At 35.1% G+C, this 72,089-nt stretch overlaps 1 long non-coding RNA gene and 1 other non-coding gene across 2 annotated transcripts; both read right to left on the reverse strand.

Moving 5' to 3' along the window:
* Positions 1–8,456: 8,456 nt before the first annotated feature.
* LOC123387077 lies at positions 8,457–8,564 on the reverse strand. The gene has a single exon (XR_006601440.1). It is a non-coding gene; the product is annotated as a U6 spliceosomal RNA (small nuclear RNA).
* Positions 8,565–44,464: 35,900 nt separating this feature from the next.
* LOC101686981 lies at positions 44,465–55,395 on the reverse strand. Its single transcript, XR_198667.2, has 3 exons — positions 55,317–55,395; positions 44,988–45,123; positions 44,465–44,713 (listed from the first exon to the last, which is right to left on the reverse strand). It is a non-coding gene; the product is annotated as an uncharacterized LOC101686981 (long non-coding RNA).
* Positions 55,396–72,089: the final 16,694 nt, after the last annotated feature.

Consider the following 72,089-nt stretch of genomic DNA (forward strand, 5'->3'; position numbering starts at 1 on the left):
ACCCAGAAATCTATCTGTGCAGCATATCTTCAAAAAAGGGTGTTACTCCTTGTTGCAAATGAATAAAATAAGGAAGATTGTACTTCAGTTAAAAATAATTTTCCAAAATTTAAATATTCTTTTATACATAAAGTATATCTTTGAAATAAGCAAGTTACAATTCTTCACACACATACTTTTTATCCTAATTATAAACTTCTCTTTTTGTAGAAGTGTTTAAAAGGATTTTAGTTGCAGAAGACATGATGATGCTTAAGATGAGTACTAAAATAGAAGAATTGGAAAGATTTGACATGTGAACTATTTTAGGACTCACTTTCTCCTTGTATAAAATTTGTTCTTTGGGGTTATTCATTGGAGGTGCTGTGATATCATAGAAAGACAATGAAATAAAGATTCAGAACCCTTGGTGCTAATTCTGGCTCCACCTTTTATTAACTGGGTGTATTTTCAAAAAGGAACACTTATCCTCTGCCCAACTACACTGACGGGTCCCTTGTAAGGATCAAATATGTATGAAAGTACTTTATACATTATGAAGTACTAAGTCCAATTTACTAATATTTATTGCTGTGATTTGCAGAATAGGCTTATTTATAACAGGTATACAATGAATTATTTTTAATTAAATATTTTAAAATTACCAAATAATGTATGGTCCTTTGAAGAAGAGAAACAATGAAAGAATATGTAAGGACAAAATTGATAACTTTCTTATAAATTCCTTTCTTAACTCTCAAAGACAAGTCATTTTAAAAGCCCAGTGTAGAACCTTTCACAACTTTGTTCATGCTCCTGTGTGTGCACATATATTTAACTTCTGGTTTTATATTTGGTAATTGTTTTCCCCCATTATTCTTCTCCTCATGCATACCCTTATTTTTCTGTTTTTGTTCTATGGTTAATTTTATACTTTAAAGTATGTCGGGTTTGTGTAGTTTAAGTGTGATCTCTACACATGAAAGAAGGAAGATGTAATGTATTTTTTAAAAAACATTGTATAATTTTTATATGATGAGTGTACCATAACCTATCAAACTATTCCTTTATTGATGTACATTAATGTTGTCTCCAAGGTTTGCCATTATAAGTAATGCAAAATAAGCTATAAGGCCTTAATTTCTATTGGACAGATTCATGAAGGTGGGCCAAAATGTGTGTTTTTTAACAGTTCAAGATAAAAAAAAAAAAACAGTTCAAGATAATATCAGATCATTTGCTGAATTCATATTCATACCAGCTCTGAATGAAAATGGCCACTTTTTTGGTTTTGCCAATTTTGTAGATTAAAACATAACAAAACAAACAAACAAACTAAAAACAGTCTTATTGCATCAATTTTCTTCCTTGTTTTTTTTTTTTTTTTGACTGTTAGTTACGTTATGCTTATTTTCATATTCTAGTCTGTGAGTTAGACTTCAGCCTGTTTTTAGTCTGGGCCAATTAAGAAAAAAATCTATTATTTATATTTTACTTGTCCATTTGTAGAAAGTAATAGCTATGGTAATATCAGTAATCTTTTGTTCAATATTATCGTGTCTTTGAAAGGTCTTTCAAGACTTAGTAATTATATAGCCCTTAATATTACACACTAAAGCATAGTTCCAACCAAAGAAATTGTCTAGTTCAGGGTTATCCAACAGAACTTTCTGCTCTGATGAAAAGGTTCTATATGCACACTGACCAATAAGGTAGCCACGAGCCACATGTGACTGTAATGTACTTGAAATGGAGCTAAGGTGACTGAGGAACTACAGACTTAATTTTATTTTTTTATTAAAGATTTTATTTATTTCAGATAGAGAGTGAGAGCAAGAGAGAGCCCAAGTGGGAGTGTGGGGCAGAGGGAGAAGCAGACTCCCTTCCAAGCAGGGAGCCTGATGGAGGGCTCAATCCCAGGACCCTGAGTCAAGGCAGACACTTAACAACGACTGAGCCACCCAGACACCCTTATTTCATTTTAAATTCATTTATGTTTAAACTGAAATAGCGCTATGTGATTAGTGACACTTTTAATGGAGAGGGTAGGCTACATTTCTTTCATGTATTTAGAATTGATTCTCTGGGTGGCAGCTAGAGGGCAGAAAGTGTCGTTTTCAACTTAATAGTTTAAAATATAGTAAAATTGTTATTTTTGTGTGAACAATGTAATATGTGCTACTGAAGAACTGCTTAGGGAGTGACTCAACACCATCAGTCACCTTGATCTATTTTGGCAGGTCAAGTCAATCAACTCTCTTGCAATCAGACTCAGCATTTAGATGCTTATCAGTCAAAAATAGTACATGATTCTACTCTACTGTAATTGGTTAGCTATGAGGAAATCACTTTGTAATATTGAATTCATGCTTTCTGTTTTGTTGGTACTATGTATTAAAATATTATAAGGTATGCAGTATTAATTTAATAATATGTATTTTTATGTGATGGGTTGTAACATAACTTTCTTTCCTATTTTTTAGGAGAAAACATTTCTTTTACCTAAATTCTGTCTCATGTGACTTTTCAACATTGGAACCTTTTTTTTTTTTAAGATTTTATTTATTTACTTGACAGAGAGAAATCACAAGTAGGCAGAGAGGCAGGCAGAGAGAGAGGAGGAAGCAGGCTCCCTGCTGAGCAGAGAGCCCGATGCGGGACTCGATCCCAGGACCCTGAGATCATGACCTGAGCCGAAGGCAGCGGCTTAACCACTGAGCCACCCAGGCACCCCACATTGGAACCTTTTTAAAAGGTAATTTTATAAAAGTAAAATATTCTCTATGTTCTGAATTTTTATTCTCATATAATTAGCACTTGAAATGAGTTTCTCCCCCCCCACTCCCTTACCCCTCATCGCCCCCCCACCCCTTTTGATAACACAGTCTCATTGAATCATGAGAATTGAAAGTAACTATGTAGAGGGGGGCTTATTTTTTTTCCCTATTATTTCTTTGTAGAAAGGAAAGTCAAGAAAAGTTCTGTCTTCTGTTATTGGCATAAATCTGGGCTAAGTAGAGCTATCCCAATTTCTAAACCCTACCAGCTTAATATGCAAATATCAATGGCTTGAGTAGCAGAGAATGTAATCCTATTATAGTCTCAAATTTATCTGAGTCCTTAGAAATCCTGATTAGCCTTGGTAATCACCTGGCTCCTTTCTTGGATAATATTAGTATCTCTGGGGGTTTCACAGTTTTCCATGTGAGAAAATACAATTTTGGCTACAGCTGCCTCCAGGATTCTCTTCTGTCAGAAAAATATGGTACATAGAGTTTGAGTTTTTGTAATAAAATATCTGCCCAGATATTTTATTATATATCCACTAATTAAAAACTCTCCATCCATTTGAAAATTATACCCACATTGAAACTGGTTTACAATATTTGATCTTTCTATTTCATTTACCATCCAAACCACTCTGTAATATAAACTTAACTCTATTCTTGTTTTAACCTCAGTTTTATGTGTAGATTATAGACTATAAGAAACATGTGATCATGTCCATTTAATATTTTTTATGGTGAACTGGGGATTCAAGTACATATAAATACCCAATCAAGATTATACCTCAGTGCCATAAAGTATAAAAACTCTTAGTTTGGAGGCATACCTTCCCAGGTTTGCTGTCATTCTCCCAACTTAGACTACATTCTTTCATTGGTAAAAATCCAGCTAATTATATGTATTTAATACCAGTTACTACTGTTACAACAGTTAAGTAAAATGTATTACTTAGCATTTCTCTCTGTATACCTAGCATTGAATAGCTGCTTATAAATAATACTTTTGTTTGTTTTCCCTTTCTTGTCAATTTTATTCAAAGATGATGTAGTTATATTATCTATGGTTTACTCATAAAATCACTTAAAAAATATGCAATAAACCCAAGCAGTGGTGGGGGGGGGAGGTTTTCCTGTCAAATTTAACTGAATTTTGAGTCTCAATTATATCAAAACCCTATAATATAGCAATAGCAAAACCGAAAATATGAATCTTCATAAGTAGGAAAGTTATTTAACTAAGTGTATCTGATTGTTTGTAAATCTAAAATAAAAATGGCAACTTTAGTGATAGTTCAATATGGCTAAGAAGGTCTTAAGACTAACAAATTCGTATTAAACATTTATTAAGAAGGCTTAGAAATTCTAAATCAGAAGATTAAAGAAAAGAATGCAGTTATTAAAGGTATTTGAATATAAACTTTTTGCTGATAATGTAGAAGATTAAGGATAGCCTCACAGACAGTAACATTCCTTCTGTCAAACATTAGGGGGTTACTTCTCCTTCTACCTACCTTGACAGAGTGTGGTAGCAATGACACTATGCCAGTTCTGGGCTTAGCCCTTAGCAGGACAGGCAGCTTCCTCCTAAGTCTCTTGGAGCCCTAGGATGCCGTGTAAGAAGTCCAGTGACTGCTGAAAAGCACACATGAAGATGCTCTGAGGCTACAGTGAGAAAGAAAGTGACCCAGTTGAGACCAACTTTTCCACCATCTGTCTACCACTTGAACACCATGGAATGGCCCCAATAAATGCCATTTAAAGCAGAAGAATCTCCCATACAAGCCTGACTCAAATTCCTGATCCACCAAATTATGACTTATAATAATGAGGTTTTTTTTTTTAAAGAATACTAAGTTGTAGGGTAGCTACTTACACTATAGTGGACAACAAAAAAATGCAGAGGTGAAGTCCAAACTTGGTTATTTGAGCAGATTAACCAACCCCAAATTTTATTAATGTGTGGATAATCTTTGCAATAATTACTGGTCTTAACTATCTTAATTTAGAGATCTAACCTGTTATAAAAATATGCAAGAAAATTGGATAGTTAGAGCCTTGGTATATTGTATTTATACAAGAGAATACTAGGTTTTCTATTAAAAAATCCTGAGATATTGCACCTCATTAATAGGACAAAAAAAATCCTGAGATAAGGTATTTGCTCTGCCACTCATTAGTTTGGAGACTATGATCAAGCCTTTGTGGATCTTAAATTCTTCATCTGTAAAATTAATTCATCAGATTGCCTATCCATAGTAACTTATGGCTCTCTTTGAAAAATCTCTTCTAAGTTCCGATTTTATCACTGTCTTGTATTCTTTTTTTTTTTTTTTTTTTTTTTTTTTTAAAGATTTTATTTATTTATTTGACAGAGAGAAATCACAAGTAGATGGAGAGGCAGGCAGAGAGAGAGAGAGAGAGAGGGAAGCAGGCTCCCTGCTGAGCAGAGAGCCCGATGCGGGACTCGATCCCAGGACCCTGAGATCATGACCTGAGCCGAAGGCAGCGGCTTAACCCACTGAGCCACCCAGGCGCCCTCTTGTATTCTTTAAATAGATGGTTGGCCGGGTGCGTCCACAAGAGGGGACAAAGGAGAGGTACAAGAAAACAAAGTTTAGTATACTCACAGGTCCTAGAGAGACAGGAGTCATGAGGGCCCACATAGCGGGGAGTGTAAAGGGAATCGGCTCAAACAAGCAGGTGGGGAGCAGACAGCACAAGGAGCCATGGACAACTGGTGGTCAGGTGGAGTACACAAGCAAAAGGAATGATGGGATATCCCTTGAGGACAGTAGGTCACAGAAAGGAGAACATAAGAAGAACTTGTGGCAGGGGCTACTTCATCATATGGGTATACCTGGTTACTTGGATGAGACATTCATAGTCTATTTTGGGAGATGTTGAGGCAACAGGAATATATGTAGTTTTGAAATTTACAGTACAGTTATTAGGTCACGCTGTAGTCTGAACGTTTGTGTCTCCCTGAAAGTCATGTGTCAAAATCCTACCCAGTATGATGATGTTAGCAGGTGGAGTCTTTGTGAGGTACATAGGTCATGATGGTGGAGTCCTCATGAATGGTATTTGCTCCTGTGAAAAAGACTACACAGAGGTCCCTAGCCCCTTCCACCATGTGAAGATACAAAGAGAAGTCTGCCACCTGGAAGAGGGCCTCTATCCAACCATGCTGGCTGGCATATTGATCTCAGACTTCCAGCTTCCAGAACTGTGAGAAATAAATTTCTGTTGTTTATAAGCTACCCAGTCTGTGATATTTGGTTTTAGCAGCCCAAACAGACTAAGATAAGTTGCAAATATTTTAACATGTCACGGCTAAATTTATGGTACCAAACCTGGGAGGTTTGAGAGCAGATGACTTCTTCCCTAACACCTAGTAGTGTAGTATCTTCAATATTGTTAACACTCCTAAATATTTCATCCTCCTAAACTAACCCTTGATGATTTCTCAGTGAGAGCTGCTTTTGTACAGGAAGGAGTCAATAATGGATTCTCATATGTTGGCTTGTCAGGTTACAGTTGTAGTTTGGAGAATGCTTACTTATATATTATTTATCACAGAATCTGAATGTTCTTATGCCTCATGTGACCAATTCAGTATATAAATAATTTGTATTTTCCTATTAACTTGATGCCTTCTCTATAATTCCCATACTTTGAAATTACTTGTGATAGGTTTAAGTTATAAAATAATATTAGAGATAGTTTAAAATATATTGTTAGCTATAGGAGCTTTCTAACTTAATTGGCTTCCCTCAGCATGTGAGTTTTGGGGAGAGCATTATTACCGAGGGTTTTACCTATAGATTCAGGTGGATTGGATACATTGCGGATTTCACGGTAGCATTTCCCGTCTTCTTGCCTTCATTTAAGGTGACACTTTGATCAAAGGTGGCAAAGCATGAAATTATGGCCAGCTGTAAAAATGTCACATGCTATTTCAAAATCCTCCTGTAGTTGAAGAATTTCCTGATTATCTGAATCCACCTTGGGAATTAAGATTCAGTGTGCCTGACATTACAGCATGTTTTAACAAGAGCACAATTATATTCCTACCCTGTTCCAATATAGAGTTGCCTAGTCAGAATTGTTAGACAAGTCCATGGAGGATTGGAACTGTCACCAAGCATCAGCTCACACAGGAGAATAAAATGAAGTCAATGGTTTCTGCCTTTATGAAAATCACTAATTGTATTTTATTTAAAAATATGTGCTCCCATGCCTGGAGCAAGCCCCAAGAATGTAAGAAAATCAGTCTGTTTTCCAAATTTTATGGCAAAATACTTTAGATAATAAGAGCGGTTAGCTATTTCTTCCTTTTTAAAAAAAGAAAAAAAAATTCTAGGACATACGCAGCAACTGTCACAACCATAAAAAATAAGTCATTTTGAAAATATGTCTGTAAAATTACCCGCTTTATTTTTATGGAGGAAGGAAGAATGTATTTTGTTGGCTTCAATTTTATTGAAAAATATTGATTGAGCACCTATTTGATACCAGACTTTTTGCTAGGCTCTGGGGTATAAGAAATTCATAAATACATTTTCTACCTTCATGGAATTCACAGGCTGAGAGTAGACAGAAATTCAAATAAAATTAATTCCCTAGTCAAAAGGAAAAAACAGATGAGAAAATAAATAATTACAACCCAAAGATGATAGGGCTGTCTGAGAACAAGAGTTCAAACACAGTGCTCAGGCCTAACAGCAGCTACAGACAGACTTAAGTCTGTAAAAAATAGTCATCATTTCAGGGAATATCATTGTTCTCAGAAGGTAAAATGTATACTGTTTGCCTGTTTATGGTAATTTATGATTAATGTGTGTCTTTCATTTAAATTCAAGAATCATTTAAACTCAGGAAATGTGACTTTGTCAGCGACAAGAAAGTTTTTTTTTTTTACTCTACTTTTAATAATGTTTGGTGTTTGCACCTAAGAAAAAATATGTAAGATTCTTATATAACTAGTAGACACAGCCTAACTGGAAGGCTAAAGGAGGAACAGACAGTGGGTTTGGTGAAGGTGTCTTGGCAGCTGCCTGAGGGAAAGGCAGAGGAATGCACAAGAGGTTTCTGAGCTTCTGTTCCTCTCTGTTTCTGTGAGAGCAGCTTCCCCTTCTTTTCATCAAATACTGAACATCAACAAAAGACTTATTGAAGAGAGAGTCGTACTGCTCAAAATATTCTGAGTACTTCTTTTTCTCACTACATTAGCACCATTAAGAAGGTGTGTCCAAGAGTAGTTAAGGCCCATCACAGGTTTGACTCAGATCTTTTTTTTTTTAATTTTTTAAATTTAATTTTATTTGACTCACATCTTTAACTTGTTTTTAATCGTTGAGGCTCATGGTTCCCCTCATTTGTGTGTTTAGGAAGATTACCACATATTCTAAGTTTCTACCTGTTCCCACTTTTTGGGTTTTTCTCTTCCCATCATCTGGCTGACCTGGAAAACATCTTCTGAATACATGAATTTAAATCAGTACTGTTAATTAAATTTGATCCATGTCTTTTACATTAAAGAAAATATACCTTCAATTCACTTGTTTTTTCATGAATACTTCTTACTTAGTAAATGCCACTGAGTGGTGTGAGGCATTGAGATACCCCTTCTAAGGTGAAGCATAGATTATTATATCTTGCCCCTCCTACAACCAAAAAAGAAGAAGGCACCAATGCCTAGTGTCCTTTTTGGATTTTGTGTGTCATCCTTGCGCAGGGGCCATGCTAATCTTCTCTGTATCGTTCCAATTTTAGTATATGTGCTGCCGAAGCGAGCACTCCTTTTTGGATTTTGGAGGTAACTTATTTTTCATTTGGGTGTGTTACTTTGGTTCATTTATCAAGTGACCTGAAATGCTGCTAGTTTTGAGTGGAAGGCCCAAAACTGAAGGCTCTACCGCTAATCCAGATTTCCATGCAAGCTGCTCTGCCCCTTGGGCCACGTGATTCAGTAGATCCAGTGTTGCTGGAAATGTCAATGGCAGAGTCAATGTGGAGCTTTTGTTAGGCTGAGGGGAAGCTCACTAAGTATGCTCAAGGTCAGAGTATGGGAGATGCGGTCAGCATACCTACAATTATGTCAGTTTTGTTGATCATTTCGAGGACTCAGCTTTTGGTTTCTTTCATTTTTCTTTGTAGTTTTCCTGTTTCCATTTAATTTATTTCTGTCCACATTTTATTTTTTTCTGCATGAGTTATTATTTTTTTGTTTTATTATTTTCTAGTTGTTTTTTTTTTTAAGATTTTATTTATTTAACAGAAAGAGAGATCACAAGTAGGCAGAGAGACAGGCAGAGAGAGAAGGGAAGCGGGCTCCCCACTGAGCAGAGAGCCTGATGTGGGGCTCCATCTCAGGATCCTGAGACCAGGACCTGAGCCGAAGGCAGAGGTTTTAACCCACTGAGCCACCCAGGTGCCCCTCCCCCCCACTTTTTTTTAAAGATTTTACTTATTTATTTGACAGACAGAGATCACAAGTAGGCAGAGAGGCAGGCAGGGGTTGGGGATGAGGGGAAGCAGGCTCCCTGCTGAGCAGAGAGCTGGATGTGGGGCTCGATCCCAGGACCCTAAGATCATGACCTGAGCCAAAGGCAGAGGTTTAACCCACTGAGCCACCCAGGTGCTCTTATCATCTAGTTTTTTAAGGTGGACATTAGATTAAGACCTTTTATCTCTGCACCAAAATAGGCATTTAAAACTGCAATATTTCCCTCCAAGAACTGATTTATCTATATTCATAAATTTTTTTTAAGATTTTATATATTTATTTGGGAGACAGCAAGCACACGCATGAGCTGGGGCTTAGCATCAGAAGGAATGGGAGGAGCAGACTCTCCACTGAGCAGGGAGACTGATGAATGGCTCAGTCCCAGGACTCTGGGATCATGACCTGAGTTGAAGGCAGACATTTAACTGACTGAGCCACCAAGGCATCCCTACATTTGTAAATATTCACGTTTTATTTTCATTTAATTAAAAATATTTTTATTTCCTTTGTAGTTTCTTCTTTGATACATGTATTATTTGTTGGAAGTATTGGGAATTTTCCCAGCCTTTTTTTCTATTATTTCTGATTCAATATTTTTAAATATTTTAATCCTTTAAAATGATTGACTTTTGATTTATGGTCTAGCCCAAGATTTATGTTGCAAATGCATGTTTACATGAAAAGAACATATATTCTTTTCTTGCATGATAGAATAGCCTATAAATATGAGTTAGGTCAACTAAGTCTGTTAGTGTTGGCCAGATCATGTATATTCTTACTAATTTTCTGCCTATTTTTTTAAAAGTTTTGTTTTGTTTCGTTTCATTTATTTTAATATTTCTTTTCAGCGTAACAGGATTCATTGTTTATGCACCACACCCAGTGCTCCATGCAATATGTGCCCTCCATAATACCCACCACCTGGCTCCCCCAACCTCCCACCCCCTGTCCCTTCAAAACCTTCAGGTTGTTTTTCAGAGTCCATAGTCTCTCATGGTTCACCTCCTCTTCCAATTTCCCTTCTACCTTATTTTTAAAGCAATCTATCTTTGATAGATACCAATATCTATACCTATGAGTTTTAAGTTGCCTAATTACACTTTCAGTTTGCTTATATTTTGCTCCATTGTCCCTTGTAGCTCAGTTGTTATGTTCATATGTATTAATGGCATTACATTTTCCTGATATATTAATCCTCTTGTCATTATGAACTGTCCCTCTTTGTCTCTAGTAATATCTTCTGTTTATAGTCTATTCTGTCTGTTATTAATATATTCACTGCAACTATTTTATAGTTACTATTTGCATGATGCAACTTTTTCTGGCCTTTTACTGTCAATCTGTCTATATTTATGAATTTTATAGTGTAGATCTGCAGATAGGCTATAATTGAATATTGTCCTTAGTTCAGTCTAACAATCTCTATCTTTTGATTAGAGTTTTAATCTATCCAAGCTTAGGATATTACTGATATTATTGGATTAACCTCTGCCATTTTATTATTTATTTTATGTATGTGTCATGTCTTTTTTTGTTTCTATTTTTTTTGTACCGCCTTGTTTTGTGATTATTACAAATCTCTATTCTATCATTTTAATTCCTCTATTGTTTTTAACACTTTTCTTTTAAATGTTATTTTCTTAGTGATTGTTCTAGAAATTACAATATGAATCTTAAATTATTATAATCTATTTCAAGTTAATACTTAGTTAAATTGAGGTTAATACATTGATAGCAGCTTTTCTCCAATATGGTTACATTTTTATTCCTTCCTTGGTACTGTTATTTTCCTGTACATCTCATTTATGTATGTAATAAATCCAACAATATAGTCTTATACTTATTGGCTCCTTCAATATTTTCTTTAACTCTAAGGGGAGGGGAAAAATGTATTTGCACTCACTTATATTTATCTACATTTTCTCATTTATCCTGCTCCCAATTTAATTTTTTGTAGATTTGAGTTACCATCTGATGCCATGTACTTTAAGACTTAAACACTTTCCTTTAATATATTTTAAAACATATCTGCTAGCAATAAATTTACTTAATATTTGTTTACTTCTAAATGTCCTGTTTTCTTTCTTATTTGATGATAGCTTTATTAGGTATACATCCTGAATGGAGAGGTTTTAATTTTTTCTTTCAGCACTTTGAAAAAGGCATCTTACTACCTTCTTGTATTTCATTGTTTCTGATGAGAAGTTAGCAGTTAATCATATTGTTGTTCCATTGTACATGATTAGTCATCTTTCTCTTGCTGTTTCACAATTTTTCAACCTTTGTTTTTTAGCAGTTTATTTATGATGTGTCAAGATGTAGATATATCTTTGTCCCATATGAAGTTTTTTGAGCTTGTTGGCTTTGTAAATTAATGCTTATCATCAAATTTGGGAAATTTTAGTCCATTTTAAATAGATTTCTCTTCTTTTCTTCTGGGACTTTTATTTTATGTAAGTTGGTATGGTTCATTTTCTTTCATAGGTTTTGAGGCTCTATTCCTTTTTTAAAAATCTTTCTTTCTGTCTTCAGATTGGATAAATGAAATTGATCCGTCTTTGAGTTTGATGTTTCTTTCTTCTTCCATCTAAAATATACTCTTGGGCCAGTCTATTTTTATTTTGGCTGTAGTACTTTCCAAGTTTAGAATATCCATTTGGTTCCTTTTATATCGTTTCTGTTTCCTTATCTAGATTCTCTCTGTGTTGTTTATTGACATGTTTCTATAATCTTTAAACATGGCTCCTTTTAATTTTTGAATATATTTATAATTTCTGCTTTAAAGTCTTTATTAGAGTCAGCATCTGTCCCCACTCAAGGATAGTTTTTATTAACTGCTGTATTTCTTGAGTGTAGGTCATATTTTCTGTTTCCTGGTCATGTTTCATAGTCTTTTGTTGAAAATTGGCATGTTAGATAATACATTATACCTAGTATGGATTCTGCAGTAGCAAATGTCTCTGCTCAGTTTTGTTTTGCTTTTTTTTTTCTTCTTCTTCTTCTTTTTGATGTTTTAGCCTGGCTTCCTGGGGTTCCTGCATCCACATACCCCAATGATCAGCTAGTGATTGGTTAGAAATTGTGCTCAAACACTGGGAACCTGTGTGATTTTTGCCCTCTGCAGATAGATCTGTGTTTGTTTGGGAGCACATGTAAAGTTCTGACAGCTTCAAGTCTCTTTGGACATTTGCTTTCCACTCCGTCCTCTTGGATCTCCCCTGCATGTGCATGCAGCCTGCCAGTCACCCAGAGTTTGTCTCACTCTTCCACTGCCCTTTCATTCCTTTAGTTTCCCTGTAGAATAGATGGCAGGTCAACTGATAGCCCCAACAAATGGGACTGCAGTCTGAGAATGGCAGAATTGAAGGCTTTCCCCGGTTCTTTTTATTGAGTGTTCTACTTTGCTGACAGTGCCACTCAGTGTGTGCTTTTGCTTCAGCTGCAAGTCATGATAGCATTCCCTGGGCAGTGAAGTTCATATTCCACATGGTCAGCACACATAACTGAGCTGGGAATGGCTATGAAAACAGGTCCAGGCAAAACAGCCACAGTCTCCCAGGGACCTTATTCAAGGTTCTGGCAACTTTTCATGAATAAAGACTCTCCCACTTGTGGTGTGTCTTTAGGAGTTTCCAGAGCTATTTTTTTTTGCATATTTTGCCCAATTTTTTAGTTTTCTTTGGGGGGAAGGTATTTTTCAACCCCTCCTTTCTGTCATACACTTTGAAAAAATGAGTATTGAGTGGAATCTTGATATAACAATGTACTTACAATTTACAGTAAATTAACTATGATTAATACAGCATGAATCTGGAATGGAAATAATTTACAGGTCTATAGGTAAAAGTTCATAAAAGAGTCTAACTCAGTATGGAAAAACATATGGGAAAAAATGTGTTGTTTAAAATTAGTGGGCAAAAGGTAGTTTAATAGTTTTTTACCTGGTAGCAGTGTAACTGGTTATGCATCTGGAAGGAACAAAATGAAATAATTGCCTCCCAAATATAAATTATATCATAAAATAATAAATTTCAATAAATCTAAGATTTAAATTTTAGTAATTTATAAATAATAATATTAGAAAATTATATATTTGGGGGGCTAGTGAGATTTTCCTTTAGCAAGACTAGAAGCAGAGTCTAGAGTAAGAAGCCAAAGGATAGCCCTGAGGGAAAAAAATGTGATAAATAAAAAGACAAAAATATGGCACCATTCAAAATGCAACCAAAGTCATAAAGTTGGGGAGGAAAAAAATCAACTGAGAAAAATGGTAAAAGAGTTTGTGGTAATCACTGAATTGAATAAGTTCTTTTTTCAAGAGGGAAGCATTCCACAAGGAGGTCACTTAGCTAGAAGATGTCTTTTTTTTTTTTTTAACATAAAATTCAACTTAACATATACTGTATTGTTAATTTCAGAGGTGGAATTTAGTGACTCATCAGTTATATATAACACCCAGTGCTCATCACATCATGTGCCCTCCTTAATGTCCATCAACCAGTTAACCTTACCTCAGACCCCCTCCAACAACCCCCAGATTGTTTCCCATAGTTAAGAGTCTCTTGTGGTGTGTCTCCCTCTCTGTTTTCATCTTATTTTATTTTCCCTTCCCTTCCCCTATGTTCATCTGTTTTCTTCCTTAAATTCCACATATGAGTAAAATCATATGGTATTTGTCTTTCTCTGACTGGCTTATTTTGGTTAGCATAATACCCTCTAGTTCCATCTACATCATTGCAAATAGCAAGATTTCATTCTTTCTGAAGATGTCTTCTGGATCTGTCTCTGCTACCAGGTACCTCCTCAGAGCCCCAGGCAGTGATTGAACAAGGTAATGTTATAAGGACTCACCACTTCTGCCCAGTACAGGGGCAGTATTTGTATCGTCCTTCTCAACCGGCTGGCAGGGTCTTTCTCACAAGCTGTTCTTCCTAAAAAATTTTCCTTTCTCTCTGTCTACTTTCTCAGTCTCCCAGAGCCATTTTGGTCTACTGGCACCTGCCTACCTTTATGCCTTCTCCCCTTTATCTTTCATGAGAATAACCCCCAATAAATCTATATAAATTCTTCTATAAAATCTATATAAATTATAAATAAATTCTTCCACCTTTTTCATGTTCCCTTTCTTTGTTCCTAATATAAACTTTTAAGAACTTTGAACTTAAAACTATGAATATGGCCACAAAAAAAATGTTCTTCAGAGACTCTTCTAATAATGTGAGTTATTACAACAAGGAGAGTCTGACATTAAAAGAGATCTGGGAGGAGGGGGGCGCCTGGGTGGCTCAGTGGGTTGAGCCTCTGCCTATGGCTCAGGTCATGACCTAGGGTCCTTAGGATCGAGTCCCTCATCGGGCTCTCTGCTTGGCAGAGAGCCTGCTTCCTCCTCTCTCTCTCTCCTGCCTGCCTCTTTGCCTACTTGTGATCTCTCTGTCAAATAAATAAATAAAATCTTTAAAAAATAATAATAAAAAATAAAAGAGATCTGGGAAAGTAGGTTTATAGTTTGTACCCTTGTGTAGTCAATAAACTGACTATGAATTAAGATTTCGGAGCCATTTTGTAGTTTTGATTGTGAAAGAACTTCTGTTTTTCTTCCCTAAATATAAAATGAAATAAAAATCAATCGGTTACACAACACATTATCATAATAAATGTGAAAGAAACAAAAATCACAAGGGGTTGAATATTGAAATAGTTCCATGAACAAACCATGTGATTTCTATTGCATAGTGTTAGCCTGTTTAGTTTCCTCTGCCCGGTTGCTTCCTATTCTTCTCTTTGTTAATTATTGCTGAAATGTCAAAAATCAAGCGAATGTGACTCCTAGAGTAGGTCAGGGGTCACTCTCACATGCCATAATACAATTTTTCATTCTTTTTTTTTTTTTAAAGGTTGTATTTATTTATTTGACAGAGACACAGGGAGAGAGGGAACACAAGCAATGGAAGTGGGAGAGGCAGAAGCAGGCTTCCCGCTGAACAGGGAGCCCAATGCGGGGCTCGACCCCAGGACCCTGGGATCAGGACCCAAACTAAAGGCAGACTCTTAACTACTGAGCCACCCAGGCATTCCTGTGATACACTTTTTCTTATTAGAAGAGATCATCATTTGTAATTAACTTATTCACTTTGTAATATGCTAATATCTTGCTTTCCTTTTAGATTCTAAGTTTCATAATGGGAGAGATTGTCTTGATAGTTCATTGATGTCATTTCATTATCTAACACAATACCTTGCACTCGGAGACTCTCTACAGTTATTTCATGGATAATGGCACAGATACATACATAGAATTTGAATATGTAACATCTTACATTTATGTCATTGCTCACAGTTTCCAAAGCATTTTCAGTACAAAAGCTTATTTAAACTTCACAATTACTGCCTACCAATGACCATATATATTTCCGTTTTATAGATGAGCAAATTGTACCCCATAAAAACAGACTGGCACAAACTGGTGGTAGAAAGGGAGAAAACAGGTTTTGTTCATTAATATCATCCTCAGTTTTCTAGCCTGGCTACTCAAGGGTCATCCTCAGATATACAAAAACTGTGTCATCTGGGCTTTTAGGAATGCAAAATCCCAGACAGTTTCCCTCCCCAAACCCCATAATCAACATTTTAACAAGATTCCCAGGTGATGCATGTGCATATTAAGCTTTGAGAAGTATGTTTCACAACGTTTGGATCCTTTTGATGAGTGAGGTAAAGGATGTAGGGGTGGGGATAGAGCCAGGTTTCTCTGTTTAAGTAGGGGAGAGAGGTTCCAGGGTGAGGCAGGTGTTAAGGAAACTAGCCTTGTAAGGGGAGAACAGACTGTGACTTCACAACAGAAAATTGAAAAGATGTCTAATTATGTTTTCTTCATTGAAAATTTCAGTGCCATGTGATGTAAATTTTCTCCATCTCTGCTATGAAAACTTTGGTAAAACATGTATTACTGATATATCTGAGGAATATTGAAACAACCACCGGGAGAGCATTTTTTATTTGATTGGGGTTTGTTTGTTAATGACTTTGTGGCTGGGTGATGTTCTTTCAAGTACGTAATAACATAGTAGGTTCCTTGAAAAGGAGGTACAGACAGCAAATGAAAATACATATAAAAGTAATTTATGCAGTACAAAGATGCTAAGAAAAAACAGGGTTATGGTGACGTTCATGAAGTATTACAATTATGAATGAAAATTCTCATTTATGTTTTCATGGAGTTTTCTCTAGAAGAATATAAATAGAAGAATTTAAGACTGTGGACACTCTCTAATTGAATATCTAATTATTATTTTTCCAATGCCAGCTGTTATAGAGTCAGACAAGAATAAGAGAACAAAATGAAAACACTTAAAGGCAAAAAATAAACTGCAGTGGGATAAGAAATAATTTATTCATGAGTTTAATAGGTACAAACTGTGTTCTCTGATGAGTTCATATATACTATTTTATAGGCAGGAAATCCAGTATTCAATTAGATTGAAAAAGTCTTATGAGCCCTACACTATGAGGAGATAAAAATTTGTATATGATCTAGTGTCTTACCTCAAAGATCTGCAACTCTGCAGACTATTGCTCTATTAGAGGAATTGTTCTGGGATGCTTTTTATTTAGTTTGGTGTAAATATCTTGTCTTTTTAACAAAAATACAGGCAGCCTACCTCCCAAACACAGATTTTTAGTGTATTAGCCGAGACACTATTATTTTTTTTAAAGACAGAATCCCAATAATTAAAGAAAAAAATTTTAAGTGGCTTATAGTTGAAAATCGTTAAGAGCAGAGGTGCTGTTAAGCAAAGCAGCAGCCTGGCATGGAAACAATGCCTTGAGAAGTATGTCTGGCTTTTCCTCTCATTTTTATCTCTGCTTTCTGTGTCTTCTTTTATTCTCGGGCAGGTTTTCATTCTGTAGCAGCCATTGTCTAGCATGCTTTTAGTGTCCAGGAGCATCAGGAAGAGAGACACGTTCTCCCAACATCCATTCTAGTTCCAAGATTGATGCTGACTGGTCTGCTTGTTGTATGCCCAACCCTGCACCAAGCACAGTATCCAAGTGTGTGTGTTGTTGTTGGCCCTCCCAAGCCAGGTGCATTAGAAACCGACTAACTGACAACTCTTGCATATGGGGTCAGTACAGTTAAGGAAGCAAATTAGTACTCCCCTATTAGAGGAAGGGGGAAAGATCATTGACAAGAAGTAGCATTTACCATCTCCAAATATACTTTTTGGCATAAGGATTATTTTGGCCTGATTATTTCTGCAAGGCTGCAGACACAGGAAAAGCTCTCAAAACCAGAGGTGGAAGTTACCCTGTAATGTAAGAGACATTTACCTTTATAAGGGAAATCTCCATTTTAAGTGTATCTCCCTCTCCATACTAGGAAGAGGTTGATGACTAAATCTCTAGAAACGATCATCACTGGAGAAGGCATGAACTTGAATCTACATAGCAGCCATAACCCATTTCCTAGTAACCTTCTGTTACCTGGCCTCCCTCACCCCAGCATGTTTTATCTTTATCTGGAAATGGTGGTGACTTGGGGGCACCTGGGTGGCTCAGTTGGTTAAGTAGCTGCATTTGGCTCAGCTCATGGTTCCAAGGGCCAGGGATGGAGCCCTGCTCCTTGGGCTCCCTGCTTAGTAGGGAGTCTGCTTCTTCCTCTCCTTCTGCCCCTCTCCCTCCCCCCATACTCTCTCTCCCTCTCAAATAAATAAACAAAACCTTCAATTTTTTTTAAAGTGATGATTTGGGCCATTTTTGAGAGTTACACAGGTTTTCTGGGCATCTCCCTTGTATACAGGAGGCATATATGTCATTAAGGTTCTGTTTGTTGTTCTGTTCATCTGTCCTTTGTTACAGGGATTCTCAGCCAAGAGTCCAGAGAAGTAGAGTGAAAATTGTTTTTCCTTCCCTACATGAACAGAGTAACAAGTCCCTAGGGGATATATTTGTATTTTGGGTCAAGTTTTATGGTAGCCCCTTTTTATCTGCTAAGAGGTGTGAAATTTGAATTCACCTGGAGGTAACAGTGTTTGTAAATGAGCATGCACATTATGTTTTTAAGTAAAAACCCATGCTTTATGATGAGTGAGTTTAGCACCAAGGTTTCAAAGAATTCGTCCTGGAGAAACTTGAGTTGTGTTCAGCAGAAATTTTGTTCTTGGTTGAGATTAGTTTTGTGTTTTCCCTTATTGAGAGCAATGGCAGAAAACCAATGAAGCTGCAAAGTAATCTTAAACCTTATTGTCAAAACCAAGCCTAGTACCTGAATGTCCTTCTTTATCCTTCTCAAAAGAAAAGTTGCTAAACTGCACTTTGCTGAATTTGAAGTCATCACATGACAGTTTAATCAACTCTTCCCTTTCCTTTGCCAAGAAGCCATCTGGCAGTGCGTCTTTTTCATTGAAAATGTGTCCCTGATCCAATTTTCATTTGTTATCCCGTCGAGAAAGCATTCATTCCAATGGGGGGACCATATTTGAGCACTGTTCTTTTCTGTAAGCACTAAGGATAAATTTTCATTTTGTTTTCAATGAGTAAATTTCCTTAAGGTTATGGAATGATTGGCAGTTCTTTTTTGCTGCTTTTGTATGTTCTGCTGATGTTGCTTTCTTGTTGCTTTTGTTTTGTCATGAACATTCAAAGGGAGGCTTTTTAGTTCCATGTACTGGCATCCCTTTCTTTCATTATGGTGTGGGAACAACTCAGTTAAGTAGACTCAGCTTCACAGACATAATTCATCCACCAGGAAACGACTACATTAAAAATAAAAGGAATATGTACCTCAGCATAGACTTTCAAAGAAAAATCAAGTACTTTGGAAATATTTATTTTATAAACTTTTTGCAGTGTCTTATTCTCTTCTTGTTTCTTCCTCAGTCTGGGGTGTAAGTGACAAATTAGAAGTTTATATATTTGAGGTGTACAACATGATGTTTGGACATATGCATACATTGTAAATGATTGTGACAGTCGAGCTAATTTACATGTCAGTCACTTCACATACTTACTGTTAGGGCGGGCAGGGGGAGGGAGGTGTGAACATGTAAAATCTACTCTCTTAGCAAATTTCAAGTATACAATATATCATTATTAACTAGAGTCACCACGCTGTACCATCAGATATCCAGAACTTCTCTGACGTAACTGAAAATCTGTACCTTGTGATGACATCTTCCCAAGTCCTCCAACAGTCAGGACCTGGTAAATACCAGTTCTACTCTGTACTTTTATGAGTCTGACTTTTCTAAACCATATCTGTAAGTGAGATCACACAATATTTGTCTTTATGTGATGGGCTTATTTTATTTAGCATAATATCCTCAAAATTTGTTGTTGCAAATGACAAAATTTTCTTCAGTTTAAAGGCTGAGTAGTACTCCATTATATATCGATATGGATCTAAATATGTCTACATAGCTCACATTTTTTAATCCACTATTCTGCCATGGATATTTGGGTTATTCCCACTTCTGGATTTTGTGAATAGTGCTCCAGTGAATATGGGAGTACAAATATCTCATTAAGATCCTAATTTCATTTCCTTTGGATATATACCCAGAAGTAGATTATATAGGATTATATACCTTCTCTCAGTTCCATAAAGCCAGTGTAGGTGCTGAGAACCTCGCATTTAATTTCTCTTGATCACTGTCCTGAAGTGTTCAAGGTTATGTTTTCTTTCCCCAAGTCCAGCAAAGTCAAGCAGCTCTCTGCATGTGCTTGTGTATGGTCTGTAAAAGTTTGCAAAAGCCTTCCACTGAGGTACTGATTACAGTGTGGAGGGGCAATGTGGACTACCAATAAAGAGGTCTTCAGATGATATGCCCTACTAGGTTCATGGGAAGCTCTCTTGGTGGAGTTCGTAAGGCATTTAGTAGAAACCAAAACTCTATTGAGTTTTGTACCCCCGTGCTGTGAGCTCCTACCCCTTTTCCTACCCCTTTTCCCTGCTCCAGCTACTCCTAGACTGTTCAGTCTGCTAATCTCCCCAGTCTTCTGGGTGGGGCAAGAAAGAAGTGGGTCTCTTGGCAATGTCCCATATGACTGGAGAAGCTGGAGAAGCTACACTCTCACTTTCCCTACTGGAAAAGTCTTGGTTCGATGGGTCTCTCTTCATACTGTTTTCTTCTTGGAAGAGAGGTGAGATATGCAAAGTGAAATTGTTCTTCTTTTCCTCTGCAGTGCATCTATTCTCAGATTTTTGGATTCAACAGAGTGCTGTGGCCACTCTGCTAGATTCTCCAGCTACAAAAATGGTACTCTCATTTGTGAGTGGTTGTCAAAATCACTTTTCTGAGAGGAATGAGCGCTCAAAATTCCTATTCCACCATCTTGCTGACATCACTCTCCTAATTTCTTTCCTTCTTTATATCACAATGTCTAAAACTATGGCCAAACTAAAGTTGATTCCTTTCTTCAGAACAAATCAAACATCTTTCATGATTATCTTTGATATGACAGGCATCTTTATGATATTCTGAGTTAGGTAATATGAAATAAATTAAATAAATTCAACCAGATATATAAAATACCTGACCATTTGTTTGAGTATAAGAAGATGGGCCATCAGAGAAATGAGCAGAGCTGTTATAACAAAATATAAAGCAGAGAGCAAGGCATTTAGAATATTATTTTAGGAGTTTGTAGGGTGCTGTATGAAAAAAAGCTAACACTCAGCAAATGTAGATTAGCTTGCCTGAATAGTTTTTCTTTCTATAGCCTGACAGACTTGTTTTTCAGAGGCAATGGTCTCCTCTGCTGGGAGGAGGGTCAACATTGTTGACCCTGTTGTTTCCCCCCTTGTATGTATCTCTGTTGTGATATTTACCAAATTGACTTACCTATTATAAAATTCCTGTGTTCTGTTAAGATGTGATCTCCCATCTCCCATAGTGTAAAGTATGTTCCTCACTATCTTTTTGTGCCACTTTCTAGCATTTTGTGGTCAGGACAAAATATACAATATAAGAATGGAAGGATGAATAAGTTAATGAAAGACAGCTTTCTCAGAACCTTCCTAACAAAAAGTCTAAGATGAAGGATGAAGAGGAAAAAATAAGAACCTAAAATTTCAGAAAGTGTCTACTCATATGAACAGCCTGTGAGATCTATGGTGTTTGTTAGTAAACAAGCACAAGTGTCATAAATACAAGCCATCAATTGTCTAAAGAAAAATATGTAGCAATTTGAGAAATGGCATTCTACATTTGGCTGACTAGAGAGTATGAAAATTTAGTAAAGAAGATGGACAAAACAACAAAATCTGGAATTTAAAATGTTTTGAGCAGTGTTTAACAGTTCTTAGATTAACAAGATACCCTGAAGAGAATGAGGAGACAAACTAAAGGCTGAAATTAAAACAAAAATGAGATTCCATATATAGAACATTAAACTAAATCTTTAGAAGAAATAGTAACTAAATCATTTCAAACCTAGAAAAAAAGGAATGTTCTCTGATGCTAATGAGTAGGAAAACCTGTTAGAGGTTTCTCGAGAAAAAACTTGCCTATTTTATATAAAAATTTTTATAAAAATTATAGTTGACTTGAAGCTAAGACTAACAATTTATTTAAAGAGGAGGAGCCCTCAGCTGATTGTAAAGTAATATATTAGGTTTCAACAATTTGATTTCAGAAATCTCTTTACAAAAAACAAAACAAAACAAACAACAACAACAACAAAAAAAAAAAACCATGGAGTATAAACAGAAAAAGTGCTAAGTTGGTGGTAAAGGGTCTAGAAATTATATCATATGAAGAACAGGAAATTTCATATTATAGCATTTGAGTAGCTAGTAGTTAAAATCAACCTATTAGAAAGCAATATTATGGGGAAGTAATCTTCTCATTACTGGAACAAACACTTCTCAGTGAAAGGATAATCATCTTTATGATGGTAAGGAAAGAATTTCTACCCTGGTGACATATTTAGTTGATGATCTTTTGATCTCACCTATTCTTAAGATAGCATTTTGGGTAGGATGTTCTAATAGATCCTTGCAAAATCATTTATTGCTACCAAATATAAAAGAGCTGACAAATTCTCACCTGGCCACCCAAGTTAAAAACTTGGAAGCCTTCATATCATGTTAATCCAACCTCTTTCTAAATGTTGTCAGTTTTACCAATTTTTAAAAATATGCCCCTTTCTTTTCATTCACTACTCTTAATGCTGTAGTAAAAGTTATCTTTCCCTCTTAGTGATTTCCTTGCCTCTCCAGTCCCCATTCTGCACACTGATCAATAATCATTTTTGTAGATAATGTACGAATCAGTTTATTTCTTTTATCTATTTAAAATATGTTCAAGTAAAGGATGAATTTTGTTTAGTTTTGTTTTGCATTAAGATGATTATATAGCCACAACACCTAGAAATATCTAAGTCACCTTCTTCCTCATAAGTTTCTTGAAGGAGATGTATGCAGGAGGAAAAGTAGCAAATAACAAGAAGGTACTGTTTTATGGTCTTGACTTCTACACGAGTCCCTAGCACAAGGGTCTCTAGGTTTGAACCTGTGGCTTGACCAAGATGTTTTCAACATTCCCCTTAGCTTGGCTAAAGTTTAGTCATGTTTCTTCCTGACTATAAGCCCCTGACCTCGTTTTTTTGTTTGTTTGGGTTTTTGTTTGTTTGTTTGTTTTTAGAGCATTTGAAAATTTATATTGCAGAATTTTTTTCTTTGTCCCTTTGAAAAATACATAAAACTCTTTTAAAAACCTCTTTCTAGTTTTAAGATTCAGATATTCCAGGGAGTGTCTTTTTCAAGAATCTGGGAGCCATCCCACTGAAATGTAATAATCCAAAAAGATAGTGTTCCAATTTCCCAGTCTCTATGGGAAGGTGGGAGCCTAACTTCAGTGGGTCCCTGCTCCAAGTTGTGAAACTACCTCCTGCGATGAAAGAGAAAATTTACTTTACCTTTCAGCAAGCTAAAATTAGTAAAATTAGAGTCTAAGATGGCCCAAGACTTCAGTTCTTAAGAACTCAACAGCCCCTTTTTTTGAAGGGAACTGAGGCCATTCTCTCTCCTGTGTTGAAATAGTCTTTATTAAAATCTTCCTTGCCTTTTTAACTCTGGTGTAATTTTATACTTTCATAGGCTTTTCATATGGAGGAAAGAACACTCTTTCTTCTCTAAGAACAGATTTGAAAATCTTAATGTAAGCCATCTTTTGAACCCCAAACATGGGCATGTACAATGAATGATAAGGTTGAGGATGAATAAAATTGGCCTAGCCTGCTAATAGCCAGCTCTTCCTGAGTCAGTTTCTCAAGGAGTAGAAGAACACCAGAGACAATGTGGGCTGACTGGACTGGGTAAGCTGTGGGTGCCTGAGGGAACCAGATTGTGTGTCTGCTAAGATACATACCAATAAATGGAGCTTAATCAGTGTCCTGGAACAGGACCTCACATAATTCTTATTCTTATCATTTAAACCAGAAGCCAAGGCAAGAGAGGTAGCTTGGGAGGAAGAAAGACAAGTATCTTCAAAAGTTTCCCACTTGATTATACAATGAAGCCCAAGCTCAGACTGGGGCTTACTTAAGAGTTTACTTTTCTATATAGTGCAGTCGTGAATTGAGTTGTTTGTCAGATATTTACTCTTCTCTGTCTCCTTGAGGTTGTATGCACTCCTGCAGTACATGAGCTTAGCCATATGACTTGTTCTGGTCAAAGGGGTCTGAGCAGATTTGAAGCAAACAAAGGTTTTCAATGGGCCTGCATAGTTTGGCTTGTTCTGTTGTACCAGTATCATTCTCCATGAAAAGAAAATGCTCCATGTGGCCACTAGTAAAAAGAGGACAGGAGCAACACTGAGCAGATCTCTTTCCAGTCCATGGCTAGAGACAGGCCCAGATGTTTCAAAGGCTAATGCGATGCCGCCAAGCCCAGCCAAGCCTAGATCCGCTGAACCTGTGTGCAAGAAATAGTTTCTTACTTTTTAAGCCACTGAGAATCTGAAATTGTTTCTTATGTAGTCTAAATTAATACATGTGGTAATATACTGCATCATAATTGTTACATGTGTCTGTCTCCTGATTTAAGCCATGTAAATTAGAAGGCAGAGACTCTGTCTTATTCATTTTTTTTTTTTAAAGATCTTATTTATTTATTTGACACAGAGAGAGAGAGAGAGAGAGAGATATCACAAGTAGGGAGAGAGGCAGGCAGAGAGAGAGAGGGGGAAGTAGGCTCCCTGCTGAACAGAGAGCCTGATGCGGCCTCGATCCCAGGACTCTGGGATCATGACCTGAGCCGAAGGCAGAGGCTTTAACCCACTGAGCCACCAGCCACCCCTTATTCATTTTTTTAAAAAGATTTTATTTATTTATTTGACACAGAAAGAGAGAGATCACAAGCAGGTGGAGAGGCAGGTGGGGCAGGGGTGGGGGAGTTGCGGGGAAGCAAGCAGAAAGCCTGACACAGGGCTAGATCCCAGGACCCTGGGATCATGACCTGAGCCAAAGGCAGAGGCTTAACCCACTGAGCCACCCAGGCACCCCTATCTTATTCATCTTTGTATCTAAGACCCCAATACCTAGTAGATGTTCAGCTACTGAGTCAGATCAGATTATTCCCATCTAGTACATGATTTACCATTTTCTGAAAACATATTGTAGATTTTATTTTTTGCAGTTCACTTCAAACATTTTCAGAAGTAAGTAGAACACAAATTTAAAATTCTAGCTATCTGAATAATTTAAAATTCTTTGAAATTAGATGAATATTTTAGCTATGAATACTTGCTGCTATTGAAATCTAAGAAATGCAATGGAAAATATATCTTGTGGGCTTTTACCTTTATTTGTCAATCACTGACATCACCCAGCCATCCAGCAAAGTAACATCTTTTCACTTTCAATTTTTGTGATGCCATTAAAATAAGTGGAACTTGGAATATAGTATGAAATAGTAACAGAGGAAATCAAGAGCCAGGAACAGAGTGGATATAAAAATTGAAAACATGAATGAATGTACTCACAGATTAATAGTACAAGTTCTCTTTGACACTAAGCAGAAACTCATCACTAATCTTTGGCAAGATTTTTATTTTTTATATTGCCACAAAATTCTCTAGTAAAAATAAGCCATGTAAATCTAAACTACTAGAAATCATTCAAGTACTAAGGATTAAAAACAATAATTCCTAGCATGCAGGAAGCCTTAATTAATGATTTAGCATTCTGTCTGTCTGGTCTTTTTATCACTTACCAACCTATCATTTTGAACTGTTGTCCATTCAGATTTATCTCTCACAAGGATGGGAAGTGAGGGTGCCCATGCTTATTAAAACATAGCACATTTAGGAAGCTGCTAGAAAAGTCCACACAAGAGAAAGTCAGAGCTAGAGATGGATCATAGCAGTGGATATGATTGGATAGTAGGTATAATTCACATTAATTATTGTGGGCTTGCATGTAATTGAATGTGCTGAAATAAAGAAAAAAAAACAAACAAGCAAACATAAACCGAAGGTTTTAATCCTGAGTGACAGATTTTATGCCATTACCCAAAAGTGGACAGTCAGAAAGAGGAGCTGATTTGGAAAGATATTTTCATATATGCAAGTCAGTGATGCACAATATGCTTTTCATTATTCACTTGTTATTATTTATCCAGATGGTACTACTTAGTTTAATTAGGACTACCATTTCCTATCAAACTGGCACATGTGTAGAGACATTATGGCATGAATTAGGGTTTAATTTCTTCCTCCCACCCAAATTCACAATTTGGCATATTAGACTTTAATAATAATATAGAGAAGGGAGAGTGAAAGAAAGAGAAGAAATAGGAGGGGGAGAAGAAGAAGGAGGAAAAAGGAAAAGAATCCCACCCCCCATTTTGGTTGTCTGCCAACCATTATTCACATACATCATGAATATTATGAATATGAATTCAATTTAGAAAGCATCACATTTTCTTCTGTACTTGTTACTTTTTCCATATTTGACTAATGCATCAACCAAGGTTAAAAGAGGTTAATGATTGACCATTGGTGTAAAAATTGGAAAATATTTGTTCTGGGACTTGAGCTCCACATTACCTCATATTTGACTCTCTCCCTTCCATGTTTGAAATCAGTCAGTAAGTGTAGTAATGGAAAGCTGTTCTATTTTTTCTGGCCAGAGACATAACTAAATGCCTATTTCTTCCCAATAAAGTGTTTACATGTAAATATTAATCCATCTATTTGTTGTAAGAACAAGAACACCTCAAGGAAAAAAAATAGTGGAATTTTAACGCAAATTAAATCTGATGTCAAATCATTACACATATTTTAGCCCATGAGTTACAAGTAGTCATGATTCCACATCAAGCAATCATTTCTGTATTCAGCAGTTATTAAGCAGAAGTATAATATAGCGGGAAAATGGAGAGACCAAACCTACTACTACAGTCTACTGATTCTTGATATCCACTGGCATATATTTTTCTTTACCTTTTGGATATAAAAAACATTATGAATTCCATGACCTAAGAGAGTTCTAGCAACCGTTAGTATTTGAGAAAAGTTGGAAACTGTATCCAGTCTTCCTCAGTTAATGGTTTATCAAAGATAAGTGTGTTTTCTCCTTCAACTTTGAAAATCTAATACATTTTTTCCTTAATATGTGTTCCCACTACCCATTCAAAAGTCACTGGGTTAATTAACCATAATTACTGATTGGATTGTGTCAATGCCACAAATATAATGGCATTAAGAACTGATAACTAGGTAACCCTGTTTACAAATGAGATTAGATAATGTGCCAAATGTTACACAATTAACTACTGACAGAGATATGAAAACCTCACTGTGGGTATTTAACCCCCAACCTAATATAGTTTTTAAAATATTGATGATACTTATGCCAAAGGAGAATAGTACATGTAACAAACAGTCTGATAAGGGGTGATCACTATTCCTTCTACTTCTTCCCTGGGTATGGGTGACTGGCAAAGTGTTTTCTTCTTATTTTCCCCAACAATTGGGATTGCAGAGAGAAGATGGTAATATCCAGGGGTCATTTTAAAGTACCCAGTGATCCAGGAATCTTTGATGTCAGTGAATCCTAAAATCATGTATTCTCTCCTTCCCATCATGCTTATGTCCCTACAAGTTAAAGCAGAAACTTCTGGACATGCAAGTGAGCACATGATTCCGCATGGTGCTCTGGTAGAAGTGTGCCCATTTTCAGATAGATACGGTAATCTGAGAAAGATTAGGAGTTTCCTTAAGATGTATTTTAGAGTCAATAGAGATATACTTTAAATTCAAGTTGTAGGTACAAGACATAATGAGTCAGAACAATCCTCTTGTTGGCTAATGAGATAAACATGCCTGATACTACTCATTAGACATTTAATGAAAAATTGTTAATCAGAAAGGGAATGGTTATTTGAATCTTTAAAAAGAAAGAAAGAAGAAAAGAAAATTTGTAGTGGCAAACACTAGTAATATTCAAGAGAGGGTGCTTTAGCTGACATAGTTCTCAACCATCAGTCCCTTAAGAAAAGCTTATAAAATGGACATATCATACTGTTGTACATCAAAGCCATTAAAGTTTACTTCTTCCATTCAAGGCCACCAGTGAGCCTTCAGTTTAAGATCTGGTTTCCCGTATAGATCTACCTCTAGGGGGAAAATTTAAAGATTATGGCATGAAATGTCTCCTTAGAAATGAATAAATTAACATTCTGTTTTTTGCAAAGAAGTCTCATTATCTTGGTTAAAGAGACTTAGTTTCTGAGGAGATTGATGGCATTCAATATCTCGTATTTAGATTGCAGAGTCTTCAAAGTTGACCACTGGGTCCTAGATCAAAGGCAATTCATTAAGGCAATAAAGGGCCCCTGTGAGGCTCTTGGGAGTTAACCTCTAGGCCTCAATCCCTGGAGTAACAATATTGTCCAATGACTGAGAGAAAAATAAATATATATGTTTTTACCTTTCACATTTATTCATTTAACAAATATGTGTTGTGTGCCTACTATGTGCCAAATACATAATTTTGATTCATATTTAAATCCTTTTCAGATGCTTTATAATCTAGCCATGTTTTATTTACTTTCATTCTTTTATAGCATGTTGATGCAGCAATCGGTTTTATGTGACTCAGTGTAATTGTCCGTACGTTGACATAATTTTCTGCATAAAACCTAAAGCCCTGTTGCATTTGATCATGTTAACATCAGTACACTTTAATTTTCTTCATATTACACATTTACGTTTGCAGTTGGACCTACTCTTCAATCCCTTGTTTTACTGCTTTGCTTGTGATTTCTAGTGCTATCATTTTTATTGCACTGAAATAATGTATTTTATGTGGAACAATGGGAATATTAAAAATGGCTGATCTTCATGATGAGATTTGAAAATTCAAAATTATACTAATATGATAAAATCAAGATTATGCCATGTAATTTTGTATTGTGATGATAATTATATTATCCCTTGATGTACCATTTGGCCTTTTGCTTTGAAAGAGATAATATGGCTAGATATGAAAAGAATGAATCTGACTGGCTGGTGTCTACCAACATAGGCTTCTAGTCTTTGATACCCTTTATTGTTTCTGAAATAAGTAGGACAGTTTTATGGAATGAGATTTAATAATGAAATTATTTAATTATTTAATAATTTCATTATTAAATCTCACACTTAGTATTCTTCAAAACCACTGCATAACTGGTGTTTAAAATTAATAGAATTAAAGTTGTATACTAGAGAGTAAATGGACTCAGATATAAGTGCTCCTTCTTAATAGCACCCAGCTGTGTTATAAGAAGTACTTCAATTAAAACCAAGTTCAACATTAAACATGTACTTACCTCTGTTTTGGATTCCTCGATGATATTAATTTTGTGAAGATGTTCTTATGTATTCTCTATAGAATGCTCTTTAAAAAAAATTTTTTTTTTATTTATTTGACACAGAGAGAGAGCGATCACAAGTAGGCAGAGAGGCAGGTAGAGAGAAAGTGGGAAACAGGCTCCCCGCTGAGCAGAGAGCCCAATGTAGGACTCAAACCCAGGATTCAGAGATAATGACCTGAGCCGAAGGCAGAGGCTTAACCCACTGAGCCACCCAGATGCCCTTCTATAGAATGCTCTTAAAGAGAGATTTTTCAAAACCAAGAAATGTATTAACCCTTAATTGTGGGTGGATTTGTAAAGGGAACATACCTAATCAGTAAGAAACCATTGTCTCCAGTAGCTCAGAGTCCAAATATTTATTTGGGTTGTAAACAACCTGAACAATGAAAAATTTCAGCCTAATCGTCACTCATTAATCTTATTTATTCTAATAATTTATTTAATCTTCATTTATTAATCTTCATGTACAGAAGTAAGATCCCTGATATTTTATTTTATTTTATTTTATTATTTTTGTTAATATAATTTTTTATTTTTTATAAACATGTATTTTTATCCCCAGTGGTACAGGTCTGTGAATCACCAGGTTTACACACTTCACAGCACTCACCAAAGCACATACCCTCCCCAATGTCCATAATACCACCCCCTTCTCCCAAACCCCCTCCCCCCAGCAACCCTCAGTTTGTTTTGTGAGATTAAGAGTCACTTATGGTTTGTCTCCCTCCCATGGAGGTTCCTCAAAATGTTGAAAATAGAACTGCCCTATGACCCAGCTATTGCACTATTGGGTATTTACCCTAAAGATACAAACGTAGTGATCCAAAGGGGCACGTGTACTCGAATGTTTATAGCAGCAATGTCCACAATAGCCAAACTATGGAAAGAACCTAGATGTCCATCAACAGATGAATGGATCAAGAGGATGTGGTATATATACACAATGGAATACTATGCAGCCATCAAAAGAAATGAAATCTTGCCATTTGCGACAACATGGATGGAACTAGAGTGTATCATGCTTAGCGAAATAAGTCAGGCGGAGAAAGACAACTATCATATGATCTCCCTGATATGAGGAAGTGGTGTTGCAACATGGGGGCTTAAGTGGGTACGAGAAGATCCCTGATATTTTTGACCCAAATAAAATGTATGCAGTTTTCTATGACAACACTCATTTTTATTTTTATAATCTATTAATTTGATATAATTATATAGTAATGAGCTTAGGACTTAGCTAATTCATCATCAAAGCAATTAGTTCATTACTCAGATAAATTGTATGTGTTTACTGAGAGTAACTTCTGTGCTTTCATGATGGAGATTCAGATAGTCACCAACATCACCATCCAGGCTCTCTGCCCTGTTTCCCTGACAGGCAGCTTAGAATGGCAATTAGAAGTTTGGGTCTAGAGTTTAGAGCACAAAAGTTCATATCCTGTTACCATAGATATTTGTCCTCTCCAGCCTCAGTTTTCTCCTCTGCTAAATGGAGACGGTAGTATTATAACTCACATGTAGCTGTGAAGATTTAATAAGAATCCCGTGCAACATCAGAGAAAGGGGGACCCTCTTACACAATAGTGTGTGGGAATGCAAACTGTATAGAATTCTAGAATGCAGCCATTCTGGAAGACAGTATTGAAGTTCCTCAAAAAATTAAAAATAGAACTACTCTGATCCAGTAAGTGCACTATGAGGTATTTACCAAAAGGTTACAAAAATACTGATTCGAAAAGACCCATGGACCCTGATGCTTATAGCATCATTAGAAGCAACAGCCAGTGGGGCGCCTGGGTGGCTCAGTGGGTTAAGCCGCTGCCTTCAGCTCAGGTCATGATCTCAGGGTCCTGGGATCGAGTCCCATATCGGGCTCTCTGCTCAGCAGGGAGCCTGCTTCCCTCTCTCTCTCTGCCTGCCTTTCTACCTACTTGTAATCTCTCTCTGTCAAATAAATAAATAAAATCTTTAAGAAAAAAAAAAAAAAAAAAGAAGCAGCAACAGCCAGATTATGGAAAGAGCCCAGATGTCCAGAGTGGTGTCACCAGTTTGCATTCCCACCAACCGTGTAAGAGGATTCCTCTTTCTGCACATCCTCACCTGATGAATGGATAATATATATATGAAATGAAATATATAACTACACCAAAAAAATAATGAAATGTTGCCTTTATAATGATGTGGATAGAGCTAGAGTATTCTATGCTAAGCAAAATAAATTACAGAAAGATAAATACCATATGATTTCTCTCATATGTGGAATTTAAGAAACAAAACAGATGAACCTAGCTGGGGGAAAGAGAGAGGCAAACCATAAACCAGACGCTTTAACTATAAGAAACAAACTGAGGGTTGTTGGAGGGGAGGTTGGTGGACGATGGGGATTAAGGAGGGCACTTGTCATGAGTACTGGGTGTTAGATGTAAGTGATGAATCACTAAATTCTACCACTGAAACCAATAACACATTATATATTAACTACCTGGAACTTAAATAAAAATTTGAAAGAAAAAAAAATGGAATCCTGGTCACTGTATTTAGGACAATGCAATAGCACCCAAGAGATTTCTTAATCAAGGCAGACTAGTAGTACCTATCATTTGTAGATGTGTTCTAAAAGATTTGAGTATTCAGTAGACTAAACAAAATACATAAAAGCAATAAACTGGGATAAAAACAAAATAAAGGAAACAAGGAACTTCCTTCTATATCTGAGTATAGCTAATGACCATCATCAGGCAACTAATTTGAGTTTAAGTTTCTTGGTTACTAAAGCAACATTCTGATTAAAAAAAAAAACACGAATAAATTGTTAGTAGGATTGTAATCTATAATAGCATTTATCAACGCATTTTATAAAACCTTATTGGGTTAGTAATATTATGTAATCTGGGCCAATTATTGAAATACATTCATGTAACTATAACAGATACTACAGAGAGCAGTCAAGTTCATGAATCCTTCAGATTGGGTCCAAAACATGATGTTTTAAAGTTCACATCTATACCAAAAGTTGGCTCATCAATGTGTTTTTGTTCCAGTTTTTCAAGGTATAAAATAGAAAGTCATTTTTTTCTAAGGAATTTGCATATGTCATAGTTAGACTTGCTATTAAAATTGCAGTTAAATTTTGTATTCTAGAAACAAGATACAATGTTGATGTTAATTGTTCTTTCACTTTTTTATTATTTTATTATTTTTTTAATTTTGCAAATATTTATTTAAATTCCAGTTAGTTAACATACAGTAAAACATTAGTTTCAGGTGTTCTTTCACTTTTATATTGAGTGGAATCATTTTGGTGAGTGCAGCTTTGGGGACGATGGATTTGCTGTGTATCACCACATTCTGGTATTGCATTCAGAATCTTCTATTAATTTTAGATCAAATTTACATTTTTATTGTTTCCAGAGTATGTTTATTTTTAAATATTTCTTGCTTAAGAAGTTCAGGCACTTTTATTTATTTTTTTAAAGATTTTATTTATTTATTTATTAGAGAGAGAGAGAGAGAGAGAAAGCACAGAGGAAGCAGCAGGCAGAGGGAGAAGCAGGCTCCCTGTTGGGCAAGGAGCCGGATGTGGGACTTGATCCCAGGACCCTTGGATCATGACCTTAGCTGAAGGCAGATGTTTAACTGACTGCGCTACCCAGGCATCCCAGGTTTGGGCACTTCTAAAAACAATAGCTTCGGGGGTGCCTGGGTGGCTCAGTCAGTTAAGCGTCTGCCTTTGGTTGAGGTCATGATCCTAGGTTCCTGAGATAGAGCCCTGCTTCAGGCTCCCTGCTGGGCAAGTCTGCTTCTCCATCTCCCTCTGACTGCTGCTCCCCCTGCTGTGCACGCACGCACCTGTTCTTTCTCTCTTTCAAATAAGTAAATAAAATCTAAACAAAACAAAACAAAAAACAACCCCCCAAAACACAGACAAAAACAAACAAAAAAACCACCTTCTTCAGCACAGTTAGTTGCTGTTTTCTTACTGAGGGAAGATTTTACTTACATGTACTAATTCTTTGTGATTACTCTCTGAACTTCATGGTAATTTTCATGAGGTTGGACAGGTGTTTTGAAATTGCTATCTCTCCTTCTAAAACTGCTCTTACCTTATTTTCTTCCTTTTTCTCTTTCTCTCTATGTTCTTCAGTTATACTCACCTCCTTGGTACTCCCAGGAATGCTTCTCCTCATAGGGCCTCTGCTGCATTTTCTGGAAGTCTTCCCAAATGGTAGCATGACTTCTTTAGCACATCTTTTAGACTTCTGCCGAAATACTGCCTTCTCAGAGAGGTTTTTCCTTGACCATCTGTTGAAATTGCATCTCTTTTTATTCTCCTTCCTTTGCTTTATTTTTCTTTATGGCATTTATCATTACTTGAAATTTCCTCTGTTTATTTGTCTGTTTATCATCTCTCTTGTCCATTGGAATATAAGTGCTAAGTGATTTGAATCTTATCTATGTATACTTCACTGTATCTCCAGAATCTAGAAGAGTGGATGGTGGATACCAGATACATGTTATTAAATTAACAAATGGATTAATTCCTTCATATACTCTCATTTACCATTTCAGATGAAGAAAAAATTATAGCATAGTTCAAATCAAGTAGATCTCCTGACAATGTGATATATCTTCCATTTACATAAAATATTTTTAAAATGAGTATCTTTTTTACAAAATTTATCTTTATAAATAGTGCATTTAATAACAATAATGCTGTTATTCAAAAGTGGGCGTTACCATGATACTTTTATTATTATTGAAGTATGTGCAGAAGGAAACAACCTCATAGCTTAGGAAAGGTTAAGGTATTCTCAGATTTCAAAGACTCCTGAGTGAGTTTCCATCTTTTGTTATTATGTGCATGGAATAAATTTATATGGGTCCATTCTTTTTTTTTTAATAAAATTTTTTACTTTTTATAAACATATATTTTTATCCCCAGGGGTACAGGTCTGTGAATCACCAGGTTTACACACTTCACAGCACTCACCAAAGCACATACCCTCCCCAATGTCCATAATCCCACCCCCTTCTCCCAAACCCCCTCCCCCCAGCAACCCTCAGTTTGTTTTGTGAGATTAAGAGTCACTTATGGTTTGTCTCCCTCCCAATCCCATCTTGTTTCATTTATTCTTCTCGTACCCACTTAAGCCCCCATGTTGCATCACCACTTCCTCATATCAGGGAGATCATATGATAGTTGTCTTTCTCTGCTTGACTTATTTCGCTAAGCATGATACGCTCTAGTTCCATCCATGTTGTCGCAAATGGCAAGATTTCATTTCTTTTGATGGCTGCATAGTATTCCATTGTGTATATATACCACATCTTCTTGATCCATTCATCTGTTGATGGACATCTAGGTTCTTTCCATAGTTTGGCTATTGTGGACATTGCTGCTATAAACATTCGGGTGCACGTGCCCCTTTGGATCACTACGTTTGTATCTTTAGGGTAAATACCCAATAGTGCAATTGCTGGGTCATAGGGCAGTTCTATTTTCAACATTTTGAGGAACCTCCATGCTGTTTTCCAGAGTGGCTGCACCAGCTTGCATTCCCACCAACAGTGTAGGAGGGTTTCCCTTTCTCCGCATCCTCGCCAGCATCTGTCATTTCCTGACTTGTTGATTTTAGACATTCTGACTGGTGTGAGGTGATATCTCATTGTGGTTTTGATTTGTATTTCTATATGGGTCCATTCTTATCATAAGTTAAACAGTTTGTCCACCAATTTAATCACTGACCAACTTTTTACCTACAAAAGCATGGATGTTAAAATTCTTATCCCCGACCATATTTTCTTTTACTTTCAGAACTGTATTTTCTCCTATAGCCAGTTTCTTAATAGTTGCAAATCTTACCAAATTCTATCTAAATTCTGCCGTCCTCCTGTAAGATTAAGCAGTGTCTGTCTTGATCACGTGTCTGTGTGTCTGAATATACATGACATAGAGTAAATAAAAAGCTGATGAGTAATTTACTTTTAGAGTCTAAAATATATTTACTTGATGGATGCCTGTAAACTGGCCTATGAATCAGATGGCAGCGTAATCCTAATATTGGCAAAAGTGAAAAGCAAAGTTATGGTTTTATGCTAATGTTATGTATTTGATGGCTGCTCAAGGAAATAACTATTTTAAGATTAATATGAAGATAGCAGAAGCCAGTCCCTTTCAATCAATGATTCTGAACACAAAAATCCTTCTTTTCTGTAGGTAAAGGAAATAGCAGAATCCTTCAAAATTGTGAGAGACAAACCTTTTTTCTTTGAAAGTCCTATTAGAAACAAAATGATAATAATTATCATGGAAAAGTGGGAATTTTTCTTCTTTGGACAATTTTAAATTTATTCTTTGTAACATGCAATATAAATATAAATTGCTTAAAGTGGAGAAGAACCTAGCTTACTTAATATGTAATTGTTTCTCAAATTGAAGGTACTGGGATACATATTTTAATCTTGGCTTAATCATGATACCACAAATAGAAAATGTTGCATGCTAATTATTTTTGCATACAGTAATATAAGCTCTTGGGGGAGAGATAGGGAAGTAGACAAAAATCTTAATTGACAGAGTAATTAACAAGTTGCCTTACACAGAAAAGATAACCAAAGTATCCAGAAATTGTCATTGGATATTGTTAATTGGACATTGGCAGTAATCAAAAGTTCAAACATTGGTGCTTTTATGTTTTGTAATATTGGACACTAAAATTAAGAGCTTCGAGATTTAACTTTCATTCAAAAAATTCTAACGTTTCAACTAGTTTTAGTATCCTAAGAAAAAGACTGAAAATAGAGTAAATTTATAATTTAGGCCATACATCTACATTTCAGGTGCTTTTCCTCACTCTTTGGTCTTTCTCCCTTGCATTGTAGATACTCACATTGTGATCAGAACCCCATCAGAACTCTGCCATTGGCTAGATAACTAGCAGAGTGATATTTGATTAGATGCTAATAGTCATGAATTATCTAGTTTAGTCATACATCTTAAAATATTTTGTTAGACAATCTAATGCTTTAATACAGTGATCATCAAACTGTGTCACAGATTTATGGTAGGTCATACCACAGATAACATAGTTGTAGACAGATTTTTATCTATGTGTTCTTTCCTAAAACTTCTCTACCTAAGAATACCTATGATGGAGATATCTTGACCATTGTCTTTTTCTGTCTTCCCTTTCATATTCTCTTTTCTCCCATCTTACCAGGAAAAAGCATACTTTCATCTATCTTTAATATTAATGTGGTGCAATTCCCAAAGTTGTATAAATTTCCATAATATACAACAAAAAGATAACTCAAAATATCGCTGTCAGCTGAGCCTTTTATAACAAGGTAGCAAGAAGCCAGGTTATGATTTTATGTCTTTCCTTATCTATTACATATTCTCTAAAGACACCACTGTACTTCATGGAGTCCATAAAAATTTAGAAGTTATATGACAGATGGATACAAATTTGGAGGTACATAAGATATAGATCTTTTAGTTTGATCAGTTCATGGCTATTTCCTATCACAGCCAGTTAGTCATTTTTTAATACTATTCTCTATTTAAAGAGGCCATGAAATCTGTTACATGTTTTGAAAGACCTTGATGAGAGGATTTTTAAAACTTTGGATATTTTATTTCCAAAGGTGAGGATGTCCTGAGAAGATGTCCTAAACTAGCTTTATTAAGATATTCACATTTTAAATCCCATTACGATTTGGAAACTGGTTGGTTGCAAAAAAATCTAAGTCTAGATTAACATGAATTTTGGATATTCCCTTAAAATGGCAAATATGATTGAATATAGTACCTTAAACTTGCATCTTTACAATTAGATATGGAAATGTCACGGGCACTGATACTCTACACATACTGTTCAGGTACATGTTATGGATACAAATAAACAAACAAAAACTGGTACACATTCAAGTAAGCAGTTACTGTTTTTGTTTGTTTATTCTTGGAACCTGCTCCTGTTGGGAGTCTAGTCTTTAATTCTCAAAAGACTTTGAAATTAGCTTCTATAAAAACCCAAGTTTAAACCTCTCCTGAAAAATTGTATAACTTTCCTTGGTACAATATAGACTTTCACTGACACAATTAATTTTCTTACCAGACGTTTACTTTTACTTTTAAAAATAATGAATCCATTTCCTCTATTTTAAGAAATGAAATATACAAGAACCAAAATCCTTCTCTTTTCTCATTAACCAAATATAAACCCTGCTAGCAAACGTATTTCTTCTTATTTTCTTTGTTATCATTTTTATAAAATGTTAGTGAATTTCCTTTTTAAAATTTGAAATCACAGGCCTTTATTCAAGTTTTTCACTTAAATTTATGTCATTAACATTTTTGTGTGTTACTAAATATACTTTGAATGTGTGACTTTAATGGGTGAATAATATACTATCAAAACATGAACTAAATGTATTTCAATATTCTGTGACTAATAATGCTATCCCATTCATCTTTTTTAAAATTGTTGTCTAAATCTCTGATTGGTTTCCAGTAATGTATATGAAATGGTATCCCTGGATCAAGAGGTTAGTGTAGATTACTACAGTGGCAAGCAAGAAAATGCCCATCTCTGAACATTCTCCACATAGTATGGTTTTAAAAGTGTTTTCCACTTCTATAGGTGCGAAATTTTAATTTGCCTTTCTGATTATTTTTTTCTAAAGATTTATTTGTGTTCGAGAGAAAGAGCGCACGAGAGCACACGTATGTGTGGGGGTAGGAGGAGCAAGGGAGGCAGTCCTCAAGGAGACTCTCTGCTGAGCCCCTTACAGGACTCAGTCCCACAACTCATGAGATCATGACCTGCGCTGAAACCCAGAGTCAGACTGTCTACCAACTAAGCTACCCAGGTGCCCCACCCTTTCTAATTATTTAGGGATTGAAAGGTTTTTCAGGTTTTTGGTATATGAATTATTTTTCTCCCATGAATTGTTAAGGAATATAATCTTGATAATTAAATGTGCTTTCCATTTTATTCACTTTCCGTGATATCCCCAATAATTAAAAATACAAAACTCTCTATGATTATTTTAATAAACAGGATTCAAGGTCAATCATTTCAGAACATGCACAAAGAACCTGCTTTTTATAAATGACTTTTTTTTCATGGAAACTTTGTTTTCCATTGCATGCAAGGAGACGAATAATTCCGACTTTGGTACATCAAGATTTGAGGGGCCATTGTGGCAGACATAAATTTCCATTTGCCCTGAAATATAATGTATAGTTCTTTCTCAGTTCTGTCCCTAAATGTTATCTTGTAAAAAAAAAAAACATAACAAACAATCTAGCAGGAGATGCAGTTTTCATTTCAAAACATTGGAAAAATAAAAAGCTTATCATTTCCCTAAGTGCAAAAGACCTATTGGTCCTGGAATTGTATCATACCATGAGCTACATATGAAAAATTTGAATGTGCATTTGTTGTGGAAGCCAAAAATCACACCTAAGAGCTACTGAGGTGGCATTATTTATTGTTAGATTATTTTTAGTTCTGCTAGCTGAGATCAAACACTTCCGTATTATTTGCATTTGCATCTCCCATTTTTGTAATAATTAGCAATTCTCCTTCACAGTCAGCTATACAGCCAATTTAATGACATTGACATTAATTTCTGGCAAAGGTTAGGCTATTATTTAGAGTGAAACATTACTGTAGACTACACTTAGCAAAAGGAAAGCTTTTAAAAATCAAAATTTGAACTACAAATATCTGAGGGTTTTATTCTTATCTTGACTGAATTTCTGATGTCATTTAAAAGTTTACAGATAAACTTTGTTAAAGCAATATAGAACCATTTTATAGATATATTCATCTAATAAACCAGTATTTCAGGGCAAGAAGATTAAACACTAGCAGAGACAAACCTTTTGGTACTGAGATTTTTTTCTAAGCTATCCTGGTAAACAAAGGTAGTAGGCAAAGTTAAATCTCCATTAGGATGCTCTTTATACCAGGCAGGCTGTCTGATTTGAAACAAAAGGGAATCCTAGGGGAATAAGATAAGTCTACACCTAATCAGAATGGAGCCTGAATATCTCAAAAGTAAAAATAAGTGACTCAAAAAATCCATGAAAAAATTTGTAGAGCTTTGACAACTATAAACTCCCTTCTTCTGCACACATACTTTCTGATAAGTTTTCAAGTGTGGATGTATTTCTGACTCTGTGGGTCCAGAGTCAAACGGAATCAAACTCACATAGAATTAGTGAAAATATTCATTTGACCCAGTCATCTGCTTTCAGGAGCACAGAGATGAGTGAACACAATAACTGGCAGGTCTCTATTTTTCTTGACTGTGCCAGCCGGCGATTGAACTTCCATTAAGTAATTGTCATACTTCCCATTTATGTGTTCCATAGGCTACATATTACTTACGGAAATAGATCATTTGGAGAACTACTAAGCTTTGTGAGGTATAAACTCTTCGATATGAAAATTGGGTCCTTTGGAGGGAACACAATAACTATGTGCATATATAGGTTTTATTTCAGTCTATTCCAGTCATTCTCGATCAGGGTGATTTTGCTTCCCTATGGACATTTGGCAAAGTCTCGACCCATTTTTGGTTTCTACAACTGGGGGAGAGCTGCTGACATCTAGTGATTGGAGAAGCACCTCCCTGCTTTAGAATACCTTTTCACTGTTCTGTGGGTTTGGCTTGCTCATTTATACCTTTGAACTTTTACTTAAATCTTTTTCATTAATTAGGAAGTGCTTTCCTTTTTTTCCCCTCCATTTTTGTTTTAAAAGCTAAAGCTCACCTGTGATTCCAGGGCTGTAGCAGTCCCCTCTTCTCCTTTAGGGCCCCTTTGACTCTTCTGGCTATCCTTGATTTGCAGTTCTGTTTAAAACTTCATGTCGGGGGTGCCTGGGTGGCTTAGTGGGTTAAGCCTCTGCCTTCAGCTCAGGTCATCATCTGGGGGTTCCACGATCAAGCCCCGCATCCGGCTTTTTACTGGTGGGGAGCCTGCTTCCCCCTCTCTCTCTGTCTACCTCTCTGCCTACTTGTTATCTCTCTGTCTCTCTCTCAGTCAAATATATAAATAAAATCTTAAAAAACAAACAGAAAACAAAAACAAAAACAAAACAAACCCACTTCATGTCAAAGTAAAGACTGCACCAGACAAAGTTAGGAAAGTAAGGAAGACTTTATTCAAGATTATTGAAATAAGAGAGAGAAAGTAAACTCAAGGAGGGAAGAAGACTTTATTCAAGATTATCGAAATAAAAGAGAGAGTAAACTCAATTCCAGTGAAATGAAAGGAGAAAGACTTTTTATGTGCTGCATGGGCTAGTAGAAAAATACTAGAGGCAGTGGAAATGGGAGACAGGAATGGGAGGGTGGGGTGTTGAGTTGCTCCTGAGTTTGCAAATGCTTTTTATCTGTGATTAGGTTATCTATGTTTGGCAGTCAACACCCACTGAAGCTATTATTCTTCCACAGAGACTACAAGAGAGATGTGCTCTCTCTCCTTCAGTGTTTACATTTTATTTTATCTTTTTTATTTTTAAAAGATTTTAGTTATTTATTTTAAGAGAGAGACACCGCAAGCAGGGGAGTAGCAGAGGCAGAGGGAGAGAATCTCAAGCAGACTCCACACTGAGCTTAGAGCCTGATGGGGGCTTGATCTCAAGACCCTGATATCATGGCCTGAGCTGAAATCAAGTGACAAAATGTACACTTAACTGACTGAGCCACCCAGGCACCCCCAGTGTTGACATTCTAAAGAGATGTTTCCCAGCTTCCTGACAAAGACATTTCATGGATTGTAAAACTGCCCAGAAAAGCTGGGAGAGGATTTATGTGTACTTCAGAAAGCAGAGAAAGACTTCACATTGCAGGTTTGACAAAGTAATGCCCTAAGAAAAGGGAAGTCAGGGGCCTATAGTCAGGGAGAAACCTGTCAAAATTTCAGACAAGCAGAGGGGAATATTAACACGATCCTGGCCAGTCGTTACTTACTTTGTTCACTACTTCTTTGTAAGAGTTACCTCTTTCTTCCAGTTATGGGAAATTTCCTTTAAAAATCTTTCATTCTTTTTAAGGTAAGCGGAGTTGATGGTTGTCTGTGTATGTATGTGTGTGTATGCTCAATATGTAGGGTACAACAAGGGATAAATCCTTGTAAAGTAATAGCAGTTATGTCTATCTTGTTACTAATAATTTTAGTGAAATAGGCATCAATTCTCAGGTCAGATATTTAGCTATATAAAACCTGAGTTTTTATTCAAAACTTTATGATGAAAAGAAAATAATTGAGTATGCACTTACAGACTATAATCTACAGCATAAGGATTACATACATGCTATACTATATAAGTTAGCAATCATAATTACAAGCATTAAATTGTAGTCTAGTTTATAGATGAAATCGTGGGCTTTGGAATCAAACATATATGGGGATCAGGTCCCAAAGTAATCACTTACTAATTCATGAACAGAGCTTCAATTTGTCAACTGCAAAATGAGTCTGTTAAACCTATTTCACAGATTACCTTCAAGATGAAATAAAATTACACGAGCTCTTTTAATGCTATTTGCATAATCTCCAGACCAGTGGTCTGGTCTACTCTCCTAATATCAAAAGTAATTTAAGTAGGGGTGCCTGGGCAGCTCAGTCATGAAGCATCTGCCTTCGGCTCAGGTGATGATCTCAGGGTCCTGGGATTGAGACCCACATCGGGTTCCCCGCTCAGCTTGAAGTCTGCTTCTCCCTCTCCCACTCCCCCTGCTTGTGTACCCTCTCTCCCTGAGTCTTTCTCTGTCAAATAAATACATAAAATCTTAAAAAAAATAATTTAAGTAATGATGAATTTCAAATCTCATATCCAAAATTGCCTCCTGAGCTCAGGGTCCACAAACCAGCTGTCTGTTGAGTTCTCATTCAGCTTTCTCCTAGAACACTACACAGCTACTCAAGACAAAACTATAGAAAGCCATCTTTTCTTTTTCTGTGCTGTGGGGAACTATGACTAGTCAATTGATTTATTTTCAGCTTTACCTCTTAGTCATTTCTTGAACTTGTTTACTTTCCTCCAATTCAACTTTTGTCTCCTACTCCATGCTACTGTTTGCTCTTAATGATGAAAATTTCTTCATTTTTTTTCTGGCTCTCTCCTGGCCTTTCTTTCTTTCTTTTTTTAAGATTTTGTTTATTTATCAGAGAGAGAGAGGGAGGGAGCAAGCACAGGCAGACAGAATGGCAGGCAGAGGCAGAGGGAGAAGCAGGCTCCCTGCTAAGCAAGGAGCCCGATGTGGGACTCGATCCCAGGACACTGGGATCATGACCTGAGCCGAAGGCAGCTGCTTAACCAACTGAGCCACCCAGGTGCCCCTCTCCTGGCCTTTCTATTGCCTGGTTTCAATAGCCTTTCTATAGCCTGGTTCCTCCCAGATCATTCTAAAGCACAGTTCTGATTCTTTTAGCTGCCTGCTAATTCCCAGAGTTTGAAATGTAGTAGGCATTCCAAAGTTGGTACCTTACGTTGCTGTGACTACTAGTATTATCACAAAAGATAAAATAGTGTGGGTCTCTGATATAATTTTCCAAATCTCCATTTCCTGAGATTACTGAAAAATCCTTATCCACATGAAGTGGTGGAACCATCCTTTTTTCTACTTTATTCTGCATTTCTTATTTAGCTTTCTCTAAATTCTGATACCTTTCTGTGTATACCACTCTGTTCTTTCTTCCTTACTAGCTTGGTCTGGGTATTGTACAGAGTAGTTTGAATCATTAGACCTGGCCCTCTTCTGGTTTTTGTTGGTTTGTTTGTGGGGTTTTTGTGTTAGTTTGTTTTGGTTTTGGTTTTGACTTAAAAGCATTTGTGAGGTTCAGGGGGAACTTTTTCAAGTAGAGCATGGTCAAGATATCTGGCAGTAAGCTAAGTAGAATATTCAAATTAAAATCATCTAAGTATGTTCTTATTGTAATCATTTCACAAACAAAGAAATCTAACCAGGCCAGCTGAGTTAGAAATACCTATTCTCAATGATATTAATATACTTTAATTTACTGAATGTGCTGGACTATGTAAACTTTTTTGGACAGAGATTGTGCTTTGAAAATATTCTGTGTTTTCTATAGCTTCTAAAATCATGTGGAACATAATACTACTTAATTGATGATTGATTGTTATTCAAGGACTTGAAGTAATTAAAGCATATCCAGAGAGGACTTAATTCATATTTTAAAGGAGGTGGCTTAAGTACTTGTGAGTACTCTAATTTGTTTGCTATACACTCTGATCAGGATCTTTTGGATAGGAACTTTCTCTTTATCCATTATACTACCTTGCTTTCATGTACAAACTCTATTCTAGCACATATTATTCTGTCTTGCCATTATTTGTTCACATATCTTCTTTACTCTTTGAATGTAGAGAAAGTGTCTTATTCATATTTTTCCCTTTTCCTTGGTCTTCCAAGGAACTCAAATGTTTGTTGAATTAATGAGCTAATTAGTGTAGGATTTGCATTTTTAAGGCAGAATCACTGCAGAGGGAAATAAATATATTTTGTTGGAAACTTTTAAGATGATGGAAACTTTATCCTTCAAAAAAAAAAGAAGAAAGGGGAGTTGCAGATTAATATTGGTCTGTTAAACCCAAAGTCCTGATGCCTGATGTGCTTTGCTATACTACTACTACTACTAATATAATAATTATTATTATTTTGTTAATAATAATTAATAATAAAATAATAATGTTTTTGAGAGGAGATATGTTTCTGGAAGCAGCAATCAATACCTCTCTCAGGCTTCATATGACACAAACAGATTTAATACAACCTAGGTGGATCAAAGTCTCTTGAATATAATTTCTATAGCTGCTTGACTCTATGATTGGGAAGTAATTGGGGGGTTGCAGAGCGTGAGACATGAATTATTAATAACTGAGTGAAGGGTCATGCAAGAGGAGAAATGAACCCAGAAGGCAGATGGATCTTTGCTATGGGAAAGCTCATGTGCCAGAAAATAGACACAAGGGGGTAAGGGTAGGGTTTGGGCTAAGTGACCTAGTACTTAAGTACTCTCTGTTCACTCCCCCAAGAGTTCAGCTTTTCCCAGTATAGCCTAGAGAGACAGACTCGTTGAAGCTAAATGGAATTGTGTCTTCAAATTACAACTTAGCCCTTATGAAAAAACACAGAGATGGATAGCAGGAAGAAAGGACATGCTAGGCTTTGGTCATATGGAAAAATAAGAAACAGGTTTGAATAGAAGGTGAGATATGTGCAATGCCAAGTAGAAATCACATTAACTCAAATTATACATTCTAAATACCTGTTATTGAGCCCTGTGTGTGGTAAAGGCTCTCATATGCATTTCCTCATTTCTATATCACTTTAACTAGGAGAATCCTAATTATTAAATTTGGGCAGAGGAGTAACAACATTTCAGGACTAATGTTTTTGTATTTTCAACTGGTTCTGGAAAAACTATTTTACACGAATAGTTCTTCTTGGATTAAGGAGAGTCTACTTCTGCTGCCCAGACGCAGTCTTCCTGTTCAATCCTAGTGAGTGAGAGGTGGTGCACATTCAAAATCAGAGCTGTTCCAGAAAAGAACAGAGAGCAATATTGGTAAAACAAGTGGCATGTTAGTCTTTTGCATTCCATTCCTTAACGTGCATTTGTGAAACTATTACCCTAGGGCTATTGCAGTAAAAGACAAGTACTGAAATAATTACATTGTAAGATCTCCCTCAAATCTAACAATATAAAATCATAGCAATAATAGCCACATTTCTAGAAGGGAAAAGTGTATCACAAAATCTGTCTCTTTGTCAATACCAGTTTGGACCAGAGGGGCTAGGATGAACCTACCAGATAGTTTATAGGGGAGATGAATGGTTCTCAGCAGAGGCAGAGTAGTTTAATGTCGGCACCAGTGGTTTCAGGGTCCATGTGCAAAGGGCAAAAGAAGACAGTTCATTGGTTGAGCAAGAAGAATGGCACACACCTGAAAAGAGAATCAGAAATTCACGTTACTGTGAATTCTTTGGTATAAGACTTGCCATGCCTTGATTCCAGTTTATCTGAAGCCCCAATTTTCTCCTCTTGGGTTCCCTCAGATTCTGTCTTAAAACAAACAAACAAACAAACAAACAAACAAAAACAAAACCAATACCTTACCCTTTTTGAATGGCATTTCTTTTTCCTTCAAACCAAAGGACCCTGGCTAAAACAAGCTTATTTACTAAAAAAAAAAAAAAAAAAAAAAAAAAAAAGTCAGTCTTATTCCAGAATATTAACACATCAGTTTATCAAGTATCTAATGTTAAAAAAGCTTTGGTAGCAACTGGGAAATTGTTAAGTCTTCACTTTCATGTCTGAAAACACATATCTGGGTCCAGTTGCACTGATCTATGTAGTTCTTCGCTATGAAGTCTTCTATTACTAAACTTCTGAGTTTTTGATTGTCAAATCCTTGTTATAAGGCAAATTTTGTTTAATCTGTAACTGATCAACATTTTTATTTTGACTTTGGGGATGTAGTACTTGTTTTTTATTTTCTCTGAACTTCAAGTTCAGAAGGTTGGTTGAATTTTGTACTATTTTCATCAGTGTAGTCCACCTAGAATTTGTGATTGTTTTGAGGATATTTGGCTCAGTTTAGATAGTCAAGCTCTCTACTAATTTTCTTAATATGCTCTTATTTAATATCTGACATATCACAAGCCATGAATCTGAATTTCTTTCTCTCAACATTTAGGTAGGTCATTTTCTCTTGACACCTTGTTTTCAGGCCAAATATGTAGTTTTCATGTTTGAATATGAAGCTAATATGTAACTCTGGACAATCTGTGAAGGATTTGGTGTACCTGAATTAAAATTTAGATTTTCTTGCATAAGCCATTTACCTTTTTGGCTAAGTTGGCATGAGTTATATCTTTGTATTAAGGAAAGTAAGGAAAGTTTCTCTTGATATTTGAGATAGGAAGCAGTGAACTTGTGAAGGAGTTTTTCTGAGCCATTAAAAATGTCAGTGTAAGAGGATGTCAAAACTGAAATTTTAGCTTAGGCACCAAGAAACAGTAATTGCCACTGAAGGCATTAGGTCAGTATTACAAAGAGAAAGAAAAAAGATTTGGATTCAAGATTCTCAGGAACCCCTCAGGCAAGGGCATAAAAATGTATTAAATTTGGAGAAGGCAAAAGATTTTTTAAGACGTGTGTGTGTGTGTGTGTGTGAGAGAGAGAGAGAGAGAGAGAGAAAGAACTATCATCATGCTTTGGATGAAGATTGAAATATTGATTAATATCTTATACTGGGGACACTTCTAATAATAAATAAATTGAGGCCATGTTTTATAACTTGAGATAGATCTTGAACAATTTATTACTCTAGATTTAGCCCAAAAGTCATAGAGCACACATTTTCATCCAGTGGAAAGAAAAATAAGCCACCCCACTGAATAAAATTTAAAAATAAAATTATGTTTTGTTTACATCCATAGGGTATACATTTTCAACAAAATGACTACACCGATGTTTATTTAGATAAAATATGCTGTTGGAGAGTTATCTCTTGTGTTTCACGCATCAGGTGATCAGGGAAGGTCGTTAAAAATAAAACAAAATCTAGAAAGGACTGTAGCAGATGATAGTCTTCCTGGAAAACGCACTTTATTTTAGAATGTTTAATTTTGTGATTGATAGAATAATAAGAGTTGTATTCCTTAAATATCAGTAATTCTTAAATGACTTACCCTTTTTTGAAAGCATAAGGTTGTTGAATGGAATAGGGTATTTAAATGCAATACATTGGACCCTCGAACCAACAGAGTTCAGACTGTGGTTGAGGTTTTTGAAGACAGCACAAGAAGTAAGAGAATAGCAGTACCTTAAAATTTAGCTCCATTAGTATCTAAGGATAGGACTTTTGAGTTAATCCTGACAGCAGTATAATCTTGTAAAAGGACATTTGGTTGGCAGGGAGGGGAAACAAAACTTTAGTGGAGAGCTGAATAAGAGTTGGCTGGGATTTTTAAAAGAAACCACAGCAATTAGAAGAGAGTGGCCTTTTTACATGCTCCAAAGTAGGAAATATAACTCTATTTCTATGAGGAACCAAAGAAAATAGAACTCCAGTATTTCTAATACCTGAAAAAAGAGAATGAGGAACAAAGGCCAGGAAATACCAGTAAGCACTGGGAATTGAGGAGGAGAAGTCAGTGAGGGTAGATGGGTTAGTCACTATAGTTAAGCCCAGTTAGTCAACAGAATAAGAGACAGAAGGAGAGAGCAGCTGCGACCACTAGAAAAGAATGTCCTAGTGCTAAGAAACAATTATCAAGACACTGTTTTCATTTCACTGAATATGCTCCTCTCTTAAAAAGCCATTTTAACAGCCCATGGTTGATTTTATATGGGCTGGAATTGATATAACTGAATTGATGGAAGGTATAGGCAATAATAAAAATAGTGTGCATTTATCAAGTTTGCCATCATTAAAACATCTTCATGCAGTATAATGCCATAATCGACGAAAGGGATATGAGAAGCTGTGGGTAAATAGAGAACCGCCTTAGTAATAAAATGTTAAGTGAGCTATTGACATCTGCCTACCATTTATTTGAGAAATAGAGTCACATAAATTCAGGACAATTAACGTTTTATGTTTCACTTTTGGGTTTCATATCCTGACGACATGGCACTGGACTCCTAGAGTCCCCCCCCCACCTCCCCGCCCCTCCTTTCTGTTGATGACTACTTGTCACTCATTTCACTTCGTGTCAGTAGGTCTATCACAGTGCAGGGGGAGGATGACAGACTGTAAAACCTGAACCAGTTTATATTTGTAGTTGCTTCTAGTACTGTTAAGAGCTTACATGGAAAGAAAGATTGAAAATACTACCTAAAACTTACATGAGGGTATTCTCTCTGGCTTTTAATCATCCATGCAGTTTTTGGCTGTCATTACCACATATAATTGAGAGGGGGCCATTTCTGACAAGGCAATTATACATAAAAATTTTTGCCCTTTCTAAGCAGTGGAAACAAAATGTGTTAGCTAAGACATGACCAGTGTTAGTTTGTAGAATTATCCCCTTTCTACAACACTAATGAATATTTAAATGTAAAGAAACCCAGCTATTTCTGAAAAGCAAGACAGAGTTTATTCCATTCCTTCCATAGGCATACAGTAATTTTGAACATTATGCAACTGAATTTGTGAAGTCATTTCTTATTAATCTGTAATCATAGAATTGATATATTTTATTATATTTTGTTATAAAAAGGTCTATAAGACAGTCTTACAACCTAAAAATATAGAAGTTTCCCTTTACAATACCACTGTCTTCAATCTTGTTTCTTAGAAATAACCAACAACTGTTAACAATTTAATATGTAACTTGCCAGATATTTTCTATGAACATGTAAACATGTAATCATTCTACCTATGGGTAACCTATTTATTGAAGAGTCATAATTCAATGGATAAAACATAATGTGGTTTTAGTTTTCTTCTATCTTCATAAAGGATGTATCCTCTCTGTCAAGTACCTCTTCCCTTAAATTTCTGACTACTTTTACTTATTAAAGTTTAAGTCAATATTCAGTACATATTAAGATTCTAATATCGAATTCAACAGCTTTCCTTTCTCCAGCATTCCTCACTTGTATTTTCTTTTCCTTTTCTCATGGGTGGAGAGGGAGAGGTCATAGGACTTGAAATTGGAAAGAAAAGAAAGGGACTGTTCTTTCACTAGAAGCCCCAACTCTCTGGGTCTTAACCATCTGGGAATGGAATGGGGAAGAGGAAAGGTGGGGATGAGGGGTTTCCTGTGAATGGGAGCTCACCACCAACAGTAGGAGAAGTCCCCAGGCTCATGTAGGTTTGTCCTGTTTCCTTCAGGTTTTTTCCTCACTGTTGGCCTCTACTGGTTTGTGGCTTATGAGTTCACAATGCATATGATTTCCTGAGAAGGATTTTAACCTCACTTGCAGTCCTAGATGTCATATAGAAATACCTGAGGGAGAACGCCCTTTGTCCTTTTTGTCCGATTGACTCTCTATCCTCTGTACAGGGCCTGAGCTTGAATAGCTCTTACCCTACCCTAGGCTTCATGCTTCTTTATGAAACCCTGTTTCTTCTCCAGGAAGTACAGGACTGATTATGGGAGCCTGCTGTCCTCCTCTTAGGCATACCGTCCCAAAGATCTTTTTCAGCCTGTTGGTGGCTACTCTCAAAAACCTCTGCCTTCAGAAACCTCACACAAAATGTAGTCTCCAGTCTCAAAATTCAGTTACTCCCAAACTCCAGAAACAGAGGTCCAATTTTTGCAGAGATCCCATCACAACGTTTTGCTGTTTGGGCCAGAAAAGAGAGGCCCGTGTCAGCATCTGAGCAAGCATAGAGTGGGAGGAAAGACGGTGCTCATCTTGGTAGAAAACCACTCTCAGTATCCACCAGCCAATTTCCCAGAGCTGTCCCTTCATTTTGCTTTGAGCTAAGTGGGACTCCAACACCATCCCCTGCTGAGAGGGGAGAAAGTACCCTCTCACCCCTAATACATCACATCACTAAAACCATCTTTCCCATATAGCCCTGGTCCTCTTCTTATAGAGTAGATTCAGGAGAAGATTTTGAGTGGAGATAATATTTTCAGAGTTACTTTTCTGTTTCTCTTTTCTGTTTTCTCTTTCTCTTCTCTGTTTCAACCCAAGAGAGGGATCTGGGCCTAGCCTTCACTGGGGGGACAGCAGGAAATGAGCCATCTAGTACAATGCTCCACAGATGTAAACACATCAACACACACACACACACACACACACGCACGCACAACTATCACTGTGCTACCCACCTTGTTGTACAGATTGATACTGTGTAACATTTTATCAGTATTTCCTTCACTGTAAATAAAGCGCCATCACATTCTATTAGTAGAATGAACATATGCCACTTCCTGGCCAGGATATTGATTTATTTACTTATTTGTTTGGTTTTTTAAAAAAGATTTTATCTATTTCTTTGAGAGAGATGGAGACATGAGCAGAGTAGGGGAGAGAGAGAGAGAGAAGCAGACTTCCTGCTGAGCAGAGAGCCCAGTGAGACCCTGAGATCATGACCTGAGCCAAAGGCAAATGCTTGACCCCATCAGCTAGCCAGGTGCCCCTGGCCAGGGTATTTAATTGCTAGGTCTGTTCCCTCTGCCTCAGTGAGGCATGAGTTAGAAATAAACCTTTGTGTTAAAAGCCACTAAGGTTTGGGGATGTTTATTACTACACCATGGCCTTTCCTATCCAGACACAATAAAGGCTGAAGTTGTTTATTAGGTCATTAGATTTTGTGTGTGCCATTTATTTTGTTTCCAAATTTTTACCATTTCACTGTTTGAGTGACTGTCATTCTACATTTATCTTTGTATATATGAACTGCTGGGCCAAATATTTAAGCTGTATGGATAGTGTTAAATTTGTCTCGAAAAGACATGATTTGTGCATTCATCAACAATATTTCAGGATACTTACCTTGAATATTATGAGTCTTTTTATGAGGTGAAGAACTTTCTCATTTTAATTTATATTTTCTGGATTATTTGTGAGATTTAGTGTTCATTGGGCATATTTTGTTTGGTAAATTTTTCATTCAGATCATTTGCTGTTTTTCTATTATATTATTTTTCTTTTTCTATTGAAAATATTACAGAAATTATTTGAAAGTAAGGTCCTTGACCTTTTGTCTTTAAATATAAATATTTAATATTTTAAATCTACTCATTTAAATTCATTCATTCATTCATTCATTTAGTTTTAGAGAGGGGAAGGGGAGAAGAAGGGCAGAGAGAGAGGGAGAGAGAGACCAAGCAGACTCCATGCTCATCGCGGAGTCTGATAAGGGGCTTAATCTCAGGACCATGAGATCATGTCCTCAGCTGAAATCAAGAGTTGGATGCTTAATCAACTGAGCCACCCAGGTGCTCCTGTCTTTAAATATTTTTTTCAACATTTTCTGCAATGTAGGTCACTGGGAACTTTTCCAGAATATTTTATTATATAAAACTTGACAATTTTCATATGCTGATGTCCGTCATTCTTTTTCTTGTATGTGTTATGTCATGTTTCAGAAGGCACCTTGTGAAAGTTTTTTATATTTTTCTTCTTTGTCAGAAGTTCAACCCTGACTACACATTAGAATTATTAGGAGAGTTTTTTAAAACACTGATATTCTGGTCCCACTCCCAGATATCCTGATTTAATTGGTCTAAGAGGATCTAGGCATCTACATTTTAAAAGTGCCACTTGACACCCCCTTCCCCAGGGAGTTACTGAATTGGAGTGAGTGTTTGCTGGGTGACAAATCCTCTCCTTTGTGAAATGCAAATAGAATAGGCCCTTTTCAAAGGAGTGATAGACTGGTAGCCTGGATCTGAGAGGCACTTAGAGGTGTTCTGTGCAAAAACCAGCTAGCTGATGGAGCCTAGAGTAGGATAAGAGCTGTTCCAGCCCAGGCCCTGTATGGAGGATACAGATGTCAGGAATCAGGGACAAAAAGGACAAAGGCTGTTCTCCCTCAGGTGTTTCTATATAACATCTAGGACTGCAACTGGACCTAAGTAATACAATTGTTCAAATTAAAAATTAAATTTTGATTTCTACAATTATGAATGAAATGGGAGATTAATCGTCTTTATTAGCATTAACTATTTTTTTTTAAGATTTTATTTATTTATCAGAGAGAGAGAGGAGGGGAGAGAGCGAGCACAGGCAGACAGAATGGCAGGCAGAGGCAGAGGGAGAAGCAGGCTCCCTGCTGAGCAAGGAGCCCGATGTGGGACTCGATCCCAGGACGCTGGGATCATGACCTGAGCCGAAGGCAGCTGCTTAACCAACTGAGCCACCCAGGAGTCCCAACATTAACTATTTTTAATGAATTACTTTATCATCTCTTTTGTCTACTTGGATACCTTTCTCAATGATTTGAAAGAGTGACATTAAAAATTATTTAAATTATTAACTTTCCTGCTTAGTAAATATAAGATATACCTCTTAAAGATGTCTCTTAGAAAATGATTATTTGGTCAAATATATTACTTTCATGCATCTTTCTCTTGCTTTTATTCTTTAGTTTTTTTAAAATTCTGATTCCTTTATAATATGTGTTCTTTTTAACTTATCTCTATAGCTGCCAGATTTAGAAAATACCATAAGTGACTCTTAATCTCACAAAACAAACTGAGGGTTGTTGGGGGGAGGGGGGTTGGGAGAAGGGGGGTGGGGTTATGGACATTGGGGAGGGTATGTGCTTTGGTGAGTGCTGTGAAGTGTGTAAACCTGGTGATTCACAGACGTGTACCCCTGGGGATAAAAAGCAGGAAGCCTGCTTCTCTCTCTCTCTCTCTCTCTCTCTCTCTGCCTGCCTCTCTGCCTACTTGTGATCTCTGTCTGTCAAATAAATAAATAAAATCTTTAAAATAAATAAATAAATTAATTAAAAATTAAAAAAAAATTGACACTGTTAAATCCTCAGATAAAAAGCTGATAATTATTTTTTTGCATAGGATATATTATATTGAAAACTTCTGTTGATTATCAGAAATTCTAATTAAATTGTGCATACTGTATTTTATTAGGCAAACCTATTTCTATTTTAATTTGAAATTATTCACTTGGTTTTTGAGAATGTGGTTGTAATGATGTCTTCCAAAAATATTTGACCAAATATGCCACCAATTACAGCTTTTAAAAATAACTCTACTGATTTACATTCCAACTTTGTTAAAAAAAAAAAAAACTACCATGTCTTTAGTGGATGTATTTTTGTTTCTGCATTTCGTTATTGTTTTAAAAACAAATTCTTATATGTTTTAAAATATCTCAAAAAATTGTAGAACTGAAATAGCTTTAGTTATATGCATTAACTTGAAGAAATAACATCAATATTGAATTGCATATGAAAAGGTGTCAGGTTTTTTTTTCCTTTATTCAGTTCTCCTTTATAATTCTTATTAAAATCTATTCTTTTTTCTGCAAATCAGTTATCATTTTAAGTTTATCCCATTGTGTTTCAATGCTCTGATTTTTTTATGACTATTTTCAGTGTAATAGTATTTTAAGTATGTAAGAAAACTATTTCTGTGGAGTTGAAAAATTTAAAGTGCTCATGAATAAAACTCTATGGAATTAGTGTTATTTATAACAGTTTGAATTTTATAGCTTTAGAATTTTCTTTTTAGGCCTTTCTTTTCTCATGGAAAAATTATGCTTTAATTTTTGTTTGTTTGTTTTAGAATTGCACACAGTATTTTCTTATAATATTGTCTATTCTACTTCAAATTTATATATGTACTCATGTTATCTCCTTTTTCATTGACTTTTGAATATTATTTGTCTGATTTATTAGTTAACAAAGATATAGCCCTTGCAGTTACTTACTCATTTTATTGTTTCCTGCTTTTATAATTCATATGTTTCTGTATTTAACTTGATTGCTCATCTTCATTTGTTTCCCAAAAGCTTTGTTTTAGAGTTTCTGATTTTCAGAGTCTACAGAAATTTTCTTTAAGGTCACCATATGATAATTTATTGTAAATGCTTAATGACACTATAAAAAGATTTATGCTTTCATTGGAAGGTGAAAATTTGAAATATAATTATTATATCATCTTTAACATTTAATTATTTAACTTAATTTATCTATGTCTTTGATTTTTCTGCTTAACTATTAAATACTGAGGAAATAGTATTAAAATTTTTAATATTTTCTCTGAGTTAAATGACTCATTTACATATGTTAATTACATATAACTATCCTTTATCATAACTTTTGTCTCTCAAGTAATAAAAGCTTCATTTAGTAGATTTATTTCAGATTATATTTTGATTTCTATTTATATTTTGATTTCTGCTTTTTTTTTTTTTTTTTTTTTTAGAAAAGCCTTTGGCTAGTGTAGATTTTGTTCCATTTTTACTTAATTCTTTTGGTCTTTGTGGAAATGGTGTTTGTCTAAATTTTGGTGTTGTTTGTTTTAATGATGTATTCAAATAATTTAGAATAATTGCCAAACTCGTGATAATTATTGGTTTATTTTCTATTTCTGGTCTTTTTGCCAGTTTTTTTAGCCTAGAATTGTGGTGCTTGTGTATATATCCTTAAAAACTATAAAACTATAAAAATCCAGATCCAGGGGCTCCTGGCTGGCTCAGTTGGTAGAGCATGCAACTATTGATCCTCATGGTCCTAAGTTCAAGCCTCATGTTGGGCATAGAGCTTTACTTAAAAAATTAAAATTTCTGGTCCATAGACCTTCATTTTCCATTCCTCAACTTATAATGTGATTTCAATTTAAGTTTTAAAATGCTCCATTTTAGTCTTCAGAACCCCCAACCTCACAGTTTTTAATAACAATTCGTTTGTAAAACAATTAAACACATGTCTAGTTGTGTATAAATACTTAAATTGGTAATGCCAACTTCTCAGAGTTGTATAGACTAGTGCAGAAAATTTACCTTTAGAAATGTAATCTTTACATTTTTCTAAAATTGTTGACCAAATCACTGGAAATTATGCTTATTTGGAAAAAATAATGGGATTCATTACTATTTATCCAGAAAATGATCTCACTGAGCTATTGAGAAGAATTTGGAGCAGATAAATATTTTTTTGAGTTAATATACAAAATATAATCAATTCTGTTAGAAATCAATACTCTGGATGTTTAGACACATACTTTAATAGATGAGTTATTTTGCCATTCATTTAATATTGAATCCTTAGACTAAAATTATTTTCATAGTTGATTATAAGGTTACATACAGAGTTATTCTGAAGAAGTCTATTAAATATGACTTTTCTAAGCATTTGATTAAAAAAGAGCAGTTGGAGTTAAAGAAATATGAACTGTGGGGCATTTTTCAATCAGTGCAATGTCTAGAAATAGACTATTCCCTTGAGGACTGTGAGACCTTAGTGTCCTTTACTATTTTAAACAAATGACCATTATCTACATCTGATATTTTTAATATGTAAAATGAAGACAATATAGATACTAATAGTATTTCAGTTAGTTGTGAGGTCAGAATGAAATTACACATTACAAAAACTAACATTTTTCTTGGACTTAATAAACATTATGACCAGCTTTAAAGTCCACGTCAATTCTGAATGCCTCAGGAAAGAAGGAGGAAATCACAGATATTCCTACTCACACACACTCTCAAATATCCTCAATGAACTGGCACAAAGAGCTCATGGAAAGATGGTGGTTCCCACCACCAGACCCTTGTGATTCTGCCACGAGTTTAACATTCTCCTAATAATGGCCTCCTTATGACTCAGACTTCTGATCTTCAGAATTCTTCCCTTTACCCTTCAGGGTTGGGCGTAAATAAAAACTTTTCCACTTAGTTTAGAGAAAACAGGAAGAAATTAATCAAAAAATTTCAAAAAGTCTTTACTGAGGAAAGAATGCAAAGAAAAAGTGTTATGAAACAAAACCATAAATCTATAATGTTTTCTAAATTCTAATGAGTAAAGGGTTAACGTTGTTTATAAATTTGAGTTCCATTCATTGCCCATATGCAGTCTGTCTCATGGTCTTTGCAAGAAAATTTTATTTTTGTAGGTGTGAATAATTATTGCTGTTCATCTCATTTTCACCCCACATATTCTCCTGGAGTGGGCTAATATATGAGTTAATTATAGACTGCTGACTACAGTGGACCCTTGAACAACAGGAGGGTTAGGGTTACTGACCCCCCGGCATAGTAAAAAATATGCATATAACTTTTGATTCCTCAAAAACTGAACACTGCTAATAGTCTACTGTTGACTGGAAGCCTTCCCAATTACACATATTTTGGTTTTTATGCATTACATATCATATTTTTTATAATAAAGAGAAAAGAAAATGTTAACATCAGAAAAGAAAAAAGCTACATTTACAATACTGTATCACAAAAAATTCATGTATAAGTGGATCACATGGTTCAAACCCGTGTGTTCAAGGGCCAACTGTATTTTCAACATGTCATAGGCCATACTATATTATTATGTCCAGAGGCTTTTATTAACTACTTTAGAAATTCCACAGCAGAAATTTTTCCAAGTTAGTGTATAAATTAATGCATAAATGATGTTTTAATGATGTGTGAAAATACTACTAGTGAATTATGTTTATCTAAAACAATATTTTGTGTTTATCTAGAACAATTTTATGTTTATCTAGAACAATATTTGTGCTCTGAATGTTCAAGTTTACTACTATATTATCTTACCCTTTCTACTAATTACAATTTGTATCCTTTCTAAGTCTGTATCAAAATCTAAAGGTATTATTTTACACCTGGGCCTTAATAACAAGTAATTCATGATTTACATTGAGAATGTTTTAATATAACAACACATCCTCTTCCACCATCAAATTTCAACAAAATAACGGAAACATGAGTATTTGAGAAAAGTGTCCCAGTAATAAAAATGAAAACAATTTTTCTTTTTCATATGCCATCCCAGGTAAAATTTCCTGTCAGGAAGAAAAAATGATAATTTCAAAGCAGAGCCAGAGATACAAAACTAATAATTCCAACAGACAGTGAAGATAATGAATCAGAAGTAAATAAATATATTTTCTGAGTCGCACCTTAAGGAATGGTTAGTAGAATGAATATCATATAATTTATTGTGCATTATAATGTGGGAGAACTTTTAAAAGTATTTTTTAAATGAAATGATGGCAGTGATTTGAAGTAGATAAAGAAAAGTACTTTATAATGAAAGCAAAATGTTTTCTTTATCATATTTGCATAAAATTTAAATATTCTGAAAACATTATGAAATTAATATGCAATTACTTTGAAAATCTTCCACACCTGAGCTTTTATGGATTTACAGACTATCTTTTTTATTTTCATCATTTCTGTTCTCTATTTAAGCCTCTTTGAAGAACTAAGTTTTTTTTATAGTTTTAAGAAACTTTTCTCCTAAATTCCTCTATAGTACAGTAAGAAATGAATAAAAGCTTCAAAAGACCCTCTTTTAGTACTTGTTGTTTATTGTAGCTCCACTGACTCAGCCCTCATCCTTTTTCCTTAGGATAAGAGCATAAAATCTTTATTCTGAACCAATTTTATTTTTCATGTGTAAAGTTTGAGGCAAAGCAGATCTTCCAGCTTCTGTTATAATTAGTCTAGGAAAGTAATACAAAGCAGCAGCCTGTTGGTTGTTATCATGCTCAAATCATTCCTGTGGGGTATTTTGAGAAGGCACATCTGTTACAGAGAAGAAAATGAGAAAAAAGAAAAAGTTCTTATATAAATCTTTATTGGGGAGGTAGACAAAGGGTGTTTCCCCCTTTATGGCAGAAAGATTGCTTCAAATATGGATGAAAAAGCAGTTAAAGATTAGATTAATGGAGAAACTTTGTATTCTTTATTCAAAGGGTAGTTTTTAAAATGGGTGAAATTATCTTTCCAAAATGTATTAAAATAGCAATAAGATGTCTTAATTTTAGTTTGACAATCAGTGTGAATTTATATATATGATGTGTTAATTTTTGACATTCTTTTTACAATATTAACAATCCTGATTAACTCTAATAGAAAAATCTTGTGTAAATTGAATAAATTATATGCCCTTCTAAAAATATTTGCTCTTCATTTAGTGAATTCATTTATTCTTATTATTTGAAAACACCAACATGACCTAAAATACGTCCCACACAATCACATTTTCTTTAAAAAAAAATCCTCCTTTTATTCAATTATTACTTAAAGATTATAAGAACACCAAGCAAAACAAATGATTAAGTTTTATTCTCTACCTATTCAGGTCACTGGTAAAATAGTGGGTATATTCTCTAACACTTTGTTAAAATTGTTTCAGAAATGCAGTGAAATGGATAGTTCTTCTGCTCAAGTAAGATGTGATTTACTCTCCTGTTATTACAACAGACCATCCAACAACTTCCAAAGAAACTGAATGTTAGGTAAATTATTTAAGAAATATATATCCATGAAGAAGTTGATTCCATTCTGATATTTATTCCTATGTTGAAATCCAGTCTCTTGTTGTTGTCAGTGTGTGTGTGTTGGGAGGTGTCTTACTCTCAGGTAACTTTTTTTACCTTCTGTTTACCTCCCAGTGTTCTTAAGCTTAGCAATGAAATATCGTAATACATTTTTTTTTTTACATTTTATTTATTATATCTGAAGATAAATGTAGTCTTTTAATCTCAATATTTGTATTTGTTGTAAGTGGGTTTTTTTTGGTGCCTCTTTTTCTTTTATTTTTTGAAGAATTTTTCATTTTAATATAGGTTTAAACTGCTGAAAAGTGACAAAAATAGTAAAGAGAGTTCTCATGTACCACACAGTCTTCCCTATTATTAATATTGTATGTTAGTATGGTGCATCTGTCACAATTAATGAACAAATACTGATACATTATTATTAAAGTTCATGTTATATTCAGATTTCCCTCATTTTACTTAATGACCCTTTTCTGTTGCAAGATTCCATCTAGAACACAATATAAGGTTTAGTTGTCATGTTTCCTTTTGGTTCTAAAAGTTCTTCCTCTGTTTTGAATAATCTTGACAGTTTTGAGTAGTAATGGTTAAGTAGTTTTACAGTGTCCTTCAATTGGGACTTTTCTGATGTTTTTCTCATGACTAGACCTGGGGTTATTTTTCTTTTTTTCTTTTTAAGGAAGACCACTGTGGGGGCGCTTGAGAGGCTCAGTTGGCTGTGTCGGACTTCTGCTCAGGTCACAATCTCAGGGTGATGGGATCGAGCCCCACATTGGGCTCCATGATCAGTGAGGAGTCTGCTTGTCCCTCTGCCTCTCTCACTGCTCCTCCACTGCCCCTCCCCAAACCCCTGCTCATGTTCTCCTGCTCGTATTCTCCCCCTTTCAAATACATATAAAAAAAAAATCTTTTTTTTTTTTTAAAGGAAGACCACTGTGGTGAAGTGTCTTTTTTGTTGCATCATATCAAAGGTATATACTATCAACATGACTGACTTATCACTGTTTGTGTTCATTGTGATCACCTGACTGAGGTAGTGTTTGTCACTGTAATTTCTTTTTCCTTTTACATGCCATACTATTTGAAAGAAAGTCAGTATGAGTAGACTACAAAGAGTAGGGAGTAACACTCCATCTCTGTGAGGAAAGAATATCCACATAAATTATTTGAAATTGTTTTGCACAAGTAGTTTGTCTATTCTCCTGATATATTTATTCAAAATATTTTGGTATCTTTATGGGCTCAGTGATATATATTTTATACTGGAGATTTTAATCTACTACTAATTTTTTTAAGATTTTTATTTATTTATTTGATAGACAGGAGAGAGATCACAAGTAGGCAGAGAGGCAGGCAGAGAGAGAGGAGGAAGCAGGCTCCCCGCTGAGCAGAGAGCCCGACGTGGGGCCCGATCCCAGGACCCTGAAATCATGACCTGAGCCGAAGGCAGAGGCTTAAACCACTGAGACACCCAGGCGCCCCTACTACTGTCTAATTTAATGTGTTTCTCAAATTATATCATTTTGGCATTAGGGAACTCTTTTATGGATTCCTGTGTCCCTTTGATATACCCCCCTCACTGACTACTTCCAAACTCTATGCCACTACAAGATGCTTCCAGCCCCTCTCATGTATTTCCTGCCCCAGTCCTGGAATCAGCCACTCCTTCAGGAGCCCTGATTCCTTTCACTGGAGAAGGATATTAGAAGCCAGGATCTGAGTACTTAGTGTTGTTCTTGCTATTTGTGTATCATTGTTTCTAGGCCCTTCCAGCTAACAGAAAAGGAAATACATGTATACTAACCCATAAATACACACTTACTTACCTATAAATACTTTCGTATGCCATCATATGTGTCTATAGCAAGTTTAATAGGTGTTTATACGAATGCTTCCAACTCTATCCATTACCAGATAGATCAGTCTAGACTTTTCCCCTTGTTTATCTGTAACCATCCAACAGTTTGAAGCCTGACGCTCACCATCTACCATTCATTTACTTAATTGTTCAATTCAGAATATCCATGTACAGTGTTTCCATAATTGTTAATCCTTGCCTTTGTGAGAAACAGATTTACGAACTAGAATACAGAATATCCATGGTTCTTCTTGCCTTTATTCTTGAGGACTCCATGTATTACCAAAATTACTTAAGTCGAGACTTTTCACCTCCTTTCAGAGTGATTGTTTCATACATTTGCTGTACAGTTTTGGGTCACACTGTATTACATTCTGGGATTCCCCACTCCCCATAATGATTCTTGTTCTTTTTAAAAATTTATATATGTTGAGATTTGCTCTTTATGTTGTGAAGTTATGTGGATTTTGAAAATGCATAGTGTCATGAATCTAATGTTACAGTCTCATTCAGAATAGTTTTATTACCTTAAAATACTCTCTGCACTTCACTTAGTCAGCTCTGCTTCTTGAACTCATAGTATCCAATGATCTCCTTACTGTCTCTATTATTTTACCTTTTCCAGAATGTCATATAAATGGACTTTCTGATGGGTCGTTTTCATTTCATATTATGTATTTGTGACCTATTTTAATCTTTTCAAAGCTACTGGTTCTTTTTTTTTTTTACCCTGAATCATATCTCATTGTGTGGATATATCAAAGTTTGTTTATCCAAACTTTGAAGGATTGTTGAAAGATCTTTTGGTTGTTTCCAGTTTTTAGTAATAAAGTTGCTATAAGTACTCTTAATGTAGGTATTTTTGTGGACGCTCATTTTCAAGTAAAGTTGAGTAAAATCCTAGGCATGGAATTGGTGAATCAAATGGTGTGACTCTGTTATCTTTGCAAAAAAAAACAAACAAAAAAAAACAAACAAACAAACAAAACTACTCTGCAGAACCACAATGGGATTTTTCTTGGATTCTTATGCTTAGAAACTTTGGGTCCCCAAATCCCATAAAAGTTAGGAATCTCCCCTAAGACTGTGACCTGAGAATTTTTCACTCTCATACTAGTCCACAGTTAGCCTACAGTTTGTCAAAAATAGACATTTAAATGTTTTATATAAGTTTATGACTCCATCAGTTTCTGCTCTAGATAATCAGATCACAGCTGCATCTCTCTGAGAAGCAGATGAAGTCCCTGTTTTCCCAGATTTTTGAGTGGTGATTTACCTTCGGTTTAATAAAAGTCATTAATTGTACAGTTTTTTTTGTTTTTGTTTTTGTTTTTTGATGTAAGGATAGGAATAACAGCTTCTAAGCTCTTTATATGTTGGAGTAGATACACAAATGGATCTTTAAAATTTTTTCATGATTTTTTTAACCATTTTTTGTTCTTTTCCTTCTATTATTGTCTATATCCAGTGAAAGTTCTCAAGTTTTAATTTTCATGAATTTTCTTATTTTCTGATTATTCCTCTTTACTATGTCCTTTTTTGATTTTGAGTGTATAATTTTATGTTTAACTTTCTACAATGTAAATTATAGGCGACTGAATCCATCTTTTGCTTTCTGTACTCTCTCTATTTTTCACTTACTCTTGAGTTCTGATTTTATTTCCATTCATCTCTTATTTTTATTTCATATCTAGTTATTTTTGATACCTGTTCAGAATTCTGAGTAAAGCTTTAAAAATGTGATTTAACCTTCCATTTATGTGAGTGGTGCTTCAGTTTTATACGTTTAGAGGCATCTATGTGCCTGGATGCAGAGGCATACAAGGATATCCTACCAGGAGTAGGGATGGTATCAGGCACATGGGAGGAGTGTTAGAGCAGTTCATGTTAGGGATGGCTGATGCCTTTCTGGAAGGGAACAGAAAAAGTTGCCAAAAAGTCCTCAACTTAGAAAACAGATTTTCATTAAGCCTCCTTTCTTAAGTTTTCTGACCTCTATCTACCTTGGTGACCCTGCATCCAGAATTTTTTTCTTTGGTTATTCTGGAAATCAGACCTTTCCTTCCTTCCTTCCTTCCTCCCTCTCTCCCTCTCTTTCTCTTTCTTTCTATTATTTAAAAATCTGTTTAAAATCTTTTATTCAATTATGCCTCGCCCACCAAATCTCTTACCCTTATTTGGGAAATCCTTCTTTTTTCTTCTATAATTTTAGCTAATATTTATGAGGGAAAGGAAATAAACATATGGTATCAATGTATTTAGACATAAACACATATAAAGGGGCTAGCCACACCCAATATTGTGTTCTTTATTGATATATATTCATGGATAATGTCTAATTTTATTTTATTGTTGTTTGAGCACATTTCTGCACTAGGAAAATTATTAATAATCTCTGCACTAGGGATATCATTAATAGTAATGTGGAAGATTATGTGATTCTTAAAAGATATAATAGGAACTTGAAAAGTTTTAATTTTCTTAGGATAGAAAATTAAACATATCTCTAGTAGACCCCTATATTTGACTGGCACTAAACACACACACACACACACACACACACTCACACACAGACATTTTTTTAAATCCATTTTGTTCACATAGCTTTATGTTTGCCACTTCTAGAAAAGCATGAATTTTTTGTATTCTTAATGCAATCAGACAGTCTTTGAATTTTAATAGGGGAATTTAATCCATTTATAATGGTTGTCATAAGTGTTATTTTGGTTGTCTATCATCTACTTTGTATTTTATTTTTACTCTCTTCATTAGTATAAAGTATGTTTTATAGGCTATTTTTGAGAAATTATAAAGGCATAAATAATGTCTCTATTTATACCGGTATGCCTTTAAGCTCAAAATACATTATATAATTAGTAGGAATGAAAAAGTTTTTTATTTCATATCTCATATGTAAGATAAAATTTATAAGCTTAATTTTACTTCTGTATCATTTTTCTCATACCAGTTTTCTTATTTCATTTATGCAGTTTGGAATTTTAGACCCAGATTAACAATCCTATCTTTTAATGTTACATATTTTGATTATAGAAATTATTTTGACATAAATTTTTTAAGGTTTATAAAATTAGTTAATCTTCTTTAATGGTTTTTGGACATCAAATCTGTCTTTTTAAATTTACTAATACTACAATTTTTGAGTTAATCTCTTTAATTTATGCCCTCATTACCTTGTTTTCCTAAGTTATATCTTCAGAAAGGATAAGCCTATGATACACATATTTATGTTTGTAAAAGTTATGATATCTGAATATTTTTTCATAATTTTGTGACAGTCTACTCTTACATAATCAACCCTTAAAATTATCTTACTTTTTTAAATTAGCCATTTTATTTTTTCCTTTATTATTTTAAAAATTCCTATACAATTAACATACAGTGTTATATTAGTTTCAGGTGTACAATACAGTGATTCAACAATTCTATACATTACATAGTGCTGATTGACATAAATGTTCTTTTAATCCCCTTCACCTGTTTCCTGTTTCCCCTTTACCTGTTTCACCCATCTCCCCTCTCCCCTGGCTTTTTTATATGTCTCTTTTTTCTCTTGTTCATTTGTTTTGTTTCTTAAATTCTGCATATCAATGATAGTGTTTGTCTTTCTCTGACTGACTTCTTTCACTTAGCATTATACCCTCTAGATCCATTCATGTTTTTGCAAATGGAAAATCTAATTAGTTTTTATGGCTGAGTAATATTCCATTGTATGATATATCACATCTTCTTTCTCTATTCCTCTGTTTATAGACACTTCTGGGCTGCTTCCATATTTTTGCCACTCTAAATAATGTTGCAGTCAATAGAGGGGTGCATATATCTTTTCAAAATAATGTTTTCATGTTCTTTGGGTAAATAACCAGTAGTGTAATTAGTGGGTCCTTTTGTAACATTTTGAAGCATTTATCCATTTTTTGAATGTACCTTTTGTCTTCTTCACCTTATGTGAATCTCTTAAAGAGTAGAACTTTACATTTTCTAGCAGTTCTCTAGACACCAAGATTTTTAACTTCTTTGAATATGAAGGTGACACTTAGTACTTTTTTTGCTTCAACAAAGTTGTCAAATCTGTATTTGCCAACCAACATGCATTCAGTTCCTTCATTTGATACTCATATATTTGCTTATCAGCGTATACATATATTCACCTTCCATACACTTGTGTATACTACATTCCTTATCACCCTTACTCTCTATCTTTGTATACAGTGGAGAAATCTGGATGAGATAGTAAGACCGAGATGTCTTTGGGATTACACTGATTTGGGGACTTATATTAGCCAGAGGCTTATAGACCACAGATAGGAACATGACATGGGTACGAGAATTATGAGTTATGGATCAGGACAAAGAAAGCCATGGAGTAGAACTATGCAGTCAGTTCTAAGAACCGAGGCAGGCTGTTCCCTTTGGCCTTTTTTCTGGTTATTTATCTATCAAGAAATAGGCTCTGGGAATCACTTTGGGCTTATAATATACCCTAAGTCTCTGCTATAAAAGTTGGCCCTGGGCCTCCTGATTGTGTAGATTATCTTCTACTTTTGCATCTGAAATAGAGTCAATTCCACAGTCCAGATGAGGTGTTCTGGCTCCCTGTAAAATCTTTGGAGTCCCCCAGAATACCTGGAGAGCCTTACAGAGAACTCTCTGAAGAACTCAAAGAAAGAATAGTTTGGTCGAAATGCATGATGAACAGGGGAATTTCTTCCTCTGCTTACTAATAATTAATTAGAATAGTTGGATACATAGATGGCTGCTAGCAATAGTAGAGAAATTTACTAAAATCATCATGTTAAGGATTTACTGATGCAGTTTTCAAATGAATGACAGTTAATAGGAAGTACCAGAGACTCATAGCATCAAGAAGATGTTCTCTGCTTGTGAAATACTGTGTCTCCATAGTTGAAACATATTTCTTATTTCCTAACCTTTAAAAACAGACTCTTGATCAGGGGAATAGATCTTTATTTTGTGAATAATCAGTTGACAACATGTTAGTTTGGAGAGATTATCACTTTTTGCCAAAGTCTACACCATCTGTTTCACACTCTAATTACCAAAAAAAGAAGGACCTAATTCATAATTGCATCATAAAAAAGTTAGATGTGATTTAAATGCATTTGTTTGTTTTTTATTTAAAGAAGTTTCAATGATGCATCTGTTACACATTTTTCAATATTTTGATACAGATGATAAGAAAATATTCAGATAGGTATATAGCAAGCAAATATGTAGAATTTCCAAATGGACAATTCCTGTCAGTATATGGACCTAAAAATTGGTGTTATTAACCATTAGATTAATGATCAAATAAGATGAATTTATTATAAAATTGATGCATATTTTGAAACAGCATTTAAAAAAATTTTGAATTCAGATTAACTAAGAAATTTTATCTATAAATATACTAACTACTATATTTCAAGAGAAATCAATTAATCTATATTAGGACATGTGGCATTTGGAAGGTGATTAGGGTTAGATGAGGTCCTGAGGGTGGAGCTCTCAAGATTGGAATTAGTGCCCATGTAAGAGTCGGAGAGAGGTTGACTCCTATCTATGTTCTCCACCATGTGAAGATGCAAGAAGTGAGGAGTCTACAACCCAGAAGAGAGCTCACCAGAACTCAACCATGCTGGCACCGTGATCTGGGACTTCCAGGCTCCAGAACTGTGAGAAATAAATTTCTGTTGTTTTTAAGCTACCCAACTTATGGTATGTTGGTAGAGCAGTGTGTGAGTTTGGGCCATCCTGGAACGACCTTGAAGCTCAATGAAGAAAACAGAGCAAGGAGGTAGAGAGAACAGATTCCCGGTGCAATTTCAACTGTTGTATCAAGCTGTATTGAAAACCGAGTAATACTAAGACTTGTTAATCATATAATCCAGTAATTTTATAAATTATACAGGCTTTATTTTAGTCTCTTAGCTTGTAGCTGAATGAGTCCTCATTAATCCTTAAGAGCTCCTCAATTTAGAAACAAAACGTATTCAAGTTTTTTACACAAATCATTTATATTAAGTTAGTTATATGTCACAGGAATTCTGAGGAAATTAAAATATTTTTATATTATTTTATTGCTCTTATCATATGGATGATTATATGTGATATGATATGAGAATATGATATTCATATCAGGGTAATATTATTAGAACTGTTATGTGATTATGTCCTTGACAACCAATATATGGTATGTTCTGAAGACAGTGATTTTCATATATTATTATTATTTAATTTCATACAAAGAAGTTCTCAATTTTATCCCTTAAATTTGTTTTTCATTACTTATTTAAAAATATTTTAAAATGTAAAGATAAAAATTGTGCAAAAATATACTAAAGATTTCATATGTACCATCAGTTTTATAACATGTTTGCTTCTAATATTTTTAAATGCAAGCACAAATTACACATCACAGAAAAAACTGAAGGCTCTCTCTCTAGTCTCACTTCTGTTTATCTCTACCCAGAGGCTACCATCCTGGTCAGTGTTTATCCTTTCTGTGTATAGTTTTACACTATATTTATTATTATTGTTGTTGTTGTTGTTATTTTTTGTAGAGAGAATACAAAAGTGAGGGGGGTGCAAAGGGAGAGGGAGAGAGAGAATCTTAAGCAGGCTCCACACCCATTGCAGAGCCCAACACGGGGTTCCGTTTCACAACCCTGAGATCATGATCCAAACTGAAATCAAGAGTCGATGCTCAATCAACTAAGACAAGCAGTCACCCCTGGTTTTATACTTTAACCCCATATTTATACCTAATAACCTTTCCATAATTAGATTATTTATACCTTTATCACTATAAAATTGTGTCATATTGTGTGGATCTTTCTACAGCTTAGCTTTTCTTTTATTACTCTTCATTATATTTTGGAGACTTGTCTACATCTTGGTTTATTCCTTGAACTCTACCATACAGATATCTACTTTATACATGTGCCACAATTTATCTTTATTTTTTGATATGAGCATTTATCAGCATATTACCTGTTTGCTGAAAATTGTAAAGATCATACAAAAAAGTAAAAATACAAGCCTAACTTATTAGATAACTAGACACAAAAATCCTAAAGAAAATATTAAGAAACCACATTTGCCAGTATATGAGTAGGGTAAATTATCCTGAAAAGTTGGATTGAATCTAGGAATACAGGTTGTCTAAATTTTTTCTAAAAAACCAAGTAATTCATATTTTAGCAAAATAAAGAAAAAAGTCAGATTATCTTCGTGGATGAATAAAAAGCATTGCATGAGTTTGTTACCCATTCTGGGGAAAAAAATAAAACTTTGCCTTTGGTTCTGAAATGAGACAGATATGCCTGCTATTACCAATTCTTTATTTCCTGCCATTGAGGTAGGCAAAATATAGAAACAAATATAAGGATTTTCATGCAAGATGTAAAAAACTACTAATTTTTTAAAAGATTATTTATTTATTTATTTGCCAGAAATAAGTAGGCATAAATAGGCAGAGAGGGAGGCAGGTAGAGAAGGAGAAGCCGGCTCCCTGCTGAGCAGAGAGCAAGATGTGGGCCTCAATCCCAGGACCCTGGGATCAGGACCTGAGCCGCAAGCAGAGGCTTAACCCACTGAGCCACCCAGGCACCTGAAAGCTATTATTTTCAGAAGATATTATGTTCATAGGTTTTAAAACAAAATAAAAGTCAATGAATAGGATTACAATCAATTAAAAAGTTGCTAGATACCTGGTCAACATACAAAACTCTATCTACATTTCTCTATACCATTAACATACATACAATAAAATAAATATGTGCCATCTATGACTCTATCAAAATCAAGTATATATGAATAATAATACCTAAGACATCTTCCAGATAACTATGAAGTACTAATAAAAGAAAAAAAAAACTAGATAAATGAAAGGATATTCCTTTTATGTAAACTAGAAGATAATAATATAGAGATTTTGGTCTCTGTAAATTGAATTGTAGGTGCAGTGATATTAATTTCAATAAAAAATCTGTAGGTTTTATATGAGGGTATGAGTGTAACTTGAAAGCTAATTATAAAATATGAGTAGAAACTCAAAGAATCACATATAGCAAAGATACTCTTGAAGAAGAAAAAAGAGTACTAGTATCGGATGACAGATCATTGTAACAGAATGGAAAGCTATGAAACAGCCCTGGACACATGTGGATGCTTGATTTAAAATGAGATTACTGGGGTGCCTGGGTGGCTCAATGGGTTGAGCCGCTGCCTTCGGCTCGGGTCATGATCTCAGGGTCCTGGGATCGAGTCCCGCATCTGGCTCTCTGCTCAGCAGGGAGCCTGCTTCCCTCTCTCTCTCTGCCTGCCTCCTTCTACTTGTGATTTCTCTCTGTCAAATAAATACATAAAATCTTTAAAAAAAATGAGATTACTGCTGGCGGTAGGGCAAAACCATTATCATCAATAGTACTGAACAATCAGATATCGGATAATCAGAAAAAAAAAAAAAAACCAGACTCTGAAAACTTTATCCTTTCTAGATACCAAGCATAAAATCATGTTGGGTTGGAGGAGGGGGAAATTGAGCTAAATGCAAAAAGCAAAGCTATTAAGATTCTATAAAGTAATAGTAGAGGTTATTTTCATGAGCTCTGGGTATGGAGAACTTCTTAAGTAAGGGCCAGAAAACTCTTACCAGAAAGGGAAAGTGGATAAATTGGACTACATTAAAATTAAAAATGTATTTTCTTTAAAAGAATCTACTGAAGGAATGGAAAGTATAAAGCAAGAAATGGAAAAACATATTTACAACACATGTATCATGATATATACTTTACTACTACTATGTTTGCATTAAAAAACACAAAAAGAAAAATGGGTTAGAGACATAATGGACAGTTTACAAGAGGGGATATCCAGTGGTCATAAGCATATGAAAAGACACTCAATTTCGTTAGTAAAAAGGAAAATGAAAATTAAAACTGTAATGAGATACACCTCTCCAACACTAACCAGAATCATTACATTTAAAACTCTGATAAATGTCAAATGTTGGTAAGGGTGTATAGCCTATCAAGCTCACATAAATTCCTGAATGTGAGAAAAGTTCAGCACTCTTTACTGTAGTTGAAGCTTAACATGTTTTAAGCTCCAAAATCATACCCTCGGTATATAGCTAACAGCAATTCATGCACCTGGGCACCAAGAGGATATAAAAAAACTGCCTGGGTTGCCTAAGTGGCTCAGTCAGTTAAGCATCTGCCTTTAGGTCAGGTCATGATCCCAAGGTCCTGGGATCAGAGCCCCAGATGGGGCTGTCTGCTCAGTAGGGAGCCTGCTTCTCCCTCTTCCTCTGCCTGCTGCTCTGTCTGCCTGTGCTGGCTCGCTCTCTCTGTCAAGTAAATGAGTAAATCTTAAAAAAAAAAAAAAAAAAAAAACTGTCCAGTAGCAGCAATATGCATAGTTGGCATAAATTGGATTGTCCATCAATATTTAAAATGAATAAGCAGATATTTTTGATAAAGTAGAATGATATACAGCAATAACAATGATGAAACGAGTACTACTATGTGCAACAACATAGTTAAATCCCATAAAACAATGTTGAACAAAAGAAGCCAGACAAAAAATATAAGTACTATGTATTCAGTGTTCAAAATGAGGAGAAACTCAACTACAGTGTTTAGACAGAGACTTGGTTGGCATCTAAAGAACCAGCGGGGTTTATGAAGAAAAGCCAGTGGCTCTTCCTTCAATGTCAGGTTAGTGGTTATCTTAGAATGGGAAGGGAGGTTAGGTGGTTTAGATAGGACAACATGAGGAGTGGGGTTTTGAGGGTTCCATTTGCTGTTTTTTCTCTTGATAGAGGTAACTTACATGGGATTCATTTTTGTGATAAAGCATGGAATAAAACAAAACAAAACAAGAACTACACCTTCTTACACCTTACTCCACACCAGAGTATCGTTTAGATTATCTGGACTGTAGGGTGTCATGCAGCTAAGAATGGAATAGGTATTTCAGGTGAGAGTTCTCATGATCTAATTTAGTTTTTAAAATTTTTTAAAAATATAGATACATACATACGATTGAAATGATGGTCTAAATGTCCCTTTCATTTACAACTTGTTAATAACCTGCTGAGCAGCAGCCTTAGGCAATCTTTTGCTTTTACTAAATCAGTCATTAAGAGAGGAAACTATAAATGACCAGCAGGAAGTCAATTGCCCTTAGTTAAATGAAAATATGTTAACTTCATTTGACTAATAAAATTACTTTTGGCACTAAGCCACAAAATAGGAAATAGTTACAATTCCTATCTGGAACTTGAAGTTAAAAAAATATATATATACTTTGATGCTTCTGAATTTGAAATATCTTAATTGTATTTAAATGTATTTCAAAAGGCTAGAAATTCCCATGTCATTGATGAGTAATACATCATTTTAAAAAGCACAAGAACTGTAGTAAAACATACACAACATTTTGAACTCCTTTTGTTAAACAAAATTTAAAATGATCATAGAAACAAATTTTATTCAGGAAAATATGTCTCAGTTCATTGGCATCTCTTCTTAAGACAAAATATTGACATTAGATCCTGTGTTTTCAAATGTACACATTATATTTATGTGTACTACAAATTCGTCCAATGTGCTAGTATTCTTGAACATCCTTGCTTGCTTCTCTGCCTTTGAGCCATATGTTTTATTGAGTTGCAAAGACAGCACTTCCCTCTCACTTTTCTGTTTTGTTTTTTTTTTTAACCTATTCATGGGCTAGCCTAGTTCCAATGCCATCTACTTCATGTATCCTCCCCCTTTTGTTCTCAGTCTAAATCATACCATCCTTTGTGGCTGGATCCCTGTGTTTACACTTCCACCGTATAAAAGTTAATCAGCCAATTTTTAAATTTATCCAGGTATGTTTCTATGGCACTAGATTATAAAAGCCTTTAAGGACAGGGGCAGGTCTTATCTATCCTTGTGTATCTATAGAACACCAAGTTGGGATCTTAAAAGCTTATTTATTGAATTGAACTAAATTCAACAAGATAAAGAAGACTAAAGTATAAGATGGAGTGCAAATTCCTCGTTTTCTCCTCGAAAGATAACATCATTTTCAGCTAATGTGAGAATGCATCCCTGCTTACTGACAAAGTTAGCTATACCATTTTTCAGTGGTCCGTGTTTAGAGATTTATTATTTGGACAATATTAAGTTCAAGCCAGTGCTTTAAGGTGGCTTTAAGGAGCCACATTACCAAGGATACATGATTAAATTCATATTTATTATTTATCAGATGCCTCTGCCATTTTAATAGCTAACATTTATTAAACACTCTGTGTCAGGTAGTCCGATAAGCACTTTAGTTGATTTATCTTTTTTCAATCATATCACAGACCTGAGGTTGTACTATTTCATCTCCATTTTATAAATGGGGAAATGGAAACTCTGAGACAGTAATAGCAGGCACAAAGTAGCTGAGCTAGTAATGGGTGGATAAAACAATAGGTAAGGTAATGACTTTGTGTTTGACATTTTAGGATGGAAACCCATTCTACTACTAATACTGTGAATAGTGTGAATGCTTTCAAATGTGATGATAATCTCTTCTTAAAAGTGCATTTTGAAAAACTTCCAAAATGCATGGACATCAAGATTTCTAATTTTTTTTTGCCTTGATAGTACTACTAGTATCAAGATGTTTTATTTAAAAACAAATCTGTGTATTTGAAATAGATGAAGGCAATACAAAAAGTACCAGAAACAAAAATGGATATTGATAGTTCAAGAAGGTACATAATCATAAATGAAATTATATTTAAGTTTTATAATGTAATGTGGTGAGTTTATCAGTAGCTTCAATTTTGCCCTATTACAAACCTTTGCACAAATTACTTGACAGATAATGTTGAGGTTATGATGTTTCAAGTTAAATTATAGGATTTATGAATTAGTATTTTAAAAATATCTTTAAAGAGCCTGTGAATTAAGGAAATATATGAAGTTGTTACAGTATGTTCCTCTTATCTACAGCAATTTTTATGATGGCAAAAATGTATCAGGTCTGTTTATTAATGTGTTCTTTACTTACGAGTGGAGGAGTTTCCTTAAA

Source organism: Mustela putorius, unplaced genomic scaffold (assembly GCF_011764305.1).
Source record: "Mustela putorius furo isolate JIRA1106 unplaced genomic scaffold, ASM1176430v1.1 tig00003845_pilon_pilon_pilon, whole genome shotgun sequence".
Taxonomy (NCBI): Eukaryota; Metazoa; Chordata; class Mammalia; order Carnivora; family Mustelidae; genus Mustela; species Mustela putorius.